The following is a 58,077-nucleotide window of genomic DNA, read 5'->3' on the forward strand; positions in this document are numbered from 1 at the left end:
GGTGTGGATGGAGGGATAAAACTAAGGAATTACACCCAGGAGACTGCTGTTCGTATCCTGTATTTAGATCTGCCACATTAAAAAACTCAGCAACTTCATAATCAAAAGGAGAAATACAACTCTGCAGCCAAACCCTACTCAAATTTCTATTCTTAATGACTTTGTAATTGATTAAGAATAGTTCAAAATTGTGCAAATTGTGATTTTATGCCAAATATGTTAGCTTAGCTTCGTACAAAGAGTGGAAACAAGGTGAGACAGGTAGCCTGGCTGTGTCCAAAGGTAACAAGGTAGGGCTTAAACCAGTGAAATATAATGTGTTAACCAGTGAGCTTGGGTAGCCAGTCTTTATGCTAAGCTAAGCTAAGGGAGTGCTGACTCTCGCTTCATATTTAGTGTCCAGATATGAGAGTGATATCAATTTTTTCATTTTTTTCATTTCTTAACCTTTTTCAGACAACAGAGTGTTCCAAATATAGCAAAATAATACCCACAAGACCTATCAGGTTGGTATTCACAGACATAACACTGAGCAACCCACAAATCCTAAACAGTGTGTGGGAAGAAAAATGAGCTTGCTTTGTAACCATTTTGTTGAAGTTGTTTTCAATCTTCCTCTCTTCTGGTTGCTGTGCCTGCAGCACAAAATGATGGGGCAAGTCAGCAAACGGCCAGAGCCAAACCTCCCTGCCATGTCATGTAGCTTTGCCCATAGGCAGGGACATTAAGCAAGCTGGCAGCTGAGCACTCCTTCATCCCGGGCCATCGGCATCTGTCAGTTTTGGCATGTCGGAGAGACAAAGAGAGTGTGTGTACGGCATTGGTAATTGGAGGGAAACATTGAGAAATGCTAACCGCAGCTCCTCTGTAAAACATCAGGCCACGGTGTGCGTCTGGGTGTGGGCCAAGAGACATCTTGCGGCAGAGGGATCTGAGGTGAACTCGTCTTCTCAGTCCTGTCATGGTGCTGTACTGTGTGTGTGTGTGTGTGTGTGTGTGGTTCTATATTGGATCAGATTACTTCCTCTTAGGTCTAAATCAATCCGCAGATGATCCAGTTTGTCACCTCTACATGAAATGCATCCTCCCCAAAACCCCACTATCTAATTGTTAAAAGATTCAAAAAGCAAATAAGAACTAAACCCCGAAAGCGTGTTCATTTGTTGCTTTGAACAGTGTATGACCCTCAGCTAAATGAATTGTTTGACATTTGGAAATCATGTTTGTCCTTTTCTGGTGTTAAGATAGAGCAATGTCATGCAAGTCTGTGGTAGCTAATGACATTGCAATAATAGGTCAGTACTTCTGCTGGTGTTTAAGACGACTTCATGTTCTGCACAGATCTGACCTGGAGTCAGTCCAAGTGAGAAATTAGAGCTAAAGTCTGTCCACTAACATCATGATTAGTGAAGCGTAGACTGAGTCATAGAGACACTCAGACACAGTTCTTGTGAGGGGACAGGAGACAGAATTGCCTCTAGCAGACCCCTGACTGACTGTGAGCGCACTCTACTGGATATTTCTAGTAATTACATCCTCATTTGCAGTTCCTTATATTTCAGCATGTCTACTCACCAGGACTGATCTATTGTTAAATACACACTCAGTTCATTGGGTACACAGATAAACTCCACCACCATGAGGGTTAAAAAATTCCATTTTTGCTCTTTAGTTTTAAACCTGTTTTAGAGAGACATAATTCAACTTTGTGGTTATTTTGAAGGCTGCAGTGTGCGGCCCTGTGACTCTGAGAGCAGTATCTCTCAGTGTCACTTAATACAACCAATAAGATGTACCTGTGATAGACCATGTCCACTTGCACCAATCAATATGGCACCAGATTCTGGTTAATACTTGCCCCCTGAGCATTTACACTTAAATGAGTGAAATCCTGTCCACTGGTATTGAGGTATACGTTTTTGGTATTTGTGGCGCCCCCTATGGGTCGGGTTAAAAAGGCTTCGGTGGGCCAATTCCTAATCACAGTCTGACAATATGTACGTAGATCTTTGATGACTGGACAAATGGCCATTTTCCTGCTAAGCTCTTCCTATTGCAACATGTTTTGGTTGATGGTGGCCACGTTTTCTGACTGAAGTTGAACATTTATAAAAGGAATGTTTATCTCAATGCTCAAATAAAGCTGTATCCCAAATTTGGTGGTAATAGAGTGAAAACATCACTTTAGTGTTCTTTAGTTTAAGAAAATTAGCAAAAACAGCCCAAACTAATAATGGCAGACTGCTATGTCCCACGTGACTTTTTTGTCGAGCACATTGAGCTGGACTGTGTCCAGTTTGCAGTGTGAGGGGCCTTAACTTCAGTGTCACAATGTGGGCGATTGGGCTCATGTTTCTTGGGAAGCATTTGGCATCACTTCCAGTTATTGGGCCTGGTTCCATGGCAAATTTGAGAAATATTTTGCAGGAAAATAATTCAATCAAGGGTTCTACCTTTTCAAGCTCTGGCACCTAATAAAGTGAATCAGCAATTACATTTTTAGTCCACAGAATGAGCTAATCTCAAAAACATGGTCTAGTCAACATTTCCCACAATGCAAGTTGAGAGCTTCTTGTTGCTAGACTGTCCCTGTCAGCCTTCGACTGAGAAGTACAAGTCAGAGGCTGAGACATCGGGAATTTCTGACAGCCATATTTAGTCCCTCTGGTGAAAGGAACAACAGAAGTGTTAAAAAACTGGTCTGGAAAGCCACCACTTTATCTATATAAAATCAAATATTAACAGATTAATTCAGCTCATTGCAGTGGTGGAAAGTGCAATATTGAGGTACTCTGATTGATACTTGATTGTACTTGAGTATTTAATTGTTTTTTTTTTTACTAATTTACACTTAGAATCCACTGTATTTCGGAGGGAAATATTTGAAACCTTAAGTTATTTTGCATATTAAGAGTTTACTTTCAAACATAATAACAGTTGAAGTATTTTTCTTATTTTGTTTAAAGCAAAGTAACTAAATGTGTAAATGCTGCAAGAATATTGCAAGCAACTAGTTTCAAGTATTTTATGTTTTTAAATTCTAGGGTATCAAACCGTATGTTTAAACAAGTTGATTTTTAAAAAAGAATATCCTCACTGCAACAGAAGCGTTGTTTTCACTTGAGGTTTAAAATCAAATTAACACATTTTTGCATAATGAATACTTTTGATATTCTCAGTACATTTTACTGGTGATACCTTGACTTAAGCTGGATTTTGAATGCAGGAGCAGGACTACTTTTACTTAAATAAAGGCTTTGAATACATCCTTCAAAATCTAAGCCCCATAGTGTCAGACAGCCTTTGTATGAATACTAAACTTACCTTAAAGTGTAAAATCATAGACTGTCCCTTCAATTAACACATCTATTACTTCTTACAATACAACGGGAAATTTCAAGACAACACACTTTGTTCTTCCTTTTCTTAATAAAGGCATTTTTATATTTCATATTTTGGTGGTACACAATTCAAGTTTTTATAGATTTGGTTCACAAAAGAATCACATATTTAACTGAGCAAACTTCCCTAGATAAAACAATTCTTTAAAAGGTAGCTTAAATAATGGTACAGTACAAAAATGTGTTTTTCTTATGAGGAAAGTACAGTGGCACAGTATTTTTCTTTGTAGAAAAAAATAAAATGGTTCCCCCTTTTTTTTTCTTTTTTTTTGTTTGTTTTGCAGCAAACAGCCAATTAGAAAATGATACATTCACTGGCTTTCTTCATCCCACTGGCAGAAGGCACTAAAGATCAGACTTGGATCAATGAGTACTTGCACATATGGCTTGTTTTTGACTATTTAGATGCCAAAGAGACGGTGCTTCCCCACACAGGACAACACAGTGCCAGAAACTTAAGACAATCACAGAAGAGTATATTTATGTCCTGATGAGGGTGCAGACAAACTGTTTGCAACCACTAACTGATCCGAGTCTGCAAAGGAGTTCAGGCTTAATTCAAAACCAGCAGTAAGTGCTCTGAAAAAAGGTACTCTTCAGTTCCACTGCCAGCTTTGAAAATCAGAGTCCAACTGAACTAACCCTGACCCTGAACAGACTGATCCTCAACCCTGGTTTGTAACACTGGGACAAAAAGGCAGTTCTACTGTACGAGTCCTGCATCCTTAGCCATGCCGTAGAAGATTCCTCTCTGGGATATGAGGTTTGTAGGAGTGTCGAACTCTGATATCTGTCCCTTGTCCAACACCAGCACTCTGCAAGAACAGAGAGAATGATTCATTCACAAAGCTTGTATGGTTCTTCTAATGATATTTAAAAGGCTAAATGCATCTACATATGCATTTAGGGACTGAAGTCCACCTTCTTATAAATATGTTGCATATTGTCAAATTCAATGTGCATCAGTAGCATGATTTCACCTGCAAGTACAGTACTGTCAAACAGGCTATACAAGGTTTACAAGATATAATAACTCTGAGTTTGTTATTCTGACACTTTTATGTAGTGTGTATGTAAAAAGCAGGCCTTAATATATACTGAACCTTGTGTAATCCATGATTGTGTTGAGTCTGTGAGCGATGGTAAAGACGGTGCAGTCTTCAAACTGAGTACGAATGGTAGACTGGATGAGATCATCTGTCTCCAGGTCAATAGCAGCTGTAGCTTCATCCAGGATGAGGATCCTGGTCTTTCTCAGGAGAGCTCGAGCCAAACAAACCAGCTGCCTCTGGCCCACGCTGTAAGTACAACAGCACACAACACATGAAACACAGCGCTGCAGAGAACCTTCAACTTGGCTGGTAACTACAGCTTTTCATTCCAACGCTGGCTTACTGCAGCTCTTTTCCTCTGAGCATACCTGAGGTTCTCTCCTCCCTCTGAACACTCCAGCTCCAGTTTTGCGGGCTGGGTGCTGACAAACTTGTGGAGGTGAGAATGTTGCAGAGCTTTCCACACCTCTTCATCACTGTACTTCTCAAAGGGGTCCAGGTTCATCCTCAGTGTGCCTGAGAACAGCACAGGCTCCTGTGGCAGAGGAAAGACTTTGAGGGTATTTGAAGATAACAGAAAGAGAGATATACCTCCAACATTTTCTGCATTCTTTTGGTTGTGGTGTCTTGGAAGTAGTTTTATTCATGTGCAAAAGAAACCAATAGAATTCAAGTTTGCCACTATATTACATATGCTCTGGTAATTTTAATTCAATGAATCCAGCCTGAAAATAATGAAAAATACCCATTACAAGTTCCCAGAGACCAATGAGACATGTTCAAATGACTAGTTTTGTCTGACCAACACCCCAAAATATTCAATTTATAATGACAAAACAAAATCCTCTATTTGAGAAGCGAGAATCTTTTTTTTCTGTTAATTTTCTGTTGACTGGCTCATCTATATTTAAAGGAATAATTGTTGTCTTTCTTACTGAGAGCTACAGCTAGTCTGGATCTGTCAGAGTGAAAAAATCCACAAACCAGCACCTCTAAAGATAGATAGCTTAAACAATTTGTGGTTTCGCAGGGATTTAGGTGCGAGGACAATTTCTTGGCTAAGCAAGTGACCTCCTGGAGTTCCTGCTGGTTGCTTGACGACCTCGTGATGACGGCGAGACCGCAGGAAGTCTCTGCTCCCAACCAACAGTTCCAGTACATAACTCCAAGTATCCAAGATCATTTCAGCACTAAACTTTCATTCATTTGTCATCTACTCCAGTCTCAGAGAGGTTGACAACAACCACTGCCTGAAGTGCAATTTGATAAATGCCGCTTTCATCCTGCCATGAATTATATTATGGAGGAAACTGTGGTGAGATTAACAGCATAAAATATCTGAAACTTCAGGTAAAAAAAAGTATACTAGACTTTAAAATTTTGATATCTGTCAAGCCAAAGTTTTCCCTCCCTTTTCTTGTATGTGTGTGTGTGTGTGTGTGTGTGTGTGTGTGTGTGTGTGTGTGTGTGTGAATGTGCTGTGTACCTGTGGAATGATGGTGAGTTTGGACCTCAGGTCGTGCAGGCCTATCTCAGAAATCTTCACCTCGTCGATAGTGATCTCTCCTGCTGCTGCTTCCAGCAGTCTGAAGAGGCAGAGCGTCATGGAGGACTTGCCGGCTCCTGTACGACCCACAATACCAATCTGTACAGAAACGTACACAGAGCTGTGGTTAGTGAAGGCACCCTGTTGACCCGTTATTCCTGATTGAGCAGCTCAGCACACCCTCCCCACCTTCTCTCCTCCTTTGACACTCAGTGAGAGTTTCTTTAGGACGAGGTCCAGGCCCTCTCTGTACCGAACGCTGTAGTCATGGAACTCCACGTTCCCCTCCATGGGCCATTCAGGTGGGGGCTTCTTGTCCTCCACCTCCCACGGGGCCTGTGAACACGGACGCAGCTTTTCTGACTAGGAAAACTTTCTGAACAACTCATTAGCCTGCTTGGCTTTCAGCAGCACTGATTTGTTTATCACTCTAAACACTCAGCGGGTTGGACCTCTGTGTGTGCACAGTCACTCAGAGCTGCCAGACATTTATTTTACCACTGGGACACAGTGGATGCTCCAAACAAAGACTTTCACTAACGGCTATACCAGCTACAGAAGGGGCACATACTGTGATGGCTGCTGAAAAAGTACACTGTGTACAGTACAAACGCCCTGTTTGCCTTATGTATGAGAGGGGCCCTCATTGGCACCAGGTAATCTAACATTTCTGGATCTAGTTATAGTTTATAGGTCCTGTGTTGTTTGAGAACATGACTTGGCAGCAGTAAATCCCTAGTTTTTAACTGCAGAACAAAGCCAACACTATTTTACTTTTGAAAGCAAACACATGCACAGTCCAACTTTGGCTTCTGTGGAATATTAGAAAGGGACAGAAGTGGACAGACACACACACACACACACACACACACACACACACACACACACACACACACACACACACACACCTCTGTCTTGGTCTCAGAGTACTCCTTCACTCTCTCCACTGCTACGATGTTGTTCTCCAGATCTGAAGACATTCGCACCATCCAGTTCAGAGACATGGTCACCTACAGAAACAGCGCAGGCTTTAAAAGTCTTTCGATGCCATATGATTTCAGTGATCACCAGTACACATGTCTGTTGTTGCCTGGGGGTACGTGGAAGGACTGTGGAGAACCTAAACTAATTCACATATTAAATCAGCTGTAAAGTGTGACAAAACATTAGCAAGTGGATGCAGTGGTCTAAGCAGTCTAAGCTAAAGATATGAACAGTTGAAACAGATAGTTAAAGACACTAAAAGGGAGAAAGAGCTATAAGTGGTGTGTAAATGGCTGAAATTTCCAACTTCTAGTGGTACAAATTCAAACCTGATCAAACCAACCTAAACACTGCAAATTTAATTGTATGATCAAATGTTTTAACAATAACACCAGTTTTATAGAACTGATAATGTTAAAGATTCAGTATAATATTTAATATTGTTTGCTGTTTAGTTGGTTAGTCCTGGACTTGTCGTACACAATGGGTTTAGCAAAAACTTTTTCTTTATAAAAACTGATGCGTGCATGCGTGTTTGCGGCTGGAAAAACAAAACAACAAGCTACTGTACAAAAGCCAAAATGACCCCTTTGACATTACCCATAGTTAACCATTGCTGATATAAAAACGATTAGTGCACCATCAACCGAAAAATATTGAAGTTATTTGTAACCTCAACATGACTCAACAATGCCCATTTTAAAATCTAAATCATCACTGGGAACATATATACACTGTACGGACCTAACTTACCTATCTATGCTGGGACTGGGACTGTAGCTAAATGCTACAGATGGATCACATTACAGTCATTTGTAGCGTACCTGTAGAGCGTAGGACACTGACAGACCCACGAGCCCGGGGTTCAGATTCTCCTTTCCAGTCACAGCAAACAGTGCAGCGAACAACACGATGCAGTTCCCAATGAACTCAATGCGCACTCCGAGCCACCTGAATGACAAACAGTGTGTCACAGTGAAGTGTTACAGCAGGGTGACAGTCAGAAGAAGTAAGGGCTGATTGAGAACAGAGGAACTCATCTCCTGCTATAAATATGTAATTAGTGCACCAATATCAAACTGTGGGATAGATTAGCATAAGTCACATATTTTTAACACATAAGTTAGTGATGTCACAGCACGTGTTTTGATTGCTGGCTGAAAGCACCTGTGGTGACATCACTGATTGCAAATGAATGTCTGATAAACAAAATAATGATTAGTTTGTTTTCACATGCTGTGAATAATTATGAACTCTTTTCACAGCAGATATTCTAATGTGCCATAGCAGGAAAAGCACAGGTGTGTGTTGGCTGTATGATCTTAAATGTTCCAGGGCCTGATGTTGTGCCAGCTGGATCACTGGCACGGCTTACTGGGACACTTGGAACAGAGTCATTGTTAATGGTTTCAGTAACAACTGCTATGAGCGGTCAGTGTCTGCTGTCTTAAGTGGAGCGAGAAGAGATGGGAGTTGTGCTGTAGGAGTTTTGCAAGTTCTGCAAGAGAAATCATGTTTACTGTAGGTGAGTTTATACACTATCTGCTGTTTAGCTGAGTGAGCTCTTAACTCTGCAGTAAGTCCTTGAAACTCTGGTGTATGTTTATTCAGTGAAACATCTGGCAGCAGATATGTTCCAGTTTGGAAATGTTTTCTTTTTTCATTTCTTTTTTTTTTTGCATCTTTCGCCTTCTTTCCTTGGTCACTGGTCTGATAGGAATGGCAGTTTACATGTGATGAAGCTTTTACTTATTAGTATAAGCCAGGAGTTCGCTTGAAAGAACCACAAGGCAACTGCATTTCATCTTGACTTTATGAGAGCAACATGATGACATGCCTGAGATCAACTGGACTAAATCAATTTCCAACAAATCTGGAAATACCAATGTTGCAAGAGCCACTTCAGTTATTTATCCTTTAACTTGCTCTTGTAGATGAAAAGTCAATATAAAATGCTGTTCAAAATTCATTGTGAATGTAGAAAACATGAACAATTTAACATGAAAATGCAAACAAAGGGTTTATTTCAATTTGAATTATGACTTCATCTTTTTGCATATGGAATGAAATCAGAATTTTCTGGCTCCTTTTCTTTGAATCGAGTTTACGTTTTGATAAGTGATCTGGAGGCAGATTTGTGAGTGCAACATAAATCTGAATTGATGCTGAGATTTTGACCAAAATCCTTAAAAAGTGGGGATGACTTTGTGTTTGTGTGTGGTTTAAAGAGCTTTTACACGTTATTGTAAGATTCTTATACAATTTAATGAATTAATATAAGCACTAAATGAAAACTGACGGCCATATTTAACATGGTAAAATATATCAGCAACAGAAGCCTGTTTAATATTGCCATTGATAAACCAACAAGGAGACTGTCTTCAATGGATAATCTGAAATTTTGGAAAATACACTTGTGCTTTTTGCTGAGTCAGATGAGGAGATTGATACAGCTGTCATGTCTGAATGCACCACCTAAGCTCACTATTTAGCATGCTATAGTTTGTGTGTTATGTCATGTTTAACACCAAAGTGTAAAAAGTTGTTTAAAGTTGTGGTTTTATGGGGGGCTATGCCATTATATTATACAGACATGACCCCATCGAACTCGTGGCAAGAAGGTGAATAAGTGTATTCTCTAAGATGTCAAACTATTCCTCATCCATCCCACCAAGATGATACAAAGTTTTATCACAATACTGGAACACAGCTGCTGTTCTGCTAAGCTGAAACAGAGCACTTACCTGTTGGACACTATACCAGGGTAGTAACTCTTTTGGTTGTCATCCACTTTCATATCACTCATCAGAACAAAGGCAGACTGTCTGCCATAGGCTCGGATTACACTAGTGCCAGTGACGGTCTCCGAGAAATGGGAGTATATGGGCGAGCGGCTGACTGACTCCAGACGCTTTAGCTGTCGAGATGTCGCAACATAAAATCTCTACAGGGGTTGAGAAACAAAAACAACATTACAACTTAACAGGACGTCACAGATGCTCAGATTTTCAAAAATAATTATGATGCACACAGATGAGCCCACACACACACACATTCGCACGCACACAGAGTAATGAAGAAAGCCTGTGTGAACAAAACATCTGCAGTGCTCATTTGATATTCCAATTTACACATTTTTGATAGGATGCCAGCCAATGTTACACAAGCTCCTCAGAGGTGGTGAGTTCAAAGTCGACATGCAAAGTCGACAGTCAATTTCTCCTGCATTAACTCGAGTTATGAGAATGCTTTGCCCTTTAAATAAAATGTGTGCTATCCATTGATGTTAAACTGCAGGTGTTTTGTTTTCATCACACATATTTTTGCATTAAAATCAAATTTATAGCCTAATAAAAAAACACAATTACTTGGAAAATGTTAAAAGCTTAGTTTCCCATAGTATCTGCTATATATGTGCCATGATATTAATATAGTGAGTGAGTTGGATTTCATTTGCAGAATTTTGACATGTATCATTCAAACAGAAGCCTCTCAGATGGTAAGATAGACAAATGATGCAGTAAAGACAGAGGCCATGCAGGATGGATGCCATTACAAAGCCAGAAGAATAATATTAGCTTATGTCAACACAGCTGATTTTAGCCATTTGGAGGTCCAATTAGCATAGAGTAAATGTTAAAGGTGAGCACTCAGACCCTAAACGCCCCATGCTCTAAAGTCTCTTTAATGTCTCTTTGTGACTGATGATTTCAAGTCTTTGTTTTTGAAATCTAGCAGATTTATAAGTGCAAGTACGTTTATAAAATGAACAGAAAGGATAAAAGATGGAAGGAGTAATAATTTGATTGTTTAACTTGCCAAACAGCTAACATTGTATGATCTCTACCCAGTGGTGTTAAAGGGCTACTCCAACAAGTAAGTCACTTCCATTAAGTTGGGGGATTCACAAGACTAAGTCACTGGATGCTTTCAAATCCCACACCTCCAGTTTGTAATGCAGACTTTCTGTTACAAATAAATAAATAAAGAAAAATAAAGTAAAAAAAAGTCTAAACTAAGTCTAAGGCCCAAGGTGAGATAACCCTGATGACCTGGGTTATTATTTTTATTCATTTATTTATTTATTTTTTTCAGAGTTTGGAGAGCTCCCCCTGAGCTCCACGGACAACATTATACGACTATTTTCAAAGGCTTATTACTTCTTGTGACCAGTAAACGGAACTTCATGTGTAAAAGTGGTGGAGTACCCCTTTAACCAGCTGTAATTACAGAAATACGTCAAACTGTGCCATCTTGAGGTCAGGGACAGGAGTGTGTTTCGATCACTAGAGTAGATCTAAAATGGCCATTAAAAGACTTCAATCTGATGCCCTACACTCAAAAGTTGTTAATCTCAGAATGATACCATATGAGCACAACTGTAATTTGTTAAAACAGTACACACACCACCATTATCAGCTGCTGTCAGACAGAGCTGCTCCTGTGGCAGGAATAACCTCATTAAACCTCAGAGTGCTGAAGTTATTGTAGCCATCTGGCAGAGAGGTCCCTCCCAGCAATCAAGATCCCAAAAGAGCAGTGAGTATGGTTAGAGAGAGACTGGATGGACTACAGAAAGATGTCTTCTTCCAGTTAGCAGACAGTTGAGTAGCAAAGCAACAGACAAGCTCAGTTCTGACTGGACACTGTACTCCCTGTATGAATGAGATGAATGTACACATGCAGTATAACTAGTGAGATTATTTCTACCTCCAGAGCAGCCCTGCCTCTGAGGATTTATGTCATATAACTAGAATTCTAACTTGCCAAAAATAAAAAAAATATTCAAATTGAACTTCATAGTATAACGTTAAAAGATTATTGTTGTCACCAACTGAACAAAGCCGTGCTGCGGACTAGTGCTTCCACTACAACTACAGACTGGTCACTGAGCCACTGAGGCTGCCAGCTATGACTACTGGACTAGCAGATATCAAACAACACTGTACCTACAGCAGTAGAACAGCAGTGATCAGCACCTCAACCACAAGCAACAGTCTACCAGCACACACACACACACACACTCAACACTCGTCGACATGCATGTTGTATTAATGAGTTAGCAGACTCGTTTCCTATTTACCTGAACCCACCAATAGAACACCATTAATGGGGCTATGACTATGAGGAACATTGGGGTGAGGGCAGAGCATATGAGCAGCACATTCAGTGTGTACCAGAAAGTGCGCATCCATATGTCAATATTGTCTGGGATGTGGGAGTCTATAGCATCCATGTCTTTGCTGAAGCGGTTTAGTAACCGCCCAGAGGGGGTGCTCTCGAAGAAGGCCTGCGGAGCTCGCAGGACCCCCTGAAGCATGTTGCGGTGCATGAGCTTGGCTGCTCGCAGCATACTGTAGGCCCGGCACAACAGGCAGTTAACCAACAACAGCACACCTGTGAGAAGGGGGAGGGGGAGGGGTCAAGTGTGACAACACAACAACACCTGTGTTAAATAGATTAGGACCTGTTCCTAATGTCTATTGGCAACTTCCACTGTCATTGCATGTGGTACATGATTGTGGCTTTTGAGACTGAAATCAAGACAAAGTGAAAATTTCTTTTTCATTTTTTAGTGGTGGGCCTTCTTCCTTTTTATGTGTGCTGCCACAGTGATTATTAAAGCTCGAGCTAACTGCCAGGTCTAATATTTACAGTGTGTGCCCTCCACTTTAACAGAAAGCATAAGATGCATCACTTGTGTACCAACACACTTCCCTAAAAACAGAGAGAGGCTTTAGTACAAATCATGTGGTACAACTTTGGTATCAGAAAATAAACTTTTATCTCCATCTATCACTGCATGCCTCATCAGTTGTAACATTACATGGCCACCCACAGGTACTTTGATTATATCCACACATGTGAATTCATCCCTAAGAGGAAGTCATCTAGCTCCTGTGGGTGCCACACATTTGCAATTAATATATTGTAGCAATGGCTGTGCTGTGCTTCAAGTTGAAGAGAGTAGTGTTGATTGGCAATGATATGCTGCAGGCAACTGCTTTACCTTCATGTAATGTATTTGTCCTTATTAGGGACAAACCAATCCAGCTTTTTCTTGCCTCATACTGATTGCAATACATCATCCCAGGGTATCTGTTGATTGTGAGTACTAACACAATACCAGTGTTCTTTTCTCCCAAAGGACATAAAACTTATTAATCACAGAAATCATTTTTATGTCAGGTAACATGAGGCCAGCAGTTACTGTAGCCTGCAGCATGCCATAACTGAATGAATGTAACGGAAATACAAAATTTATAATGACACTGAAGAAAAAACTGTATTTAATTACGTTGGTCACATCATGTCTGATACTCATCCGGTAGACTGGGTCAATGCATCCCTCGTCCTATTCACACTTCTCATAAAACTGCACCTCAGTTATACCAGAGCTGCACTTCTGATCAGGAAGCTGACAAATATCTACGGGTCAGTGTTGCACTGAGTATCCTGGATGTTTAGAAGAATAAATGAAAAATCTCTCAAAGCTAAATCTAAACTTTGAGTGACGCATTGTTTCTTCGAGCGTCAGTATTACACCTATATGTAACAGAAAATCCGCTTATTTCTAATTCATCTTATCGTATTTTATATACAGTTACTTATGGAGACGTCAAGTCCTTGGATGTGTATTACTCTCCTTCTCTACCTCATTAGTGCCACTATTGTCTTTTCTAGATATTATAGATATATTGAATTAAAGCCTAACCCTTGACTATAAACCACTAAATATTCATATGAAAACCTTTGAAAGGCTTAAAAACAGAGAGGGAAATCTCTAAAGTCTTCCAAGAACCAGAGGAATTTGTTACACACAAACTGCCTGTTATTTAACCAGCCATTATACATTTTAATACACTGACACCCTGCAGTCAGTCTCACTGATATGCATCAAAGACGCATTAAATCAACTATATCCAAGCTGTATTAATACTTGTCTACCACTAGAGGGAGGTTATAGATCACTAAAGACTGAGCAACATCACTTTTGGTTCCCAACATAAATGGTGCTCTCAGATCAGGTTGTGCATTAAAGTGACTTCAGTATATTATGTGCATAATGGGGCCGACTGTATTGCTAAACATGACAGTCTACATGTCTTTATGTGTGTGTGTGTGTGTGTGTGTGTGTGTGTGTGCGCAAAAGCTGACTGTGAGCAGGACAGGAGGTGTTTTGGCTGCGGAGGGAGCAAAGAAAATTTATGATTGAAAAGAAGATACTCCCAGCTGCTCATATGGACAACATCGCAGGCTAGGGAGAAACAAAGGCCAAAACTGAAAGTTTACAAAAAGCTGCTGCGTCAACATGCATGCGGCACGCCATTCCAGGAAGAGGAAGAGTCACAACTTTGCAAAGAAAAGAGGAACAGAGAGTCATCTGGCACATAAGCAATATTTTCCCGAGTACCTGGACAAAGACGTATATGAAAGCCAGCGGCACTATGACAACGGCAAAGATGGGCGTGCTGGAAAGGATAACTATCATGGTGGAGAGACATGTGAAGACGGTGCCCAGTAACATGAGAACGGTGGCTGGAAGAGCCTCGTCTATGACATAGACATCCTTGGAGAAGCGGTTGATAATTCGTCCTATAGGTGTGGTATCAAAGAAAGACTGCGGCGTGTGAAGTTTGTTGACGAGGAGATTATAGTGCAGCTTCCTGGCTGCGCCGATGTTCCCCATGGCAAGTGTGAAGGAAGACATCATGACCAGGATACCTGAGGTAGAGTTGAACCAGAGGAGTAGGAGCGGAGGAAAAAGATATTTGAGAGGAAGGTTTTAATGTGGAATGAGAAAGCAATGGAATCACTAGTAGAACACAGGCAGTGTCTGTCCTGAATGCAGAGATGAAACTCTGTAAAAGGAACAGCCTCCACGCATTCAGCAAACAAAAACCAGCAAACAATAACAATGCATACTAATTGTTACATGCTGATATGTATTAAAGCCATGTTTGGTGAATGTACTTTTGCCAAAAAAATCTCTCCAGACAGCTCACTGTATAAAAAGAAACCTTTTAACGGTCTGCAAATCAAATACATTTAGTTAATTCCAGCGACCTCTGCAACAACAAGCTGTGTGGGTGGAAGTGGCATTTGGCACCATGGAGTTACAGCAGCTGTTCAGGTTCAAAAATGATTTTAGCACCATAATGTGGCAGCACATTAAACCATGAAAACACAGTTTGCACGTCTTTGCAAATGCATATTCTACTGAATTGTTCATAGAAAACCACAAAAGCACAGAAATAAAAGGGGTTTAACTTAAAAATGATCGTCATTCAGTGCTTATTGTGACACTCAGTGTTTCTTACCTTGTGCAATGCCCAGTGCTGCGTACACCCCCACCCTCATATGAACATTCTCCTGAGTCTGATTTTTCGAGGCGTCATTGGTCCACTGGCTGAGCCAGATGTTTGCTCCGATGGCCGCAGCACTCTGGCAGGCGTATAGAAAACAGATGAACACAGACAGCAGAGGTCCCACCGCCTTGGCGTACTCAAGGTACACCTTCGCCTTCACCTGGTTAGGAGTGACAGAACAGTTTAGACGAGGTCAGCTCAGAAAGGCGAGTGAAAAAAGTGTAAAAGTCACAATTATGTTTATGTACATATTTGTACTTTGTGAATTTATGTTTTTATTAAACAATAAAACCGTAATATTGTGATACTGCAATATCATAGAGGAGAGGTGTTTGTTTGTGGATATAATGACGAAGTACAGATTTGGAAGTACTGTTCTTCATAAATAAGATCATTTGATGACACCAGAGCGTCACCTGTGATTAAAGGTGCACATATTTCCATGAGAGGAGATTAGATGGACTGACCCTGCCTGTTTCTGTAGTCTCTGCCTGGATGAGTTTCTCTGTCTCATGTGACTTCTGCTTCTCTTGTGGCTCTGAGTGTTTCCTCTGGCTGCAACCGTGTCTCCTTACTGAGCGGGATCTAGGCTTCTCTCCGTCTGCCGAAATGACGCTGAGCTGCCTATAAAGGGAGAGAAATTAGTATCAATATATGTATGCCGCATATTTGGAAGATGCCATATACAAAAAATGAAGAGCACGTCTGCTATATGTGTGTTGAATGACTAAATAAGAATTTTCAGTTCACTCAGTGGTGATTTAGAAAAATGACTCCCCTGAGCCTAATCTTGTCCAAAGAAAAGAATGTTTGAAGAACTCTAATCTACTAACTAGCCTTAAAGGTTGTTACAAATAAACAAAATCTTAAAATACTTGCACTACCTCATGAAATTTCTCTTTGCTTCATTGACCGCTGGTTCATTGTCCACCATGTCTGTGTGGTTGCTCAGGGCATCGTCAGGGAACAATTCCTCATTTTCGATTAACTCATCTGTGAAAGAATTGTTAGCATTATGTTATGCAGCTTTTTCAAAGCTACCATTAAAATAATATGAGATGCTGATGAGAATAATATAAGAGTAGAAGAAGAGATGCTCTACCAGTTGACTCGTCCTCCTCCATGATGTCCTCCAGGGCATAGTTCCTCAGAAACTCTGAGAAGGCTCCGTTCTGACTGAGCAGCTCCTGGTAGGAGCCCATCTCTGACACCCTGCCCTCAACCATCACCAAAATGTTATCCACCTGAGGCAGGAAGCTGATGCCATGTGTCACTAGAATACGTGTCTGGAGTCAACAACAAACAAAAGAAACCTTGTTATCTTCTAAACTACACACAAATTTATCAACTTTAACACAAAGCCCACAGTCGAACACAGGCAAACCTTTCATAACCAGCTCAACTTCAAAGACATGTTTACTGTTGTAATATGTGTGGTTTCCCAACAGAGTCTAGTCACACAGGAACTCAAACAGATCTTATCAGAAACTGGTGTAATAAATATGAAAGCTAACATGTAATAAACTGATAAAGATGCAGCTTCCTTTCCGGTAAGCAGATAAGACACCACCTCCTTCTTCCTTCCTATACACAGTCTATAGCCATGCAAGTAGCTTTGCAAGGCTGTACTTCGGAACAGCAGTGCTTAGAGCAGGGGTGGGAATCCTTTTGCCTACCAAGGGTATGTCAGATGGCACTGATGATGAGTGATGATGATGATGCTACTTGCAGCTGGGTTTCAAGGTTTGGGCCAGTCACGCTTATGCAGAAATGAATCTTTGCAAAAGTCAGTCTTGAAAAGAGCTGCTCACAGTAGAAGGTTGTTGCTTTGCAGTAATGTCATGTTATTGGTTGTAGACACATCAGCTGGTTCTACATTAAACAGTGTAGCAAATATGTTCAGTTCCTCCTGTTTGGTTTTCATGTCCTGAAACCTTTTGGATTTTGTTCTTGCAGAGCTTGAAAATACAGTGTTTCTCCTTTCCAGTTGCACTTGCTACAGCTTTTATTTAGCTTCAAATAATTTCACATTTGAAAGCAGAAGCTGAGAAGCTGACTGGAACTTGAGGTACAGCTCTGAGAAATACTTGGTAATGTCCACCATAAATGCCAAATCACACTGACACTAGCTGTCACTAATGCCTGGATCAGACTGCATGAATCTAGCCTGATTTTGAGACAATTGTGACGTGACTATGAATCGGGGGATCACCAAAGTAAGTTGGACTCATTAAAGTCTGTACAAAATTTCATATCAATAGTTGTTCAGATATTTCAGTCTGGACCAAAGTGGTTGAAAGACCAACCACAGATGGGCATTGCTGTCCATGGAGCAATGCCACTAGCATGGATAAAAATGCTACTACTCTGAGCTACACAAGCCTGAAACAGAGAGTTGTTCAGACTCAGAGGGCCACATTCATGATAGGTTTATGCAGTGAAGAGCAGAAACTATCAGCACAAGGACTAAAGGTAAATGTCATATATTTACTAACCCTACATTGTAATTCATTTACCTCTGCAGTGTAGTTTACAGGGGCTTTTATATCACAAAAAAGATGAAAACCTCAATTTACTCTCCCTCACCTTTCCCTTTAGCACCCCCTCTGGACCGATGAGGTTGTCAAAGATGTGTTTGGCTACGTGGGAGTCCACAGCGGACAGCGGGTCGTCCAGCAGGTAGACATCAGCGTCACTGTACAGAGCCCGGGCCAGACTCACCCTCTGTCTCTGCCCACCCGAGAGGTTGATGCCCTGCAGGATCATCAAAGTCGCTTTAATGACTGTGGCTATTGGCCAATGTACCATGGGATTTTTTTCAGTAGAATATTAGCAAGTACAAATGTTGTTTCTCAAGACATACCCTAAAATTGTGGAAACATGTGTAGCAAACTAAGATCTGACAGACATCAAGCACTGCTGAAAGGAAACCAGAACCAGAGCTGACACCTGGAAATAAAAAAAAAAATTTAAAAAAAAGTAGTTACTCAGTACCTTCTCGCCAATCTCAGTCATGTCTCCTCCAGGCAGCACGTCCAGGTCAGGAGTTAAGGCACAGGCATCAAGTACACAGCGATACTTCTGCTCATTGAAGGGTCTCCCAAACAGGATGTTGTCCCGAAGGGTGGCATTCTGTATCCAGGCCTGCTGAGGTACGTATGCCACTGACCCCTGAAGAGAGAGGCCAACAACTTCTCTTTATCATATATATATATTTCATAGGTAATAGGTAGTCTCTTAGCTAATAAATGCAGTATTATGATCATCAGCACCAACAGTGGGTTTAAAAAACAGCTATCTGCTGCTCCCGTAAACTCTCACAGTGACCTAACTAAAACAGTAAACTTGCAAGCCATAAAACCAAAACATGAAATGAAAGACTAAAATGCTCCTTAGAGCTGAGTTGAACTGCAAAGTGTCAGGTCATAATTCTCTGGGTTCATCACGCCGACCCTGCATGTGGTCATTTGATCCACTGTTCACATAAAAATTGAAAGCACCATAACATAAAATAATATGCTACTGGCTTGTATGTTCTACAAAACATGAAGTCAAGTCCTACCTTAACAGAGACTTCTCCCTCCAGTTTCTCCACTTCACCCAGCAGCGCAGAGATGAGGGAGGACTTTCCACAGCCAACGTGGCCCACCACTGCCAGCAGGGAGCCCTGGGGCACCATCACATTAATACTACAAACAAAGTCAAGATTTACATGTTTAAAGACTAGCCTCAGACATAACAAACACAAACAGAACCTCCTGCTCTGCCTGAGTCTTAACTTCAAACTTCAAACTTTATTTATTTATATGGCACTTTTCATACTTAAAAAGCAACACAAAGTGCCTCACAGAGGCTAAAAACAACAGAGAAGAAAACCCAGCCCTCCCGCCCCCATAACTGCATACAGAAACACACACACAGGCGCACACGCACCCATACGGATAAGATAAGTAGTAAGCCACCTTTGGGGGCCATCCACACCGAGAGGGCCCCCGGCTCATGACCGGGGGGCGCCGCCCGAGACCACCCCGACCCAGGCAGACAGAAGGCTCCGCACCAAGGTGCGGAGGCCTCCAGCCATCCAGGCCAGAGCCGTCCCCTCAGCAGCGCCCCCATCAGTAGGCCAGAAGCAGTTCCCAGTGAGGGGGGCCCCCATGAGGAAACGCTTGACCTAAAAACCAAGGACCCCCATGAGGAAACACTGGAGCTAAAAACCAAGGGACTAAGACATAAACATAAAATTAAATAAAATGAGTAAATGAAATAAATAGCAATTAAACATGTCGTTAAAACATGCAACTAAAATATCAAAGATAAACATGCTAAGAAGCGTGATTAAAGGAATAAGATAAATCAAACAAATCAATTGAAAGCCTGATTAAAAAGGTGGGTCTTGAGCCTCTTTTTAAAAACATCAACAGTCTCTGCGGCACTGAGGCTCTCCGGCAGGCTGTTCCACAATCGGGGTCCATAATAACTAAAGGCCGCCTCCCCGTGTGTTTTAGTTCTTACTTTTGGTATGGTAAAGAGGCCAGTACCGGAGGACCTCAGGGTCCGCAAGGGTTGGTAGGGTAAAAGTAGGTCAGATAAATAAGAAGGCGCAAGACCATTAAGACATTTAAAAACTAATAAAAGTTGAAGTTGATGTTCTTCAGTGGAGTTTGGGTGGCTAATCACAAGACCACACTCTGACAGAGACAGTGTTCTGCAGGCAAGTTTTGTAGTAAGCGAGCTAATAGCTAACAAATTGAAACCTCATTCAGAAGGAGAATTTGTTGCTGCTGTGGAGCTGCTAGCACCAGAAAAAGTGGAAACTGCCTGGATCAGACTCTGCGATGTTTTTTTGTCTTTGACGATGGTCACCGTGTCAGATCTAACGATCACAGGGCCAGAAACTCTTGCGAGCAGGCTTGGCTGTGTTGCTGCACCAAACAGGCTTCTGTAATGTTTGATCTGGAATTACTAATGATATGCATATGCCTGATGTTAGGACCGAGGATAATGTGATGACAGCACAGTAGCCACTAGCCAGGATGATGAAGTGCTTCCTCTATTTCTCCCCAACATTATCTTTTCTGACTTGGTTTTGCTCCCTCTAGGAATCGTCAAATAGGCAGGGGTAATGTTACCATAGCTCAACGAATTTTTTCCCTCTTTTGTTTTTCCACCTGACAGCAGCAAGCTCAGCATCCCTCCTCCTCCTCTTCACCATGGTTACCTGACTGCGCTCTGGAGAGACCACCTGATTGGTAGAAGTTCAGGCACATGTCGTGGGAGATGTCACACTCGACATGTCGAGACAAGAAAATTCTGACGTGCTAGTCTTTGAATCGGGAGCTTCCCAGGTGCTGCACAACAGGTCATTTAGCATGTCACACTACACGGGCGCAGACATCTGATTGGCGTTCACAATTAGCCATGACGCTGGTAATTGGTCGGCCATGACACAATTGTCTCAAAATCAGGCTAGATTCATGTAGTCTGATCCAGGCATTAGTGATAGTTAGTGTAAGTGTGATTTGGCCTTCATGGTGAACATTACCAAGAACCTCTCAGAGCTGTACCTCAAGCTCCAGCCAGCTTTTCAGCTCTCTACTGAAAGGAGAAGCACTGTATATTTTCATACTCAACAAAAACAAAAGCCTGCTCTGACATCTGAATATGCTGCTTGAAAACTCCTTCAAGTATTTGGTGAGAGGTTTCAGGACATGAAAATCAAACAAAAGGAACTGAACATATCTGATAAGCCTTTTAACAAGGAACCAGCTGATGCTTGACAACCAACAGCATGACACGAAATACATACATGTTGGATAATTCAGTATTGCCCTCAAAGGATGTTACAAAAACTGAAATGTCACTTGACAGGAAAAAGATTCCCCACCCTTGATATAGAATATGGCTTTTCATGACATACTTGTGCAGAACAGGAGGATCTTCTTTAGCCCAGGTGAATTTCCCGTTGATGACAGTCACTGAATAATCTGTTGAGCAACACAATCTCATGTGAACTTGTTTTCAGCAGGTTTTGACTTGGTGACAGTGTGACAGAGTCTGACAGGAAAAAAGACTGACAGGCATTTTTTAACTATTACCTGCAGATTCCGCCGAGCACAGCCGTGTCACATTCCAGCTGTGACATGGTTTTGTCCCGTCCTCAACACGGCTTCAAACCCCACTCAGAATGTCTCAGAAGCATTTTGCCTGACTGATTTTGTTGATTTTACTGATTTGGTCATTATATCTTGATATTTGTGCTTCTACCATGGATAAGGAGGCTATAATATGTTTTCTTTTTTTGTCTGCTTAAATTGTATTTATTGTTGATGTCCGATCAGGAGTTTTATTTTGAAAATTTCCCAGACTCTCTATTGCGTTCCTGTTTGTGACTTTCTGCCTGGCTCGACCTGCTCTGCACTCGTCTGTCCAAAATAGACTGGGAGCATATTCTCCATGGAGCACAATGGAAAGCTGCTTCTGGGACGCTTCTGAAACGCGCCTCAGCACGTCTGGTGGAATTGCAAGCACTGTGAACATGGCATAGCTGTGCCCGGTGGAATTTATGGGTTAGTCATCCAAAAGTTTCAGGCTATCAGTCACTGGGTGAAAGGTACAGGTGGATAGTAATACCTTTGCCATAAAGTTTACACAATAGAATGATGACATCATTTAAGTCTGTTTAAAGCACGTGCAATGACAACAGAAATGTAAAAAACTGAAAGAAGCTGGGCTGGGTAGGGTGTGATTTTAACCCTAGTCAAAGGAGGAGCAGTGTTTAATTTTACCTGTTGCTGTGTTCTTTCTGTCTACTGAATTTGGGTCCAGCTCATCATGACTCAGGAAACCTTGGATTCGCTTCAGTGAGACACTGGCCTGCAACGCAGAATAAACACACAAGCACTTAATGAAGTCTGTAAACAAACACATGCAGAAAAGACAGGAAAAGAAAACAAGAAAAAGTTCCAACCTGGACAATATTGCTGATGACTTGGGGAAGCATGCTGAGAGGAAACCTGAGGATGTTGAAGAGCGAGAGTGACACAAAGGCCTTCTCCGCATCCAGGATGTTGTTCTCATCCACAGTCACATACACGGCAAAAGTTGTTAGGGCAACCTGGACACACATGGGCAAAGAGACTGCTCAACATGGTCCACTAGTTTACAGTCAGTTATCAGTCAGTGTTGTGATGCCACACACACACACACCCACACACATTGATCTGAGTCAACCGGTGACTCAGCAATGACCTCATTATCAACAGCTGGTGATATTCATGGTGTTTACAATCACTGCTATGAAGTGTGTATTTATCTGACAAATAAAACATTTATTACCACAAAATCAATCAGCCAATAGCGTAATTAAATGTTGTCATGTGACCTGTTAAACCTGTTGCAGATCATGGAATAGATGCTAGCCAAAACAAAAAAAGGAGACACAAACATTTCTCTGCTTCACAGAACATAAAACCAACAGACCTGCTGGATCATGTCCTGCTTTTCTCTAAATTCATGATTTGGGGCAGTGAACAGGCAGTCAGCTGATGAAAAGTGGTGTGTGATGTTGCTATGATATTTTCGCTTTGTAGGGGCTATTAGGTTGAGAGAGGGGCAAGTTGTAAGATTATTAACTATCCTGCCAGCAGGCTATCTATGTAAAGGTTGCTTGAAGTTCCAGAAAGGGTAAAATTTAACATGAAATTCTGTTAACTTGTGCAGCATATCATGCAGGAGTCCTACACATTAAAAAACACTGGGTGAAAAATAGACTCAGCATGGGTCAATACACAAGCACGTTGGGACTTGTGCTCCTCTAACAGGTGCCACTTTTCACTGGCAAGTATTGTGTAAAACTGGTAGCTTATACCAAACGTTACACTGGAAGATAACCGCTCATCATCGTGTGTCTGGCCATCCATGGGCTTCATATTAGCCTTGTATGACTAACATAGCCAGTGTGCCTTGGACAAAGTTTGATCATTAACTCCAAGTGTATAACAATGTGTGTCTGTCTGCCGTTTGCTGCTGGCGACGAGCTGGTGAACATAGTGGTGGTATTTCCTTCTGAGTTGATGGAGGCAAACATGAGTCCAAATGAATGCTAACATTGCTGCATATCTGCTGGATATGTAAATATGAAACTGTTTGCTAACAAGGTCACCAAATCAATTTAAAAGGTGATGTCAACGTTCTGTTCACAACCTGTTTTCTCTGCCTGAAAAATCTGTTCATTTGATGTGAATGGTATGAGTAAATGGAACAGCAGTGATATGCAACGAGTAGGGCTACCACCTTCAGTGTGGATAAATAAGGAACACTTTGCCAGCAGTAGATTCTTAATACCCATGATACCAAGATGTCATCATATGTGCTTAAGTGTTATTAATATGCAGCTACTTTTAGCCAGTACGGTTATTAAAACATCAATTTCAAAATTGACCCAAATATTCTCTTCCAGTGACAGTTTTTAAACAAAGGAGCTCTTGATCACCATTCAAAATAGTTTCTAGTAAAGCTCCTTTGTAATTTTGGACCACAAACTAGGCCACTAGTTCTCAACCTGGAGGTCCAGATCCCCACTAGAGGTAGCCATAGCTTCACATGGGGCTTCTTGATTTTAAGGGGCTAGCTGAACGTTTATATAATTGTATTAACAGCTATCAAACATGACATATGAGTGTACAAAGGCTGTCTGGAGGCAACATTTCCTATAACAAGCCCACCAACAACAGTACTGCTGCACATCCTGTCATCTTGAGAAAATAACAAATACAAAGACATTTTCGCATAATTGCATTCCACTTTCACTGCATACAACAAAACAGAATAAAATGGCCACATCTGATCATGACATTCACCAAATGCATAATTCCTAACCAAATCAATGTCACATAGCAAAGCCTCTTGGGAGAAAAACAGCTTCCAGACATCTGGACTGAGCCTACCAGGAAAGGGGCACTGGTCCAGGCCATGGTGGCCAGAGCTCCAAGGTACGCTGTCTTGCGCAGCACGTTGAGCTCCTTCTGCCGAATGGCCAGGACCTTTTCTTTGAAGGAGTTCTCCCAGGCATACAGCTTTAGGACTTTGATGCCGTTCAGGATCTCGTTCATTAGTTTGATGCGAGAGTCCTTGTACTGCATCTGCTCCACCTGAGGGAGGTGGACAGGAAGAGGAGGACAAAGAAAAGGACAAGAAGACATAGTGGTCTATTTCTGTGGATTAATAGACTAAGCATACACCAAAAACAGGGACAAGTGGACAAAGATAACTTCTCTGAAGTGCCAACTCAATGAATGACGTGTAATCATCTAAAATGACATGTTTCACACTCGCTTTACTTACAGCACATGTTGCAAATGAATCAGTGTGTTCAAACGTGCTCATAACTGAATGAAATCACATATAACAAGTTCAAACTGATGGTAAATGCAAGTAACCGTATTCCATTTTTATGCATGCAGAAGAAATACATGTACAAAACAAAAATATTACCAACCCAGTTTGCTTGGAATAATTCAGTAGAAAATGTCAAACAACAAATATGCTTATATCATACTCTGGTAGCAAGGTTAAAATTTAGAGGAGATCAAGCCTTTTCTGTTGTAGCCCCCAAACTCTGGAACGAGCTGCCTCTGCATATTAGACTGTCCCCCTCACTGCCTGTTTTTAAATCACGTCTTAAAACACATTTTCATTCTTTGGCTTTTAACACAGTGTGAGAGTTTTATTCCTGTCTGTTTCTTGTTGTATGTAGCTTTTATGTTGCTTTTATATTATGCTGCTTTTATGTTGAAAATTGTCCAGCACTTTGTTCAATGGCTGTTGTTTTAAATGTGCTTTATAAATAAATTTGATTTGATTTGATTTGTCACTGTTAAGCTTCCGCTGGAGGTCAGTAGACAGTATCATTAAATCATCGCCGTGACTTTTCACCTGGTAGGCTCGTGTCTTCATGGCAATGACAGAATTAAAAGGGATCAGCATGACCATGACAGCCACTCCTGCCAGCACAGATGGACCAAGGTTCTGTAAAATACAGCAGTCAGTACATTTATGCAAATATAATTAAAGAAATTCAGAGATAAGGCAATTTACATGAAATTTGTGTACATACCTGCCAGAGGAAATACAGTGCCAAAACAATCTGAAGAGGAGCAGACCACAACATGTTGAGGAAGGTGGTGAGGTCCATGAACCTCTGTGCATCCACAGACATCAGGTTGACCACCTCTCCCACCGTAGATGAGCGTTTGGCAGCATTAGTTATCACTAGTGACTGCAAAACAAGGATGGGGGAAAACGCTGTGAGAAATTTCTTTTCCGTGATAACTGTTTCTGCCCTTAGTTGAAATGTGCTCTATGAGGTTTCTTGAGACCTCATACAGCACACAGTGTGAGAATTTTGAGCATACCTTCCTGTAGATTGCTCCTATGATAGCTGTGCGTACATTCATGCCAGTGACAAAACAGTACTGAAAGTGATGGTGGAGGATGAGAGTCTGCAGCACGGCTGTGAAAAACATGAGAAAGGCCAGCGAGTAACCCCACCAATCAGGAACATCCTTCTGTTTTGTGAAGGAGATGAGCAACCTACAAGAGTGATGAAAGGGAACAATTCCTTTAGATTAAACACAAAACACTATAAATCTGTTAACAGCTGTGTTGATACTGGCAAGTAGCTAATGTCATACACTGAACAAAAATATAAACGGAACACTTTTGTTTTTGCTCCCATTTTTCATGAGCTGAACTCAAAGATATAAAATAAAAGGGGGCTGTGTAATCAGCATCTTGATATGCCACACCTGTGAGGTGGGATGGATTATCTCGGCAAAGGAGAAGTGTTCACTAACACAGATTTAGATACATTTGTGAACAATATTTGAGAGAAATGGTTTTGATGTGTATATAGAAAACATTTTAGATCTTTGAGTTCAGCTCATGAAAAATGGGAGCAAAAATAAAAGTTTTGCGTTTATATTTTTGTTCAATGTATGTAACCCACTTTCCCTTCACATGGTCTGTAGTTAGATGGTTTTGTTGCATGCAAAATGTTAGTGTGAGCAAGCATAAACATAATTCATTCACTGTTTCAGCATCAGGCTAAGACTGAGGTGGACAGAAACAATGATGTTCTTCTGTTAATAGTGATGGTATATAAAATCAACTTGAAGACCAACAAAAGGCCTGAAGTGCATTCAATACTTACCTACAAACCACTAAACCTGTGATATAGAGAAGATCCTCCATGTATCTACTAAGTGACATCTCAGTAACTCAGCTACCAACACTGTGTACACCTGCCTCAGACAATCTGCAACAGCCTGGTATTAACCCGCAGAGCACTGCAGTGACATTTAACAGACAAACAAGAAGTTGACTCCATGTGACACCTTCTCCAGTCTCTTTTCATACCCTCACTAAAAACTTTCAGAACTGCCGTAAAATATCACAGCCTCTCTGCACTGGGCTCTAATACAACATCAAAGCCAAGCATTGAGTAGACAACACAAGTAGTCCAAGATGAATTATTTAGAATTTCTCACATTGGCAGACACATTAGAAGCCTTGTTTCCTCCCTGCTGCGAGAGGGTCAACACACCCTTATTTGCATATCTTCACAAGTTTACACCTGGCCTAACATGCCTCTTGTGTGATCTGATCACATGAGTACAGCTGTAAATGTGTCAAAGACATGTTGAGGACACACTGAGACACAATCACTCAGAGCACATTTGGAGGTGGTCGGGCTACATATGGTCACATCCTTTCAGCAGTGTGTACTCAGCCACAATGAAGGACCCCCTCCTCAGCTGATATCCTTTGTGTGAGTAGAGTACATCCTCATTCCCACACCAATAGCGTCATATTAAAGTGCAAAACAAGAAGAAGAAGAAGAAGAAGCCACAACAGGCAAAATTCTTTCATGTGGATGGAGTACACAGGAGACACAGTGTCTGACGTCCATTAGGGCCAACTGATTGCTCACCGGCCAAGGTCTTTCCAAGCTTCTTCCTTTTCATTTTAGAGTGGGGGAGTGAGATCTGATCACAAGCGGGCACTCGGGACGCGGGGAGATGCGTTCTAATGGCAGTGTGAACTGACATACTTAGTGCTGTCCACTTGTGATCAGATCACCCAATGCTCATGTTCATGGCAGGTGCAAACAGGGCCACATTCTAATCTTTGGCTTGTCTCAAACACGCTGATTCTTATCAAAGTACAAAACATGCTAAGTATTTCTATTAGCCACCTGCTAGCACGCAACAATGTGTTGTTGATGCTTCTGACTCAACTCAACACTTATGGAACCACTTCTCTCCTCTCCTTTTCCACTGCGGACAGTTGTCCCTCAACGAAGACAGGATATTTCGCTGATCATCAAAGCGACGCTGCATGAAACTGCTGCAATACCATCTTTAACACAAGAACAATGGAGGATATACAAAGGGTGGTGTGTTTGATTCTCCATATGTGGATTTTGGAGTTTGGACTCAAACTTTGTTTTAGAAAAGGCAGAGGGAAGCAAGACATAAGACTGCTGGATGAAGCAGTTTGGGAAATCATTCGTCAATCAGAGCAAGAGGATAGGATCCAAGGTCACTTTAAAGGTGTTTTTTGATATAACTAGCAACTATATGTAAGAGTAGTGGATATATGTATGTATAGATAGAAAGCCTAAATAGATACAATGTAGAGATAAGGCCAGACCAAGCTGCTGAGCATCTGTCCTTTGCTTGGGTGAGTGTAGGAGAGTAGGATTTATCTCAGCATAGCATCATACCCACTGCAGGGCTGAGTGGCAGGTCAAAACATCATTTAACATGAATACTTCATGTTGTGAACATGGAGGACCAAAACTTGACAGCAGTCTTCTGTAATGTGTCTGACAACCTTCACTTTTGGTTACAGGTTTATTTTTACAAGTTAATTTTGCTCTTGTAGGTAAGTATTTAAGTTTTAAGCTGTATATTAATGAAGTGTCTGAGAAAGAATCAACAAGACAGAAGACATATACAAGTATCTCTATAGGACTTTACTGGTTGCCTGCAAAAACTGGTAGAAAAGGTAATCTCCCAGTCAATACTGGACAACAACGGATGATCATTGCAAGGGACACATAGTGTTTGCGTTGGAAAAACTGACATTCTCCTGACAAATAAAGGGAAGATCCTTTCCAGAAAATGGAATAAATAGATCACCTCCACTGCAAACAAAGAGGACGCTATTATATCTGGGTCAGGATATGTAAAACACATTTAAATTCTTATTAGTAAAAAGTGACAAAAACATGTAAGAAGTTAACATTCCACAATATGTTTATATAAAGTGACTTCTTTACACACTGGCCAGGCCAGCGAGTGTGCCAGGTCAGCACTTCCTATTGTCTTCATATCAGTACGAATGTTGCAAGGTTGTAGAAATTTACTTCCATTTCCTTCTTCCGTTTGTCTGTGTTGTATCACATTAGATCAAATTGTTTGAAATTGCTCAATCTAATCAAATACTTCAATATATCATTTATAAAGCAGTATAGTAAATAATGCAATGCATATTTTTTTAATTGAGCAGTGCATTAGTCAGAGCTTCCAGTGTCATTCCACACAAAGGACTAAAGTTTGATTTGTATTACTAGTCTATTCATACTACACGAGTCACGTTTTCAAAATCAGCTATGTGAAAGAAAATGATCAGGCAGATCTGGCACCAGTGACACCACAGACATCAGTATAAATTAGCTGCATTCAACCACATGACCGGAACAAAGCAAATACAGGAAAACTATGTGGTCAGCCATCTGACACCTTATCTCTATGTAGCGATAAGGCTTTCACAGAACACCTGCTATCATTAAATTTCCACCTTTTATTAGAAACTTGAAGGAAACATACTGTATTTACATAATGACTTTGCATCATGAACAAAGACAGGGTGCATTTTAAATAAAGACAGCTACCATACCTGGACAAAGCAGACCAGTATGCAAAAACTCAAATACAACATGCAAAAAGACATCCTGAAAATAGTATTTGGGAACACTGGAACAATGGTATATTGGTTGTGTTGGAAACTTGCAAATAAGGTAGTGCAAAGATAGCAGGTAGCAGTAGTAACACGTTTACCTGAGCAGCTGAGGGTTGACGAAGGTGATGATATCCTGCAGGACTTTGTAGGCTGAGCCAATCAGAAAGTAGGGCCCAAAGGCTTTGATGAGGGCACGTAGGAAAGATGGCTGGTGCTGCGCAGCTTTCTGATTGGACAGCAGCACCTCTACCTCCTCCGGGCTGCTTTCACCGCCTCCTCCTCCGACGTGGTTGGTGGTCGACGGCGGGGGCTTGGAGTACACAGCCTGGCTGGACAGATTCTGCTCACTGGAGAATTTGGAGGTTGTTTGGGATAGGACAGAGGGAATAACAGAGGTGTGAGGATAAGGAACTCCCATCATAAGTAAGTTAGCAAAACAACAGACCATACTTTTGAAATACTTGGAAAAAGTCATAGCTTAAAAAAGGACTACTAATGTGGGCTGAGGATAAGCTCTACCTGAGTTGCAATGCTATTAGCACCAACAATCAGGGACCCTGTTTTCTAACAATGTAAAGCTGCTTTAATCAATATTTTTATATTAACAATGGCTCAAATCATCAAATGTATGTGAAAAAGTTCACTTGTAGAGATAAACTCACAAATAATCATCACTCAACTTCGCAGTTAACCTCAGTTCTAAAGAATTTTTCAGCTTCTTTTGGCTTGTTTTCGTTTTAAGACCCGCAACTTTCCTGTTTTGAGTCCTTTCCAGAGGGCAGCCGTTTTCAGGGGGAAGCTAAAATAAAACTGCTGTATGCTACTTGTCCCGCACAAAACTGCAAACAAACTTAGCAACTTATTTCTGGACAGTAGATAAAAAGGCAAATATTTGGAGGAGTTGGTACAAACCAAACCAGAGCTAAGATAACACCAACCAGCTGACTTCAAATGAAAGATGATTTTGCTAAATATCAGCTGAATGTCTAAGTAAACAACAGTTTGCTAGCATGTTAGCCATATGTTGTGTGGTGTGTTTATGCCCCAAAAGTTTCCAAAAAATCATTTAATGCAGGTTTGAATGAAGGAAATTGTTGGTTATCTAATGCTTAATAGAAGATCGCAGGCATGTGGGACAGATAGCTTATCTGATCTAAAGGAGAGGAACAGCTCAGTATCTGAGTGACAACTATATGAGACACGTTCAAAACTGTTCATGATGTGCCCTAGTTAGGAAGTAATTCAATGTCACTGTCATAAACTGGCTTAACTTGTAGATGAAATACACTAGGGCTACAATTAACAACTGTTTCCATTGTTAATTCATCCACTAATTGTTTTAGCTCCAAATCATATTACATAAAATATATTTTATACTTTATCAGTTCTGATGAATCTCTTTTGGCAAAATGTGCAACAGCAAGCAGTAACACAAACACTACATGATAATGTTAGATATGACTGCTTGTGGTTGTGGTTGCATTTTTTAAATTTGTTCACAAGAATGTTCCTTTGTTCAGAAAGATCTCAGAAAGTGAGATATAATGCAAGAATTGCTCCAGGTTTTCAGAGAAAGGAATGTTTTGCAAACTACACAAAATCTATTCTAATACCAGCTTAAAACGCAGGAGTCGGATTCCAGCAGTGAACTAATTGGCAACTGCAGTTCAACAGGACAACTGCGATGGAATTCAGCTTAACGCCAAACAGGTTTCCAGATCACAAGTGAAAATGCCTGAACAAGCTTTCCCATATCCTTTTACAGGTTGTTCTCAGTGAAAAAGCACAATGAAACTCAGACAGGAAGCAGCCTGGAGGTTAGAGTTCAGCAGGCTTATCAAGTGGGTTTGTTCATTCTCTTTTTTCACTGGAGAAGAACAAAGTGGAGGAGCTAAACTCACCCATCCACTATGTCGCTGAACATACTTGAACAGTGGAATGCAATATTTCAGACATGAGTGAAGTCATTAAGCCTGCAGCACATTATACAGAGCGGTTGGGAGTGGATTTAATCCTTCAAGGCTGTGACAGTGAAAAAAAAACTAAATTACAAAACCAAGACACAGAATCAAAGCCACAGTTGTGTGCCAGGAGAGATTCAGAAGCCCAATGGAAATATTCCTGGATAAATAAAAATAAATCAATAAAAAAGGAGCGCCTGCAAAACAGGTAGCCATCCCACTGCTGGGGTTACAAAACACACCCTTGTGGTTTCTCTTGAGCAAGAAGGGGTGAACATACATCTGCAGGCACACACACACAGAAAGCCCTGCCCTCTAAGACAACATCCTCTCGCCTCTCTGTTCTGACAAGGAAGTAGAAGGAGGTGCAGCTGACTATGATAAGATTTGGACTTGATTTTTTTTTTTTTTTTTTTTATATAAAAGCAAAAAGGAGCCTATTAGAAATGTGTGTGAAATGTGAGTAAACATTTATGGGCAAGAATTTGAATCAGCTAACAGCGGGATATTTGAGAACACAAAGCGAAAGTGTCTTTCGATATATTTACATGCACTCAAGAAACCCGATCAGTGTCCGCTTTCTCCATTCACCGGATGCCTAACATCATTTAAGAGGAGAAATCTGGTTAACACGGCATGAATTCTACCGAAGAAGCCTGATTTCTTGCCCATGATGAATTGATCGTTCTGTACTAACAAGTATTGTGTGTGTATCCAAGGCCTGACATATCGTGTTCATCTGTGCCATAGAGCTCCACTGTTGTCAAACTATTAAAAACACATTACTGAGCCACACTGTTGCTCTGAGTGATATGTTTCTTCATCACCATGGACACACACCTTAAATTTCTCTTGACTCAACACACACAATCTCCTCCTGCTTGAAATACTCACTAAAGCACCAAATATATTCCCCAGCTGAAAGTAGTCCCCAACAACCCCAACCTCATCATATATATGTTATGTTGCCTGTGTGGCCTTGCTTATACTGGTAAAACTGCCAGAAAATTAAAAGAAAGAACAAACACAAGCATGCAATCCAACGACAGGACAGAGATGATGTAGTAGTGGCCCACTTTAAAGAGATGAAACATACCGTGGCCTCCCTCTGCTTTTATTTAACATTCCTTTTTAAAGATCAGGCATGAGGATTGCTGCATTTATCCGACAAAATGACCCTGTGGGCATATTCTGGAGCTTGGTATTCAGTCTTCTCTGCTCTGCACAGTCTTTATCAATATGTCTAAATTCACTTATTTCATATCCCTTACAGTGTTTATTCCATAACATATATGCACTGAATAAGTCTATTGCTCCTCTGCACTATTTTATCCCTCGCCTTTCGAATGTTTCTTTTAAATGTATTTTTATTTGGATGTTACTGCATAAATTCACTGATGCTACTTATTCATATGATTATACATCTTTGACCTGTGACTATTTCATGACATTTGATATTTTTAATGTATGATGATGCTGAAAACATTTTTTGACAAACTCAGACTTTTGTCCCTGGTTACTTTCCCTTTGTCTGATAACACTAAGATTCATGATACATCAACATCAGTTTCCTCTTAAATTCACTTCTTGGATGACTGAAGCAGCTCCTGTGTATATATACGTACACACAGTATATGGAACTGCTGTGATGCTGCCCATATAAATGATGAAGGATGGACAAATGGAAACGTAACATAATGAGCTGTGACAGGAGTGCAGAGATTTGAAAGGAAACATCATCACCCTTAACTGTATTCAAGATTTTTCAACCAGTCAGACTAAAAGTAAAACTGAAATAAATAAGTACAAATGAGTTTCTACAGCAGTACAAAACCTAAATACGAATGCACAAACCTTCACAGGTAGAAGAAAAACCATGTCGTCACTACAGAGCCTGGTCTCTCAGAGCACTGCATCAAATACAGATGCTCCAACCAGGAAAAACCAAACAAAATAAAAGCTTGTGAAAATGCAGAATCATATGCTCTACATACACTTACAATAAGCCAGTCTTTGCTCAAAAATATGGTAGCAGATAAATCTGATTATTTAGCAGCTGTGCATTTTGAAGTATCCAGGTTACAGCAGTTTTCCAGTTTGCTGCTTTAAACTGATTTCTCCCAACATGCTGCTGACTTTATATGTAAGCATAATGACCGTTTTCATACTCTGTGACAACAAGTAAAGCAGTAGCTTAAACTGTATATGTGAGAATCTAAAAAGACACCCCCCCATTCATCCACCCCTCTTGCCTCCCCTTTTACAAACATACCTTTTGGCTTTACACTGCTCCTTCTCCCACTCTTTCATGAGTTTGGGGACCATCACCTTGGAGCTATCGCGCTGGTTCAGGGACCAGAGGTCTTTGGCCTCCAGGGGCATTTTATAGCCTTTAATGGCCATACTAAGAGAGAGAAACAGCTGTTTCATTCAATGTGGCACATTAAGAAATACACAAAACACTAACTAACTAAGAAAAACACTAACAAGTGTAATTACTGTAAACAAAGGAGATATTACTGAAAAGGTTGGCAGCCTCCATCTGTCTCACTGCTTTTTGAATGTTTGTTAGTATTGTCAGTTTTTATGTCCCCTGTTGTGTGTTTCATTCTCTGTACCCGAAACCTGAAAACCTTTACAAAAGACAACTGAGTAAGAATGCCCACCACAAAGACACTTAATTGAGTTTCCTGGATTTGCTAATCATCATTAAGTACTTAGTGGATTAAGTTTCACTGAAAATTGGCTCAATATTTTCCGGCATGAGGGGAAAACAGAAAGAAGAAAACAGAAAGAAGATGCTGTTTTCCCATCAGAAAAAGTGCAATGTCCTGTTTGTTGCAGGAATCAACAATAACAAAAACAGATAATTACAGAACAGCTGGTGTGTCACAGAGGTTACCAAGCATCTGAAACAGGGTCTCACTTGTTTACAGTAATTACCAAGGAATAATTGCTGTTGTTAAAAAACACAAGCTTCTCAAAGGTATTTCTGATGCACACACAACATTTCTTGCTTTAAATATATGTAAAAGAAATGCACAAATTTAAGTAATTTTCATCTAAAATGTATATCGATGTCGTTTCTGGTAGCTTCTCTCTGCAGGTAGCTAAGTGAATACTCTGTAAGGGAGGGAGGAGGTACGTGATTGGCAGAAAGGTGAGGGGACAGTGACTGGTGAGAACACTATTGTCATAAAGAGTGACAAAATAGCATGACTATAGCATGAAAAGTTACATTAAAAAAGGCCATTTTGATACAATTTGAAAATTTTTAATGTATCTAATATTGAACGGTTTGAAGCTGCATACACAGAAGAAAAACAGTATGCACAGTAATCACTTTGTATTTACTAAATACTAAAGCAAATCACCATACACACAACAAAGTGTGTGTCTACAGATGTTGGGTGCAGGGGCAAAGAGCAGCATGAACTCACCTCGTGAACCACCAAAATGTCAGAGTGGAGAGAAAACCTGCTGTGGTTTCAGGGCAGGGATTCTGAGGAGAAATTGAAAAATGTGCAGAAAAGTAGGCCACAGAGGTTAAACAAGGATAAGGAGGACGTACTTCTGCAAGCAGCAGAGTGCGTGTGTGTGTGTGTGTGTGTGGGTGTGGGTGTGGGTGTGGGTGTGTGCGTGCGTGCGTGCGTGTGTGACTTGCTCTAACCAGCACGGAGCAGGCCCAGAGCACACACTCAGACTTTCAACCGCTCAGAACACTGAATATACGATGTCAGCAGGAATTTAAGATATATAACATACAACACACACAAACATGGACATGCTTCATGGGTTCTGCACTTCACTGCAACAGGATGTATGACTCACAGGGTCTGTGACAACATTGGAGAAGAGAGGAGGTTTCTCATTGAAGCAGCAAAGGATCAGCTCACAGACCACCAGGCCAAAGTAGAAGTAGAAAGTGGTGAATCGCAGCTTGTCTGTCACTTCACTCTGAAATGTAAAACAAGGACAGACACACATACATGCAAACAAAGATGTGAGTTCAGACACACAGTGGTAAGCTCTCCTGTCAAACAGTGTGTTTACATGCAGGCAAATGAGTCAAGGTTATCATGTGGAAGAGTTTCCCGTAACCAAGTAGTTTTTTTTTTAAAATGATACTTGTGTCTGAATGGACTTCTTTTTGAAAGAGAGGGGAAGATCATGACACTGTCACACTAAAAATAACATGATGTTTGAAAAAAATGAAGGGTGGCATGAATAGTAGCCGTAAACAAAACTAATGTTCAATATGGTCACCACCTTAGTTTGGCAAGAATGCATGCTAAAACTTGCTAAGTAGTCAAAAACTGTGCATTTATAAGCAAAGAGTACAGCTTTTATTGCACAAATTTTAAGGCAAGGTGACGCTACAAACAACTAAAACCATTACTTTATTTTTGTGGGGCGACAGTAATACAGCTTCCACATAACCAGGAACAGAGCCTGAGCTATGCTGCTCTGTCAGTTCAGGTCTATTAGGGAAATGAAGTTATAACGTAAACACCTTAATCAAACTATATTACCTTACTGTAAGCATTCACAACAATCACAATGTTTTTATGTATGCAAATGTAGAAAAGGTCAGCTTCCATCCATTCATTTCATTCAACAACACTCCCAACATACATCCACAAGACAGTCACTTGCTCTTCTTCCTTTCTCAGTTCACAAGCATCATTTTTGTGCATGGACTAATTTTGTGGCTCAACGTGATTATAGCGGCACCGATCTGCAGTAGCCTGGGCTGACCTCAACACATGGCAGCTTGGTTAACGGTCCGCCTTCCTCACACTCTGAATGCCTGACTGCCAGAGGCTCTGCTTACACGTCATGGGGTTGGTCTTACTTTCAAATATGAATTCTACTTTATCTTGAAGGTATGTGTTGGTTTGAGGTATTTTTGGAATAAACAGCTAAAAGCTTTGAAGAAAAATTCCAAATACCATCCATCTTGTGGGACTGTAACAAAACAGCAACGAAACCGTGGCAACAGACACACCTTTTGCACTCCACACACACATTTGATGAGCACAGATCTGTTGTTTTGTCCTGCTGTGTCATACTATCAAGGTGACGTGTTTTTCATACATATGTCTGGTATAGTGGATACTCATTTGCCATTTTTGCACATGCTCTAGTGAGTTGAAACCATAAAAACAACAAGAAAGGCAAACCACGTTTGCACCATGACACCATGACAAGAAAGTCAGAAAGAAGCTCTGAGGTTGGGGGGAAGGGCGTGTAGTAGGCCTGGGCGACATATCAATTTTTTCGATTAATTCAAATTTTTTGCTGTGGACGATTTAAAAAATAAAAAATTGGAGTTTTTTCTCCTCTTGCTACGATGCGCCTTTTGCCCCCCAGGAGCTTCCGTAGCCATGTAACAGTATAAGTTCGGTTGCGGCATCACATTCTCTCGTGTTTGATTCTTCGCGAGGAGTGAGATGAGAGGTACTAAGTGAGCGCTGCAACGAGCAAAGAAATTGTCGATAAAACAGGGAACGTCAGCTCGTCAGTATGGCAGTTTTTTGGATTATGTAAGTCGGACCGTAGGCAGACCAATGTGGTCTGTAAAGTATGCAAGACCGTCGTCCCCACCAAGACCGGTTAATACCACAAACTTGTTTAACCACCTTAGCTGTGCTCACCCTTCGGAGCGCAGCCGTATTCACCAACGTCCAATAACATCCGTACCACCGCACAAGCAGCAGACTGCCATGCAGAGATGCTCTGCTTCAGTGCCTTATGACAAATCATCTAAAAGGCAAAAAGACATAACGGAGGCAGTGGCATATCATATAGCTAAAGACATGCTCCCGCTGAGCACTGTGGAGAAGCCAGGTTATAAAAATCTCTTACACGTGCTTAACTCTGTCATTTGTACTTATTGTCTTCTTTAAAAAGAAGGAAAAAAATCGGAAAAAATCGTAAATCGAGTTTTTTGTGAAAAAATCAGAGATTTTATTTTTAGGCCATATCGCCCAGCCCTAGCGTGTAGCTATAAATCAGTTTACACTTAGTATATAAGCATGAATATGGACAAGTAAGAGTAAGCATTAGTCTGATAGTCAACCATAGTCAAATCATAACGCAGTAAAGTTGCACAATAGAAACTAAAATGATGAGATGAAAGATGCTGCAGTGCTTTGTATTCAGTAAATAATTCTCTGTGGCTTCATCACTATAACTGACCCCTTTCATGTATAACTTGTGATCCAGTGTTAAGATTAACATTTTGATTCCAGCAGCTTTAAGGAAACCTTGTTTTGCTTGAAAACAGCACTTTTCAGCCTTTGTAGTAGAGATGTTTAATAGGTCACTAATCACTTTGGTCCCAAAAGAAAAAGGGAACTTGTAATTCCAATAGATTAGAGCTCAACAGTCCTGGAGGCCAGAATTGTCAGCACCTAACCTTCACTGATAAACTGTCACCTACACTTCACTGCTAACCTTCTCCTCCACACCACGCTCTGCCACTCCCTCTCTCACCTGTTCAACCACACACTCCCTACACATGAAGGAGCTACGCAATTTTTATAACAGAGGATATCAAAGGGCTACTGTTTGTCACATTTTAGACTCAGCTCAGCTTGCTTATCTGGGTCAAGTGAGTAAAAAAAAAAAATGTGGTCACTGTTGCTGGTAGCTTGGCTATTTCAAAATGCTTGAACTTGAAACCGAAATAAGTTCCTGCTGCCAGGTACTATCTACAATGGGAAATTAAAAAAGGGAGTGGAGTGGAGTCGAGCTGTGCCATGCAGTGGAAAAGACCTGCTATTTCCTCTTTGCTTAGTGCTGCCCTGGGCTGACCCCTTTAAAACATCCATTCACTTTAAGTGCCAAAAAACAGGGATACTGATCTGAGGGAAACGTGAGGGTGGAAGATGAAAGGGCACCAGGCAGAGAAGATGATGAAAAACACGTAAAAGGCATTTGAGGGCTGAGGCGTGTTCTCACCTGGCTGGAGGCCTGTAGGATCTTGGAGCGGAAAGGCACGATGGCACACAGCACAGACAGGAACCAGAAGATGAAGAGGACCCCTGAGGACTGAACCCCGCGTAACCTCTCAAACTGGATCAGAAACGTGGCCAACAGCTGAGAGAGGAGGGGGGGGAGATTACACGGAAAGAGGAAAGGGGGGGGTGTTAGATTAGCCAAGACAGAGTCACTGAGGGCATTTGAGGTAAACCACAGTCTGACTCGGTCAGTCTTTCATGCTGACTGTTCCTCCATAAAACGCTGGGTTAGACAAACTGCTAAGGTGCGATATGTAAGAACTGGGCACCTGTTGACTACTGAAACAAATAGGGGCAACATGTCACCAAAGCACCCTATGCAGGTTGCAAAACATGGGGTGCACCGCACTTCACTTTTGGTAGAGGAAACATAACATTTGCCAAGGCTTTTCAGAAGTTCTGGGAGAACCTCAAAGGTTTTGATTTGAAATACTCTCTTATATTTTCGTTCCGGTCTGAGAGAAGCTGTGTCCTCCCAACATTTTAATCGTTGCACTTGTGAGCTTTTCTTTTCAGCACCTTCTTTCTAGCTTTTTGTTTGGCTAATACTGCAGTCTCTGAAATGTATGTCTACATGGTTGGTTGCAGTGAGGTGCTTAAACATTCCCATGCTAAAAGAAAAGCCACTACTGGTGTTATTTGGGGATGCATACACTGATTTTCTTTCAGTGGTTGCGGATAAAGAAAAAAATCTGAGATTATGAGACTAACAAAGAATAAGTCTTAATTTGGAGAACAAAGCCTTAATATCGCAAGAATAAAGTCGCAATTTAATGCGAAGACATAGCATTGCGATAAAAAGTAATCATTTTTAAAAAGTTAAGATTTTAATATTCTGCCAAAATAAACAGAGAGAGCAGTCCTTTTTACGTGATGGCGATGACCTGAAGTACAGGTTTCACCAATAAGCACCTTATTATCAGCTAAAATTACAGCAGCTACATGTATGATTCAGTGTACATATCATGTTCAGCAGGCAGATGTGATATGAAGCAGCAGCTGGAGTACATCGGAAACCTGGTTTTCTAGAACAGCTGAGACCAGAGCACAGTCATGCTATCAGAAAGTGCTTACAGCTCTGTGGGATTTGTGCAAATGAGATGAGAGACAGCATGAATCTACCTGTCCTACTGCACTGCGCTGCGCTCTGCTCATGTGGTAGGACCCATTCAGAGCGGCACAGTGACTCAACAATCTGACAGACACATAATCTCGTTTGGTTTGTAGAGATGAGGTAAATTCATTGCCATTTCCAAACAAGGCAAACATAAAACATTAACATCACTGAGGGCTGAAATTGTTAGTGAATAAATCAGCTGCAAAACAGCAACCATTTTAATGCTTACTTAATGTTATTAAAGTTTAAAATTCAATTTTATTAAATTTGATTGAAGTCTCCAATCAGGGATCATTTGCAAACATTCAAGCGTTTCAAATGAAGGCGGGATTGAGTTTTTCTATGCCAACCTGGACTATCAGAAGTGCTAATGGACACATTTTCCACTATTTTCCCAACTGAATGAAAAAACACTCAATTAAAATTATATACAAGCAGTCTTCATCTGACAAAATACTGAAGAATATATGTGGTTTAGAACTCACAACAGCTGACGTTTCCTTGTAGGCCCTCCTACTATTTAACTGGGAGCTTCTGCTTGAGGTGGTGAAATAAGTAAGTTGTGTTGCCACTTTTATTGTTACAGTCTTGCCGTGGTTTGTTGTACACCTGATCTTTTGTAAACAAACCACTTCCATGCTGCTGAAGCCGCTCACATTTTTAGAACTAATCCCATGGTGCCAGGAGCAATATTACCTTCACTTTAAGCTATGCATGCTGTTGCTGTGCCTGACAGTTTGATGTCATGGCGTCAGAATATTGCCATTATCACAATGGGATTTTTTTTCCATCATATCAAAATCTGGTACTGTTAAAATCCTAAACAATATGATACGTAACAACCCCGTTCTACACTACTTTCACTTTATTACTAAGAAACTCTGAAACTTTATTCAGAGTTTCTTGACAGCAATGAAACTTAATCAAAACTCACCTAAATAAAAGTGTCAGAATCATTTTTACAGTGCGGGCTAGGTGAGGGACAGACTGTGTCCTCTGATAACATCTCTTCACTGTGTGCCCACTGTATTTGTGTATGTAAAAGAAATTGCATAAATCCACAGTAAAATCTGCTCACTGCTACTGCTCTCACACACATGATTTATTACATGTCTAAAGGTGTAACCATGTTAACCTTAAACAACCTTTTTGAACACACATGAACCACAAAGAGGTTTCTTCTCAGGAGCTGAATTCTTGTGCAACTGGACATATCCTCACCATGGTCATGCCGAGAACCAGCGGGGTGACAAAGTAGATGGGCGGCTGGCTGTAACCCTGCCGCAGCTCATGGAATGTGTAGAAGAGATCTATCCAACACACAATCCATAACAACAAGCCAAACACCTGAGAACAGAGACATGGAGAAAGGAGCAATGGGGAAAAAACAGACGTTAAATACTGTAAAAACACAGGACAGTAAAAGAGATGACTACCTGGCTGGAAACCCAAACGTCTGACAGCGGGGGACTATGTGAGTCAGCCTTGTGCTCATTGTTCAGTGTAGCATGAACATTCTGCATTTTAAGTCAAAGTAATCTATTTTTTCAGTGAATCAGTAGTGCACTTAGTTGGTGGAAAGCGTAATTACCAAAAAGAAGAAGTTGAAGTTTTGATATCAGCCATTAATATCACTTTGATTCCTACTGGCACACAGACAGTTAACCAGGTGGGGAACCGACATTGATAATGAGCTTCTGCTTCACCAGGGATTTCAGCACTCTATGTTACCCCATGACTCCATACATAAGCTACTATATGTCCTACTTCAGACCATGGGTTAATTAGTAGAGTGCTGCGGTTACAAGACTACTGTCTGCTGTGAGTTTTGACAGTTTGGTCATTTGCTGTCAACATGAGAGAGACAGCTCACGCTAGCTAGCCACCATTCTTTGTATAGTATAGGACAAACACAAAACAGAGTGTGAGGGGGCTGCTGTTGACTCAGGAGGTGTTGGAATAATAAGAACAAAAAGTGGCATCTAGCAGGAAACGGTGATAATCGTACGCACAGTTTTAACACTGGGCAATGGGCTGATTGTGGCACGGTGGCCACACTCGGTACAGCAGCTTCTGACACACTCAGTAGGTGCATTTAAACCCCCAAAATGACTACAACCCAAAAAGTACAACAGGCAGCACATCTCAAGTTTTCAGGTCAAGGAGGGAAAAATACTGACATTTCACTTGCTTTGGAGTACAATGTCATAAAATATGATGACAAAGTCCCATCTCACCGTTTTGAATCTGTTCATAATGGACATCATGATATAGCCTCTGTTGTTCTTCTTAAGATAGAAGAGGTAGATAGGGCAGACAGCCCAAAGGTAGATGCATGGCAGCCATGACAGGACAGAGAGCTGAAAACACTCCGGCAGATCTGGCCGCTCTGTGTGGAGCGTCTGATTGGCTACCTGCAAAGACACACAACACATGGAGAACAGCACTTTAGCTTACAGTCATGCGTCTCTTATCTAACAGCGCCAAATGGTGTTATCTGAACTCTCCCACTGGCCAGCAGAAATCAAGACTCTAACACACACTTTAAACAGTGCACACTTGCATCACCACACCTCCACCACCCACGCAAACACGCCTCCACAATTTCATCCGGCCAGATGTTTTCCTTACACTGAAATCTGTAAACACTTAGTATTCGTACATCCCTACGGTCAGAGGGGCAGGGAAGACGGCATGAAATCTAGTTCTTCACATTTCAGAAACTCAGCTGACACCCTCAGCGCAAGAACATCATGATCTCAAAGTCCCAGTTCATCAGCTTTACGAGCAGCCTGATGACATTCCTTTACTGTAAAATATTTGGGTTTCTATAACTACTAAAATCAGCTATTTGACCAAATACCACACACATGCATTTACAAATACTAAATTCCATTTCACTTTTTTGTGCATGGAATAAGCATGTGTGGCACACTGAAGTGTATACAGAGCTTCACAAGCATGATACGGTGTGTCTTTCCTAAATTAATCAGATGAAAGACTTTTGCTAGTAAGTCTTGGTCATAGGCCAGTCAAGGTTAAACTTTACCACGTCATTGTATGGAAACAGTGTGAGTTATTTCTTGTGATGCTGAGGAACAATAGCTGAGCAATCCAGAGGACATCCTGATTCATCCTGAGATGCGGCCCTGACGCTACAGTTGTCGTGCTCCCCTGGACAAACACAGTTGAAGGCCCACCCACAGATGGAACCAAGATAAACACAGCTGCCAGTCTCTAGCCACTCTCCAAACACCACCACACCCAGCTGCTGAAGCATGTGCGGCTAAATGTGTGTGAAAGTGATGCAGAGGTAAGGAGGTGATGGGTCATTACTTGTGCTGGTGTGTGTGTGTGCGTGTGTGTGTGTGTGTGTGTGTGTGTGTGTGTGTGTGTGTGTGTGTGTGTAGCGCAGTGTGAAGGGCAGCCGTAAAATGTCACCCTTCAGAAGTTCATTTTGGCTCATTGTTGACCTCATGATTTCATTACTGTTCTTGACAGCAGGGATTTAACAGAGAGAATGAAGCTTCTGTCTTTGTTATTTTTAAACCAAAATTTGTGATTTATCAGTTTAGCATTTTTTTTCCACCCATGATGACTCAACAGAAAATTGAATAAACACTTTAGATCAGATCTTAACTATTGTCATTCATTTGGCTTTTTCCATTCTAGCAGGCATGGAGTGTTTTTGCTTCCAAATGAACCCCTGCCATGTAAAAGTAACGGAGAAGTAGAAATGGAAAAAGTGACAGTATTGCACATCACTTCCACCTGATACAACTGCAAACCCAAGTGATGCAGACAAGAGACGTCCAGTGCGCAAGTGTTCAATCGAACTGCAACCACAGGAATAACGCTATTATTCTTTCAATATTGGAACTTTTCAGTTTTTATTTTAAGGACACTTCAGGAAATTAACTTGTCGAGAGTTAGATGAGAATACTCATGTCTGTGCAGTCAGCATGAAGCGATGACCAGCAGCTAGTTTGTTCAGCATAGAGACTGGAAACAGGGAAACAGCCAGCCATGCTCATTCAAGGGTGAGAAAATTCACCTCTCACATCCTCCAAAGCTCACTAATTAACACATTATATCTCGTCTGTTAAATGTGTACAAAAACTGAGGGGAAAAACAACAATTTGTGGTTTTTGGAAAGTTATATGAGTTTATTTTTTGGCCGGGTGTGGTGACTTCCTGGCGTCTCCACTGACTGCCTGGCGACATCATAATGACGAAAGGATGCCTGCTGAAGCAGCTGTTCCTTTAGTTCAAACTTAGCAAAGTTACGAAGATGCAAGTGTTACTCAAGTGGAGATGTACTCATACATTTACTCCTATACCAAGTTAAAACTGTTTACACCTCAAAGCAGTATTCATGTAGAGATGAGTTGCTACTTAATATTGACACAGTAGTGAATGTCAGGTGTAACTGTTAGCTAAATGAGCTAACTGACAAAACTAACCAGTTATTTGCGCTCCTGGTGCATGAACACACCCCATCTCACTCAGCAAAGAACAAAGTATAATATAAAACAAATGTCAAATTTAAAGGCCTCTGATATCCCCACAGGTGAAAAGGTAGTGAGCAAATACTACGTTTAATGACTGATCATATCAGACAAGCACTTTTCCTTTGCTCACACACATCACATGAATTCTTATCATGGTGACAAAGACTCCAAGTGCACAGAAGATCTTTTGTGTTCCTCTGAAAGGGAAAAAAGTCAATAGTTTTCATAAATGAAAGAGGAACATGAAGACTGTGATGTGTAAGCTCTTTGGTTGCTAGGAAAGACTGTGGCATAAACTCCATTTTTAAAATCGCTCATCTGATAGGGAAGCTGTTTTCTACATTGGTGCTTATCAGAGGCGTGGCTTATAAGGGTTGACCTCACCAATACAATCTGAAACTGAATATTACATAACTGCCCATCAGACCTTGGGAAAGTGAACAGTCAGTATTGTTCACATGCAAACTGATAATGAAATATATGTAACTCAAACACATTTCATAAGCCTTAATATACACAAGTTGACTGTGAAGCATATCAAAGAAAAAGCTATTAAATGACAACTAGCAGAAACTGTCATCATTTTGCAAGCAAACAGACTTCTATCATATGAAAGAGGGGAATAGCTGCTCATCCTAAATGCATTTATTCAAATTCACATGCTTTCAAGGCAGTTAGCACGACACTTGAAATCTAAAACCTACAACTTCAATGAAAGCTGAGATGAGAAGGGTGAAGTGCCAGCAGAGACCAGAATAGCTGGGTGACAGCCTCACAACAAACAAACAGGGAGTCTGAAACAAACCAACTGTAAGACGAGGCAGACAGAGCGAACCTATAGGTCTGGCATCTTCCTCCCTGGTGAGTTTCATCACTCGTGGGATGGTTGCATAGCAGCTAGTCATTATCAAAGGACGGTTTCAGAGCCATGGGGGTCTAATGCGAACACCTGACTTCATAAACACAAAGTTACATCACTTTATGAAAATAATCATTGCTTGATGAGAATGAACAGATATGATCTTCATAGAGGCTGGATTCAGATCTTATCAGGCAGCATGCACTCAGTAACTGTTAATAGATTAGTACAAATCTAGTACTTGTAAAAGAAGTATACAGAATTGTGCGTCACACATTTTGTAGCATGGTGCGCAAGCGTGACCGGAGCGAGTTAAACCATTCATGCTTCAACATATTTTCCTATTAAAAATGGTAATTTCAGGATAACGCAGACCCTGAATAATCACAACAGAAATGTTCTGTTTATGTCGGACTCCCTCACTGATAGGAAGAAGCTGACTGAGAGAAAAAAATGCTTTCAGGGCTTTAAAGCTTCAGAGAAAACTGATGTTGTGTCATCAGTGTGTGTGAATGGTTAATGTTCGTAATGAGCTGGCCACCATCGTACGAGTGTGTGTGTGCATGTGTGTGTGTGTGTGTGTGTGAATGGGTGAACGCAGACTTAGGTAGCAAAAAGCGCTTTGAGTCGTCATCAGACTTTAAAGGTTCTATAGAAATACAGTCCATTTACCACTTCAATCAAGTCATGTCATTTTCCATGTCTCCATGTTTCTCTCATCCATGAAAGAGACTGAGTAGGTGTCTCTGGAAGTGTAGGAGATCTAAAAGCCTTCCCCTTTATTAAGGACGAATGCATTTATCCTGTTCCCAGTCTACACTATCTCCCTGGAGGGACCTTTGTTGCATGTCATTTCCTTCTTACTCCCATCTTTCCTGTCTGTTATTCTCTACTGCAGAAGAAAAGCATTGATATTGTGACTAATTCAACCCTGAATATGAGCACTATTAACCAAAAGTTTCACTTCTTCACACAATGTGAGAGTTCCCATGACGGTTTCCCAATGAAACAAAACACTAAAATCACACAAACTAGCAACAAGACAACATTTGTGTAAAATGGGCATCCTGTGGCAGCAGAAGAATGGCATACTCAGAACCAGTCACTTAAAGCCAGACAGGGAAATAACTGTTGACAAGCTTGGCAATACACAGCTCCTCCCTGAAGAGGCAGGGATGCAACAGACTCTCCCTCACCTCCATATCATCCATGAAATTACAGTTCAATCAGACTAAACCAATGCGAACAGTATGGACGGCTCTGACAGTGTAAACACTTTTTTACATGGTCTAACATATACTTTAAGTCTAAATGTATGTGGCCTGAGCTTTTCAGGTGCTTACTATGATCAAATCATTCTCTGCTCCTGTTTGTCTTTGCCCTTTCCATTTCTGTGACCTGATGTTGTTTGTCGTCATGGCTACCAAAGATAAAAGACACGAATACACATTCTCCGCTTTTTAAGCTTTAATGATTTCATATTGTTCTAAAATATGTCTTGTATTCAACATATTATACAAGTCAGCACAACATAAGCTTGTCACATTCCTAGCAGGGATATCCTGGATGAAATCCAAGACATCTGCAGTCACAGAATGATACAGACCTATACTGTAAATTGGCACTGACACTGACTTAAGCGATATCATTGAGAACATATATCAGACTTTGTGCAGCTCCCTCTGGGGACACTAAACGTACAAAAATAGATATTCAAATGGCTCAAACCTATGTGGTTTTTCAGAGGTAATATTTGAGTGTCATTTCTGGGCAATTTCGACAGCCCTAATATGCAGTAGTAGAATGTGACGTGTAAAATTGGTGTTTGCCTTTTATCAACATTTGTGGTGTTACCACTGAATCAAATGACTGTGAAATGTAGAAGAGGAAGTTCGTAATGATGACCCCATGGAAAATTACCACTCTGCTTTGCTTGAAGCTCCAATCAGCCTGATCCCCAGGAAAGTTAGCTAAATCTAGTGCTTTTATTATCTTCAATATTCAACAGTAGCACTAGACCAAAGCACAGATGAGATTATGACATCCAGTCATATATATGCATCTCTGTTGGTCAGATCAGAAATCTGATCACAACCTGACACACTCATTGGAAAACCTAACCACTGTTTCTCTGTTTCCTGTCTGTTTGGTCAATGGACTGCCTTTATACAGCGTTTTTCTAGTCTTACTGACCACTCTAAGCGCTTTACAACACAAGCCAATATTCACCCATTCACATACATTCGTACACTGATGGCAAGGGGCCACCAGTTCCTTACAAGCAATAACCATTCACACACAGTCACATTGATGGCACAACATCTGAAGCAAAGTGGGGGTTCAGTATCTTGCCCAAGGATTCTTCGACATGTAGACCGTGCAGTGTAGAGCGGGGCTGTGATCAAACCGGCGAACTTCTGATTAGTGGACGACCGCTAAACCTCCTGATAAAAAAACACATTTGCTGTTGTTCATCAGCTCTTGCAGTAATGTTTTACATGTAGATTTGGTGAATATGGTATGATTAGAGTAAGCTTTGTTTGTTTTTCATAGCAGACACATTTGCCTAAGACTAAGTTGACAGGCTGCAGGCAGTAGCTGCATATTTACCATAGAGAGTGATATCAATCTTCTACTAGGCAAGTGGAAAACAGATATATCATAGCAAAGAAGCACATCCTTACTGCTCAAACTAATACAATTTCTTACTTAAATTGTATTAATTAAGTCTCATTTTGCTGTGAATTATTGTATCACTTTGTGGATCGAGGGTAAGGCTTTAATTCCATGTGATTTACTAGTGATGATCAAAGCACTGAAAGCACACTGAAAGTGTTTGCAGAGGAATTATGCTTCATCAATATGTACCAAATTCTGCTGTTTAAAACAAAATGCTCAACATGGTCGTGAGGATTATTCAGTCACAGTCAATCAGCACACTTCTGCAGTAATGCAGGTTGCAGGGGGGGGGGGGTCACAGACTTCCCTTTTGCTTTCTACTTTATTTCGAGGCTTGAGAAAATAAATTGCAGCAGGCTGTCCATCTGTTGTCTGTTACACTGACACCCTGTTGAGTGGTATGAATGCAAAGCCGACAACTGTAAAGATGCAGGAGGACAGGAACTGCTGCTGGCCATGTTCGCTTCCAGTCCAACATTGAGAAAATTAGAAATGTTGTTCATTGTGTGTTCTTCATAGTTTACTGGACACCTGATTCCTATTTGTAGTGGTGAAAAGATTGTGATTTAGAGGGCATTGGCTGGGTTATTTGGAAATGAAAACCAATAAAAATGTTAAAGAACGCACAGGAAGTGATTGGGACTGTGCAACTGTAAGGATAATAAATCACAAGGCCGTTGGTGCAGTGTATGAGCCAGCAGTAAGACATTTGCCTTACAGAGACACTTGCATTACAGAAGAAAAATGGGAGCAAAGACATGACAAATGAGCCATCAAGCCAAAAGCACAAAACAAAATGCCTAAAAAGAAACTTTTCTCCTACATTATACTATCCAGTAATCATGAGTGCCACTCCTGTTTCCCTACAGTCAGGTTATTCATTCATTCACAGTGTGGAAAGGCTCTGATGAATTTTTCACCACAGCAAATACAATTTAATCTGAATTTGTTTTAGAGATAACACACTAAGTTCAACTTTCACCTTGTCATCATGACTCTGACTTCACTTATAACAACTTCCTCTTTTTTAGTTTCCATTCAGCTCAAGCTCCACCCTACACCACTGAAATCCCAACTAATGAAGACAAACTATTCCACACTTATGTAACACATTCTGGTTTCTACAGTCGGTGACAACACAGTACCTTTCCCTTAAGACACAACTGTAATCCAAGCTGCTGCTGACACACTGTATGGTTGGTATGTAACGCTGCTAATAAACAGGCTTTCGATCAGCCTCTTAATGTGTACTACATGTCACACAATCTGTCTGCTTCGGCTGCACCTTCTTGTGTATACACTCCTCATACCTTTTGTCTTTTTTTTTTTCTCAAACTTTGTACTTTGTACTGGATAACCATCTCACCAAAAGGTCCATTAGAATCGGTTCTGGGGCTTTCGATTCACACAATCTGTGTGTGTGTGTGTGTGTGTGTGTGTGTGTGTGTGTGTGTGTGTGTGTGCGTAAGCCTTCAGCCGGTGGGTTTTCTTGTGAAGCAGCTAGACGAAACACACTGTATTTGATTAGCGCCACCCGTTCATTCATTCATTCATCAAAAATCCATCAATACAACAAGATAAAGGTAATTTTCAGAAATCTTTGTCAGTGGATGATTCTTAATTCTTGGACTGATGGAACCGGAAGCAGCCACAGTGAGCGGATTGTAAAGCTGATAAAGAGTTGCAGACTGCACACTTCCATGTTCAAGCTTTGCAGTGAGATTGTTTTAACAAATTCTGTTTGCAAAGTCAATGATCACATTTCCATCTAAATATTTTGGACTTTCATGAACAGACATAATCAGGCAGAGAACAAAGCTCATGCAACATGCAAATCACTTGCGATATGCTCCAAATTTGCATGTATCCATGATAAAGCTTACAGTTGTAGCTTCAATGAGTGATACATTAACTCTCCCTGTACAACTAAAATAAATACACTGCCAGCACACACAATATTTTAGTGCAATCATAACTGCATAACTGCAACTTCATAACATCACACAAAAAGCAGCAGAGCATGAAGTAAAAAGCACTACGAGAAAGGTTGTGTCACGTTCCTTTGGTGTGCACACACGATTCTGTGGGAAACACTGCACTATCATAATATTTACACATTGCATGTTTTCCATGAACAGACGTCCCCCGTAACAATGATGCAAATTTTAAATTCAAGGGCCTTTAAATGATTTTAGCTATGACTCTAGCTTTATTGTTGGTCTCAAATATAAAAATCAAAGAGACTGGAATCAGACATCATATATCCTCATCTTGTGATGGTCAAATGTGGAATTAAGAATTCCGAATTTAAAGTGACCATTATATCAGTATGTTAGCAGAGTAGCAGGACTTTTGAACCCCCTTACCGTTAATGCTGCATACAGGCAGCAATGACCAATACGAGTGCTGATGTTACTAATGTAAGGACTGTTTAGCCATTGGCTAGATAGAAAGATGCAGGTTACATAGAACATCTTTAATGAACAATAAAGACATTGGCTCGACCTTAGTGTTTAACTGGACTCCCTCTGAACATGCACTGTTGAGTGCTGGGGGATTACAACTGCCTCCAGTTTGTTTGAAGTGGACGTAAACAGCAGCAACTAGTTTAGGTCACCTCAGATGGCCTCGTAAACAAGCCAGCCCTGAGTGTAATACCCAGCTAGAGGAGGGTGCATAGTGGTAACCCTTTCTGAGACAGCAAAGTGCTTCAAAGCTCCTGAGTTCGGTGCATAGAGGGATTTCTTCATAGCAGTGTGGGCCATAGACTTCCAGCCTTCCTCGTGTCAAACAGACCCCACACCAAATACACACAGCATGACACAGACAGACAGTTTGATGATGGATGCCTGAATGGCATAGAACTAAAACAGTGTAGTAGTGGGACCTTAGCCTGCTGCTCAAACAAACATAACATCTGGTTTTGTTATAACAAGATTTGTCATAACAAAACCAGAAGCTACATAACAAGATTTGTTATTACAGATTTAAAGCTGCACTAATCAACATTTTCCTATTAACAACACATTAAAATGACTCTGTTGAATGTGAATCAGGGCACTCATAGTGATGATGACCCACAGAGAATTGCTGCCCAATTCTGCAGTTCACCTAAACCAGGGTGGAGGAACCTCTGGCCTTCAGGAGTATGCAGCCTGCATGACCCTTTGTTTCTGCCCATGAGGTAAGTCACAAATACAAAAAAGCAAAAAACTATTTTCTAGATCTACCTAAATTCCTAGTGGTCCCTGAATGCAACATACACGTAGGATTGTTATAACATCAATGCATCATGGCGACATGTCAACAAAACAAACGTAGATGTAGAATGTCGCGTTTTCCAAGAGAAATGGACAAATGATTAGGGAAGGAAACCAGTGTGTCTAAGCTTGAGGGGATGCACTCACAGGGATGAAAAAAGCTAATCTCAAGAGTCATTACAGCTGCAAACATGCTAAACTTAAACTGCAAGGACGAATGCATGTAGATGAAATGATTCAGTGGAGTTTGGAGGCCCAACAAGCAGCTTTCACAAGACCGCATTCTGACAGCGTTCTGCAGGCAAATTGTTGTGAATGAGCTAATTTCTAAATAGCTGAAACATTATGCAGGAGGAGAATTTGTGAGGGAGTGCCTTGTTGCTGCTAGCAACGGAAAAGTCAATTGTTGGAAACTTATATAGCGAGTGTCTGTGTGATTTGGCCTCCATGGTGGACATTACCAAGTACAAATGTGAGATCATTTGAAGCTAAATTAAAGCTGTGGCAACTTCAAGTTGAAAGAGGTAACAATGTGCATTTTCCTGCTCTGCAAGAACAAAAGCCTGCTCTCACGTCTGAATATGCTGCTGAGTGTGAAAACTCCTTCAGGCCTTTGGTGAGAGGTTTCAGGACATGAAAACCAAACAAAAGAAACTGAACATGTTTCCAACTCTGTTCAATGTGGAACCAGCTGATGTGTTGACAACCAAAAAAATGAAGTCATTGAACTGCAAAGCAACAACGTTCTACTGTGAGCAGCTCTTTTCAAAACTGACTCTTGCAAAGACTCAGTTCTGCTCAACAGAGACTCAAACCTTGAAAACTAGCTGCGAGCAGCATCATCACCATCACGACTGTCTGACATCAGATGCCTCACCAAATAGAACTCTACAGAGCTTTCAATACTTTTAACATCATTGTTTTGGTTTAATTGAAGGGCCCACAATTTACTGTTTTGATTCAGTCTCATCGCTCTCACCCTCATTTTCAGCTGCAGAAGGGAGCTGTTTTCAAAAAAAAAAAAAAAAAAACTCTGATAAAACCACTTCATCATTTTATACTACCTGCTCAGCAACAAAGAGGTAAGAGGCAAAGTTAGCTAGTTGTGCACAGAGCATTAAGAATGGCTGAAAAGCCAGATATTTCTCTAGGGAACTCATGGAGATCAAAACGGAGCTAAAATGAGAATGAATATTGGACAGAAAGACGCCTCCAAGCAAATGCTAATGTTGCTCTGTATGAGCAACTTTTCAAAAAACTTTTAAAAATCTGGGATGTCAGAATGATCCACATAAGCTTTCCAGCCTCCACACAACACAAGGACGCACTACAGGAAGGCTTTTACTGTGAAGCAGCTGCAGAAATATGACATACACACACGCATAGAGTTAGTGACTTGAGTGTTCTTTTGTTGATTCATCAGGGTATGAATTTAAACATTTCTATCTGATGGCATCTCAGTTAAAAATTGAGCTTGTAAATATTTTTCTTTCATTCTGCACTTTAAAAATCTTCATTTAGTCATATTTTACATCCAAATCACAACATTTACATGTTATATTTTTTTCTATATGACCCAGCTCTAGTGTGGAGAACACTGATTTACCACAACAACAGCTCTATAAGCTCTACTTCCCCATAGTCAGACGGAACAAATGAAAAGTGACTGTGCAGCAACTGTGTTCTCAAACTTGGTGTTTTCAGGACAAAAGAAATCAATATATGTGACCTGTAGGAGTTCCTGTTATGGTTTACGGCTTGCAACAGAGCAGCACAGCAAGAGTTTGTATCATAGCAAGATCAAATCCACATTAGCATTTCCAAAGAAAAAAATGACCCTGACCATAACCCCAGTTAACTTTTACAGAGTGACATCACCCAGGTAGTCCACAAGGTGTAGTGGATGCTACTGTGGCTCACTGTGGAAAATTAAGTGGTGAAAGAAATAGAAAGCTTCTGTAATAATCCAGTTGGGAGTTTTGGTGTCTGTGGTACTACTGAGTATTGACTTTATTGTACTATAGCCTATGGTATCTCCCATCTCATCTAATACTTACGATACTTATTTATAGGGTGCTTGTAATTTCAAATGGTGATACTGATGTGACATTTGTTATGGTAAATTGGTCTCCTATGATATTTGTATAAAGTGACATTTGCTACTGCATGTCATTTTATAACCACGCAGAAATATTCCCGGTGGGACTATAGTGTGTCTTTAATAGATTATCCATTCGGTACTTCCTACTCTACGCTACTGTAACCACTTTGATGCCCCTCCAGGGACGCAGGTTAGCTGCTGAATACTGACTGATAAGTGTGATACTACTCATAAGTTTACGGACTTCGTGTCGGAGGTGTATAAATACCACAATAACATGAATAATAAACTACAACTTAACTAAGAGTCTCCTTCCTCCCTTACGAAAGCACGTAATTCAACATGACACTATCAGGGAGCTTGTTAACGCAGTAAATGCTATTAAGTGGGTTATTTATAGTTAGCCATGGACGTTACTGTACTTCTGAATGGCTGACTGGAAAGAAAACAAAAGCAACTGATGACATAACGTTGCACAACCTTGTTAAGTGTTAGGCGAAAGAGTTCGCTGTGACATACACAGCAGTCAGGACAAAAAACCCCGGGACTGACACCGGCAGCGGGTGTCGGAAGCGGACTCACCCAGAAGGGACGCTCTGGTCCGCACAGCCTCTCCATCTCCGTCTCGGCGGGAGATCGGGAACCACTGGAGAGCTCTTTATCCCCTCTTCAGGTCGAGCCCTTTCTTGCAGACCAGCCTTCCTATTCCTTCCCGTAAAATGAAGCTCGTCTGTCACATGCCACACAGACAGGTTATGTATTGTGGAGGCGCCTCAGCTCTCTGCCCCCCAGCCACACAGCGTGCTCCGACCTTCGTCAGGAAACGCTCCGTTCCTTCCGCTCTGCTGAGAAACCAGAAAGAAAAGTCCAGCCGAGGTGGCGTAGAATAATTTCTAGCCTATGGGAGGTTGTCGTGATGGCAAGGCGGGGCATCCATTTACTAAGCCCCGCCCCCTCCCTCTCTCTCTCTCTCTCTCTCTCTCTCTCTCTCTCTCTCTCTCTCTCTCTCTCTCCAGCATGCACACACGAGTCAACTACATGCATCATGTTTAGTTGCTGAGTCATGTTGTCAGGGTTTGAATGTGAGGAAACTTAAGATTTGAAAGGTAAATTAGGTCCGAGGAAATGTTGTTGGTCCTCATTCTGGCTAAATTTATTAAGAGTCAGTTCTAGACAGGAGGAGATGGATGGGGTTGAATGGGTTCAATATACCTAGGGGTTATTAGGGGGTTATTTCAAGTCCTCACAATGATATAGCTGGATGCGTTGTTAGAAATCCTGTTGGGCAGCTCCCAGTTTAATTATGTTGAACAGTGTCAATGTGTGGCAGAGTGCTGATGAGTCCATTGTGAAAACTTTCCATGGCTAAATAAGGAAAGAGGAAGGGAGAGTCAAGCACAAAGACTTCCCACTTACACTAATAAATATATAAACCCTCTCCTCTGCCATGCCCACTGAGTGATTACCTGTGCCTTAATACCTCCGTAGCTGAATACCAACATTTTGAAGGGGGTGTAATTCCTCCTTCCCACCTCACAAACCTGTCCGTCAGGAAATTCCTAGTGTTCTGGGCAGGTTTAAAAGTTTAAGCAGAAGGTATTGTACAGGTACAGGGTTTAAGATCAACAGTTACAAAAATGACTTTTCATTTGTTGCTCTGCAGACAGTACTGGTGGAACGAAAACTGGAATGAAACTGCAATTCTGCTGTCCTAAAGGGTGTACTCGAGCAAATCTGTACACCAGCATTTGGCATTGGTCCTCCATCAAGTTAGGGAAGAAGGGAGAAAGATGTGTCAACCTCAAAAAACACACACCTGTTCTCATTCTCAGAGCATCAAATACCACTACTTTGTTACGCTCCTGTGCATCTCTGACAGACTGTATGAGACACACCAGACCTTCAGCTAACTTAAACATGCAGAGCAATTGCTCCTGCTGTCCGACGCGTTCACAAACCAGCCATACATAGAGCCTTCCTGTCAGAAAGCCTTTTTTAACACATGATTAACATTGCAAAACAGTTGCACTTTGGTTAGTTTTAGGCACCAAAACTATTTGATTAGATTTAGGAAAAGATTGTTCACTATTGGTTTCACATGGGACACGACCCCTGGCCTCCTGGGTGTGTTGTGGGTTTGTCTGACACATCCATCTACCCCCATTTTCATTTTTCTTGTCCCCTTATGGTATGTGACCTTGCTCCAAGTTTCTAATATCTGCACAAATGGTTTTACAGTGGTGCTAATTGAAAGGCCGGTGCATCTCATACACCTTTAGAGTCTGTATGAGATACCAAGGGACGTGACAAAGCGTCGGTATTTGACGGCTTGGGAATGAGACACACAATATTAATTTGGAAGCTTTTTTTTTACTGTATGCTATTAAATTGGTTATTTTTAGTTACTTCTGTCCTGTACTGTGTATGACTGTAGTTATATACATGTGTACATAAAGCAAACATGTTTGCTTTTTATGTACACATAGATAGATACACACCTCAGTGTGCATAAGACAAGCAAAACAGACCCTTTTCACAGCAAACATTTTGACATTTTATACTAATAACACAAATATACATGAATACTAATGACATTTTAAACTATTAACATTAATCCTGGCTCTGTTCTATTCAAGTGTTCCAGTAAGCAATAAACAAAGGAGCCTGAAACTGAAGCAGCCAAATGAAATCCAATCATTCATTTTATAATTCACACCCATGCTTTTCCTTTTGTAACATGTTAAAATATCTTCTATGAAAAATGCCTGTGACATAGCATAAGCACCCTTGCCATGTACAACATAAGTGTACTCTAGACCAGTGGGGATATAGTATCTTGTGACATACACATGAGCCATTACGACTATCAGAGTCACCACCAGTGACAGAAATGGACTTACCTACTCTGGTCTGCACAGCTGTGCCATCTCTGCCAGGACATGGGGACCAAGAATATATGAGCTGATACCCATCGAGCAATGCACCATTGAACAGCACAGTATCTTAGATCTGTCAGGTTAGTCTGCCTGTACTTGCATGAGAATGTAAAGCAGTTTAGAACCATTCCGCTTGAACTCCAAGGTGGTGCCAGGTAAACTTGTCAACTTCTGTGGAATACAGTTTGATATGGACTTTATCCTACACTTTGGCATTTAACCAGGTAATTTGCATTCATTTGCAAATTTCCCACTCTTTCAGCTGGCCTTGAATTGTGTTGTTCTGCATGTTTTGCATCCTGGTTTAAATCAAAGATAATACAAAAGACACCTTATAATATGCACGTTATCCCAACCACATACAACCTCAAAATCACAAATTTAATGAATGACTATCACAAGTTGCTATGAACTGCAATACTACAACCACTGCGCAACTAATATACAATCTATCTTACCAGGGCTTTCGCAAAACAACCAATCACACTCTTGTATCAAATCACACACAGCCAAACAAGAAACATATTTTCAAGTAAAATAGAATTGCAGTTAGAGAAAGCCCAGGGCTAGCTTAACCTCATTTCACGTGAGCAATTATTGAAAAATAAAAAGTGCTTGCAGTAAGCCCCAGATCCAGGATCACTCTAATACAACCAAGGCCAGACTTAATATCTTCAGAATGCTCACAGCATGCGACTTATTTTACTCTCACAATAAAACAGATGTGTGTCTTTGTTGAGAAGCACAGGCCTCAGAAGTAGAGTTTGCTGGCCTGTGGCTATCAGCTTTCTAAACAGTTAAGGTGGGTCAAATGCTTAGTGATGTCACCACAGGATCAATGACTGAAACCTGCTTGGAACTTAATTCACAATGGTTCTCTCAATGTTTCCTTTTCAGGGATCACTGAGAAAGTCCTGGGATCACCCTGCTCTGGACTGGCATGTAGTGAGTTTTAGGATCACACTGGGATATCCCACTGTAGTGGATGCAAGTGTGAAACAGCTGGTAGCTCAGTGCTAATGAAGCTGCAAGCTCTGGGCTAAAAGCGTCAGTATGCTCCAACCAAAGTGCTAGTTGTTCCCCCGACAACATTCTGATAATGGAAAATCTTTAACTTTCCAAAACCAAGAATGTAACATTCATGCAACATTGTTATGCAGTGATTATGCAGTGTTGACATCATACGGGATGATCTGTAAAGGTGGTAAGGAATCCCATGTAATTGTTTGTGAGTGTTCACATCATCAGGACAGTTATACAATTACAGAGTTGGTCATGTGAGGATTAAAATTCAGTGCAATGACAGCATAACACTACATTCATTAAACTTTGGTTTAATTACATTGAATGATGGTCTTTGGCTGAATTCTCAGTCATAATTGCATAATGAGTGCTCTCAGATATTTGTAATTATGATAACTCAGACATGACATTAATGTGGCTTTAGCTAGATATGCAATGGTGTGAAATTTTTTTTCCATTCTTTAGGAAAGACTGTCCAAGTGTATGTTGTCACTTTATTTGAAGGATTAGTGCGTCTCACCCCTCTCTATGACAGCAGGATTTTCACCCTACCTTTAAGTGCGGAAGTTCCAAAGAGCCAGAAACACTTCTGTTTTCAGAAGTGGTTGAATGAAACTTGGTACAAAGTAGTTATGACCTGGATTCCAAAAAAGTTTGGATGCTGTGTAGAACATGAATAAAAACAGAATGCAGTTATTTGCAAACAAATTGTTTTCAAACAGTTTCATGAAGTGTTCCCAAACCCATGTAGTCATATCCTTTATACAATCATGTGATTACGAAGTGGTGAACCTCTCTCCATCCTCGCTTGTGAACGACTGAGCCTTTCCAGAACGCCCCTTTCATACCCAATCATGATACTATCACCTGTTACAATGAACCTGTATACCTGTTCCGAAAAGGTGTTTTTGGAGCATTCCACAACTTTCCCAGTCTTTAGTTGCTCCTGTCCCAACTTCTTTGAAACTTGCTTCCATCACATTCAGAATCAGCTTATATTAACAAAAATCAATGAAGGTGATGAGGTCAAACATTAAATATAATGTCTTTGTGCTGTTTTCAACTGAGTATATGTCAAAAAAGGTTACCAAATGATCATAATCTGTTTTATTATGTCGATTCCTGCTTTGGAATCAGGATAGTAGTTCTGGGCACACTGATACCTATAGAAGTAGCGTGAAAAGCTCCAATGAAAAACACTTTTTTACAACTACACTGTCTGATCAAA

The 58,077-nt window shown here is 40.9% G+C and overlaps 1 protein-coding gene across 8 annotated transcripts; it reads right to left on the reverse strand.

The window, feature by feature from the left end:
* Positions 1-3,257: 3,257 nt before the first annotated feature.
* Positions 3,258-53,734, reverse strand: abcc3 (ATP-binding cassette, sub-family C (CFTR/MRP), member 3). 8 transcript variants are annotated; one of them, XM_076759189.1, is made up of 31 exons: positions 53,473-53,734; positions 41,718-41,894; positions 40,702-40,827; positions 38,305-38,442; positions 35,170-35,295; positions 34,779-34,840; positions 33,611-33,742; positions 29,476-29,724; positions 25,765-25,942; positions 25,467-25,628; positions 25,286-25,378; positions 24,298-24,501; positions 22,320-22,466; positions 22,138-22,225; positions 21,270-21,336; positions 18,915-19,041; positions 18,347-18,523; positions 17,939-18,106; positions 16,455-16,638; positions 16,237-16,345; positions 15,820-15,976; positions 15,305-15,512; positions 12,067-12,380; positions 9,728-9,927; positions 7,808-7,934; positions 6,908-7,009; positions 6,189-6,335; positions 5,940-6,098; positions 4,822-4,988; positions 4,505-4,699; positions 3,258-4,216 (listed from the first exon to the last, which is right to left on the reverse strand). In XM_076759189.1, the coding sequence occupies exons 1-31, from the start codon at positions 53,506-53,508 to the stop codon at positions 4,105-4,107; spliced, it is 4,638 nt and encodes a 1,545-aa protein (XP_076615304.1). In that variant the 5' UTR covers positions 53,509-53,734; the 3' UTR covers positions 3,258-4,104. The 8 variants fall into 8 exon arrangements, 7 of the variants coding, with proteins under 7 accessions (XP_076615304.1, XP_076615305.1, XP_076615309.1 ...); XM_076759190.1 differs by lacking the exon at positions 12,067-12,380 and adding an exon at positions 14,398-14,708; XR_013079263.1 differs by lacking the exons at positions 3,258-4,216; positions 4,505-4,699; positions 4,822-4,988; ... (2 more) ...; positions 6,908-7,009; positions 7,808-7,934 and adding an exon at positions 14,398-14,708 and having other exon boundaries at positions 9,820-9,927; positions 12,161-12,380.
* Between the last annotated feature and the right edge of the window lie 4,343 nt (positions 53,735-58,077).

This window comes from Chaetodon auriga, chromosome 20 (assembly GCF_051107435.1).
Source record: "Chaetodon auriga isolate fChaAug3 chromosome 20, fChaAug3.hap1, whole genome shotgun sequence".
Classification (NCBI taxonomy): Eukaryota; Metazoa; Chordata; class Actinopteri; order Chaetodontiformes; family Chaetodontidae; genus Chaetodon; species Chaetodon auriga.

Coding starts and splice junctions, on each gene's coding strand:
- abcc3 (XM_076759189.1), bottom strand. CDS start 53,508: ATGGAGAGGCTGTGCGGACCAGAGCGTCCCTTCTGG. Junction 35,296..38,304: donor TCCTACAGGCCTCCAGCCAG/GTGAGAACACGC, acceptor TTTACATTTCAG/AGTGAAGTGACAGACAAGCT. Junction 15,977..16,236: donor GCAAAGAGAAATTTCATGAG/GTAGTGCAAGTA, acceptor CTCCCTTTATAG/GCAGCTCAGCGTCATTTCGG.